The following is a 56541-nucleotide window of genomic DNA, read 5'->3' as shown; positions in this document are numbered from 1 at the left end:
GTAACATTCCACCTGAGGCATCTTCCTTTGGATGTGCCCGTCAAGGTAGTCGATTCGAGTTTGCTTCTTTAGAAACAGATTGCCATCTGAGAGGCAATTTTCCTGGCTTGTATAATGGCAAAAACATTGCATTTTCCCATCACAGATACAAGAGTAAATGTTTTATAGCATTCCTGTGGTGATGGAAAAATATGGGGAATATTAGAATGTATGATTTTCATTTTTCAGATGCTGTTGTGACATTGCATTCAAGGTATAGCTTATAAGCAAGGTATAGGTTTCATGTGATTTATATAATCATTAACCATAAAACATAGTCTTTTTCATTCATTGGTCAAAAGGACATCTTACATTTTGTCATAGAGAGTTAAATTTATGCTAGATCATGCCGCTCTTCAATGCGCTGTCCGTGACATGACATCCCAGGTGATAAAATCACAGCCATTCTTGCGTGAACAGTGTCCAGGTCAAGGAGTCCTGTTTAGAGGTGTTACTAATCTCAGGCCACTTGATCTGCTGTCTCACGTGTCCCATTTCTTTTTCACTGCTGCCGCGGTTTCCTATTAGAGGAGATGAAACGTGTGCCACACAGATAAAAGCTTTTTGGCTAATCTTGTTTTCTCATTCTTGATAAGATGCACTTATTTTAAATTGCCATTGATTTCCAGCAGGTCACTAATAATATCCGAAAGTGAAGTGTTTGAAGACTTTCCATTGGTTCGTGTAGGATGTGTAGGCCGAAGCCTCTGGGGACGCACCAGCAAAATAAAGCTTATAGAAAACGGATAATCATCATTTGTCCAGAGGGATTGTCACTCTCATCTCCTATCTGTTTTATAATTCTCACCACAGTTTATTAGCTTGCCGTGGGTTATCTGCAATACTCCAATCGAAAATGAGCCCCACTTTTGTTCATTTATTCATACGTCATATAAGTAAGCCCAGCAGCTTTGATGTGTAGTGCTTGATATGACAGAATCTCCCCTATAGTCTTTCTGCAATCAGATTTAGGCTACTTGCTAATGCAGCACATTTTGATAGTCTTGGATGTTTGAGGGAAATGCCCCAGCTATATAGCACATTTTCATGTTTATTGGATAAATTATTAAGCTAGAAATAAAAATTTTAACATGGAAATCCTATTAACTTTTTTTAAAACCCTTTTTTAACAGTTAAGTTAACGTAGTGGTTAATTTATCCATTTAGTATTGTATTTAACTAAGCCAGTTCCTCAATTACATCATCCCGGAAGTGACATACTTTTGGTGGGAAAACAAAGGCTTGAGCATCAGTAATGGTTAGCAATGGATTTCATGAATTCTGTGATGTTTTGTGGTATTAGTTGTTGTTTTCACATTTTATCCTGTTTGATATTACAAAAATGTATTTTATAATAAAAAAAGATAGCCTAATGCAAATTCTTATGAGCATTGGCTAACTGGATAAAGGGCAATTTACACTAAGAACGATAACTATAATGATAACTATATTAGTGTCCACTCCAACGCACGATATCGTTCTGTTTATTATAAGCGCGCTGCAGTTTGTCGTCTGCCACTTTAAATGCTCGAGCTCTTTAAAGCAGGATGGATTCTGATTGGCTGTCAGTTTTCATCGTTATCAGCTGGAAAAAAATCGTTCTGAAAGTGATTCAAATGTCGTCGTTATCATTACACTTGTGGTGTGGCTATTCTTTTACATTTAAAATTATTTTTAAAAATATAACGTCATTATTATAGTTGAACGGCCTTAACTTTAGGGGTTTCCCCATTCTGTCATTCTATATTGTGTAAAATACCAAGCCATTAAATTCATAAAGTTTAAGTGACCAGAGCCTATTTTTGAAAGAAGGCCTATGATATACTATTTTATAGAAATACTTCCTTAAAAAAATACACCAGGAATATTTATACTTTGAAAGTTTGATTACAAAAGGTAGGCTGCAGAACAAAAATTACCCACTTGAGTTATAGCCATAGACTGTAAAAAAAAAAAAAAAAAAAATGTTATAACTAATGAGTCATTGTTATAACACCTTTTTTGCTCTGGTTCTGCTGTTTATACATACGACTATCATTAGATGTAAAGTAACATATGTGTATGATTCTAGTTGTTGTTATATATATATATATATATATATATATATATACACTCACCTAAAGGATTATTAGGAACACCTCTTCAATTTCTCATTAATGCAATTATCTAATCAACCAATCACATGGCAGTTGCTTCAATGCATTTAGGGGTGTGGTCCTGGTCAAGACAATCTCCTGAACTCCAAACTGAATGTCAGAATGGGAAAGAAAGCGGATTTAAGCAATTTTGAGCGTGGCATGGTTGTTGGTGCCAGGTCTGAGTATTTCACAATCTGCTCAGTTACTGGGATTTTCACGCACAACCATTTCTAGGGTTTACAAAGAATGGTGTGAAAAGGGAAAAACATCCAGTATGCGGCAGTCCTGTGGGCGAAAATGCCTTGTTGATGCTAGAGGTCAGAGGAGAATGGGCCGACTGATTCAAGCTGATAGAAGAGCAACTTTGACTGAAATAACCACTCGTTACAACCGAGGTATGCAGCAAAGCATTTGTGAAGCCACAACACGCACAACCTTGAGGCGGATGGGCTACAACAACAGAAGACCCCACCGGGTACCACTCATCTCCACTACAAATAGGAAAAAGAGGCTACAATTTCCAAGAGCTCACCAAAATTGGACAGTTGAAGACTGGAAAAAGGTTGCCTGGTCTGATGAATCTCGATTTCTGTTGAGACATTCAGATGGTAGAGTCAGAATTTGGCGTAAACAGAATGAGAACATGGATCCATCATGCCTTGTTACCACTGTGCAGGCTGGTGGTGGTGGTGTAATGATGTGGGGTATGTTTTCTTGGCACACTTTAGGCCCCTTAGTGCCAATTGGGCATCGTTTAAATGCCACGGCCTACCTGAGCATTGTTTCTGACCATGTCCATCCCTTTATGGCCACCATGTACCCATCCTCTGATGGCTACTTCCAGCAGGATAATGCACCATGTCACAAAATCATTTCAAATTGGTTTCTTGAACATGACAATGAGTTCACTGTACTAAAATGGCCCCCACAGTCACCAGATCTCAACCCAATAGAGCATCTTTGGGATGTGGTGGAACGGGAGCTTCGTGCCCTGGATGTGCATCCCACAAATCTCCATCAACTGCAAGATACTATCCTATCAATATGGGCCAACATTTCTAAAGAATGCTTTCAGCACCTTGTTGAATGAATGCCACGTAGAATTAAGGCAGATCTGAAGGGGAAAGGGGGTATTAGTATGTATTACTACAGTATTAGTATGGTGTTGCTAATAATCCTTTAGGTGAGTGTATATATATATATATATATATATATATATATATATATATATATATATATATATATATATATATATATATATATATATATATATATATATATATATAATTTTTTTGGCCTAAGCTGTCCAAAGTCACAGCCTTATGTATTTCCCCAAAATTGCCGTTTTTTCCCCCTTTTCTTTTTTTTACATAGCGGCTGGATGTTTTAGGCCTATGTGTCTCTTTTTATGTCCCTTTGCTCGTTACTTTTCATTCTGGCAAAAATATAAAAAAAATTCACCTGGAGCCTCAAGGTAGACCACTAAAAATATCAGAACATAAAATGGGTAACGTCACTTTAAGGCTTTGACATGACCTTCTGATGTCATTTCGCCTAATTTATGCATCTTCAGCGATCCAAATCCTTTGATTTCATATTTGGTCAAAAGTCCTTTAAAATGAAGGAATTTATTTGCACCTTTCCTGTATCTCAAACAGAGCGTTGGCGCTTGCACGGGTTCGATTGTCAACCAACCCAGGGAAAGCAAGAACTGATAAGAATGTAAAATGTGTAGCTATACCTTGAAATGCAATGTAAGCTACCTTGAAATGCTTTGGATAAAAGCGTCTGCCAAATGCGTAAATGTAAACTTCATGTGCGAAGTAGGCCGATTACATAGTAGACTATGTTTATATGGCCCGTAAGTGACATACGCATTGTGGGGTTTAAGATTTTCTGCGTCATGAACGTAGGCCTAACGCTATACGTTCCACTTGTCTGACTGTGTTTGGCAGCTGTAATAAAGCCTGACTGTCTGCCGTAGGCTAGTATACTTGGCAGAGATGTTTAAAAATGAGCGACAAACAATCCCAGAGGACTGTTTTAGGCGCGCGCTGCTCCAGTTCTGCGGCTGTGTCTATTTTTAAACCCAAATGAAGTCATCTCAGGTGAGCCGATCGCTCTCCCCCTGCTGTCTTTTCTCCCAGCCAGCCGTTTACCATCTGCAAACTTTTACATTATTCATAGTTTTTTTTCCTCAGAAATAAAGAAATAAGAGATCAGAAGCAAAGCAGAATATTAATGGGGTGGCTTTTCCTCAGTCTTGTCTTCGCCATTCCTTCAAAGGCAGCCGGAGTGAAGACACGATGCGATGCCACTCGCTCTCAGCGTGAAGGATTCGCTCTGTCCGCCAAACAGGCCGACGGGGAGCGGGAAAACTCTACGACTCGATTAACACGGTAAACATCACTGTTCTGCGTTCCGCAACACTCAGGTCTTCATTTGAGATGGTCCTCACTGCAGAACACGAAATCCAGGGGGAGGAGTTGGATCCAGATCCAACTCCTCCCACCTTACATATACCTAAACCTACCCATCTCCACCCCCTGATCCCTAACCCCACCCCTAATCCTACACATCTCCGCCCCCTGATCCCTAACCCCACCCCCAATCCTACCCATCTCCACCCCCTGATCCCTAACCCCACCCCTAATCCCACCCATCTCCACCCCTTAGATCTGGATCCAACTCCGCCCCCTGGATCTCGTGTACTGCAATGAGGTGCTACTGGTTCATTTGGGTGCACCTTTTGTTATCTTCCCGGTCAAAAGTGACCGGACACCTAAAAATGAAACTTCCTCCATCCCAGTAAAACCAATGCAATTTATTTTTTGTTCTATAATATTTTTTCTTTTTAATTTTGTATTTTGAGATACTTTGATGTTACTTATTCATATTAATGCAATATTTATGGTCCATTTTTGCCATTGAAAAAAAAAATCTTCTATTTTTTTTTAATGTTTGTTCAATTATTGCAGTATTTCAGAATTATATAGAGACTCTAGGCCTTATAAATTTTTTTTTTTGAAGTCAGATTAGTGTCATCTGTTGATAGAAAATGAAATAAAACATGTTGTTTCATGGGTTTACCACTAGATGCCTGTATAGCTCTCTATGGAGAGGCTTGTGAATTCTCTAGTTGTTTTTGGACCAAATTACTTACTTTTAAGATGAGGATTTGAATGTTTTTTTTTTTTTTTTTGAAATTCTCAAATAATACTTTTTGCCAAGGTTTATAAAAAAATGCAAAATAAGTTTGATGTGAAGTCTACACGTTTTTGCATTATTACTACAGTCAAACCTGAATACAGAGAAAGCATTTTGTTACACGTAACATTAAAATTCAATAAAAAACAAAACAAAAATAAACAGTAATACTTTATCAATTATTATTATTTATATTATTATTAAACATTATTATTATTTTAATAATTATATTAATTATATATATATATATATATATTAATTATAATGATTAATTATGTTATGTTTTTCACTGTTTGAGAGTTTCACCCCTTCATTGCTGAGCACTTTTTTTCTGCATCGTGGCCGAATTTTTGTGTTTTTGTCAATTTTCCGTTCATTCCTATGGTCGGTCATTTTTGACCGAAGAGCAAAAGTGTGACAAATATTTTTACAACCACTTAGCCTGCTCGAATCATGCCTTAAATTCACATACCTAATGCCACACAATTCTCCGAATTTTTGTGTTTTTGTCAATTTCCCATTAATTTCCTATATGGTCGGTCATTTTTGACCGAAGAGCACAAAAGGCCTCTAAGCCTGCTTGGATCATGACCTCAATTTATTTGTGTGTTCACATAGCCTACCTAATGCCATAAAATTCACCAAGTTTCGTAACATTCCGATGAAGCTGTGGTTGGTAATCAGACAGTTGACCGTAGCTATTGACTTCCATTGTAAAAAAAGAAATAAAAATACTACGGTCAACTGTCTGGTTACCAACATTCTTTAAAATATCTTCTTTTGTGTTCAACAGAAGAAAGAAACTCATACAGGTTTGGAACAACTTGAGGGTGAATATATGATGACAACATTTCATTTTTTGGATGACAACATTTCATTTTAAACTATGCCTTTAAACTGCGATCAACACTCACACATTTATTAGATCCACTCAGTATTTTCATCTTATTTCAAAAGCAGTTTCCATGCGAATCTTATGAGACCCTGTCCAAGATCAGTGGTCTTTTTTACCCCAAATCAAATCAAAAATGTTATATTTGTTTTATACCATGCATGTATTTTGCATAAAGAAAATAAACCCAATTTTTAGCACCATTAAGATTGGTTGGATTGATACATTATTTTCATGACAAAAATCTCATTACTCTGACAAATTCTCCTTTTCACTACTTTATTGTTAAAATGTTAAATATATTTATTTCTGATTTCATTTATATTTCATATGCTACACCACATTATATACATCTATTTCTACTTTTTATTTTTATTGCAACAGTTAAATATGTGAGCACTTTAAGATAAGTTTTCATTTTTTAAACATTAGTTAACTACATCAGTTAATATGAACTATATAATAAAAATAAAAAAATGTATCTGTTAACATTATGAACCTGAACTAACAATGAACAGTTGTATTTATATTACTTTATGTAATCAAAGATTAATACATATACTGTAACAAATGTATTGCTCATTTATAGTTAATATTAGTTAATGCATTAACTAACTTAACTAATAGAATCTTATTTTAAAGTGTTTCCAATAATGTATTGTTTTTTTACATAAAGGCCTTTTGCATTAACAAGAGAAACATTGAAAACAATGACAATCATCTAATAATATAATAATAATAATAATAAACATCCAAGTGCATTACAGCTCATTTGAATTCAGTCTGAAAATACATTTAATACATCACAAATCCAATGCAAAAACAAAACAAAAAATGTAATAGCTCTAAAAATATATCTTTATGCAGAATATTATTTCTTATTTCTTTAATTTTTGGAGTGAAATGATCCAGATGTTTCTTTCCATGTTGTACCTCCTAATAATGTAATAATGCAACCAATCTTACCGGTCCTAAAAATTGGTTTTATTTTCTTTAAGCAAAATACATGCATAATATAAAACAAATATAAAATCTCTTTTGATTTTGGGGTCAAATATGACGTCTGATCCTGGACTGGTCTTGCCCAGATATGCAAATTGATCTTTTTTTTCCAGGTTGTACCACCTTTATCAAAAAACGATTACAGGAATGCATCAAAGTCAAAGTTTCTGGGTTTATTATCTTTATTAGTAATTGCCTTTAAAGAGCAAGTGTGTATTGCCTTCAATTCGAATCAATAAACTCATTCTCATTCCATGATTCTGCTGGTACATTTGCAGCAAAAATAACAATGTCTTTCTTCACCAGACATCAGTGCACAGTGCAGTTTCCAGCTGTGTTTTGGCGCCATCTGAAGGTGCATTTCGCTATTACCCCAGCAAGAGTTTCTCACAGATGAAAGAATTTCATCCATCATTGCATTATAATAACACATAGCAAACGTGTTTGTGCTATATTAGAGCCATGTGAAGCTGAAAAATTATGTCTTTAAACATCCGTAAATATGTATTTTTATTCTGCGAATCCTATACTACAGTTCCTTTGTTGATTTCCTCAAGTGCATCCTCTTCATTCGTTGCTACTGTCTTCGTTGTCGTCCTCAACAGCGCCGTCTGCTCGTCCCTCGGGCTCAGGGTAATTCAGGATGTGTCTGTTGGCCTGGATGAGGTACTGCTGCTGTTTGAAATACACTTTCAGCACTCCCTTAATCACCACGAAGGCAATGCCACCCTGGAAGAGGAAAACTGGGTTAGGCTTTGCACTTGCTAATGTAATTCCAGGTTGTATGGTAGGGTTAGGGTTAGGGTTAGGGTTAGGATTCTCACCAGGATGGTGCGCTGCAGGTTTGACGTGACTCTGCGGAACAGGAGACGACCCACCAGGCTGGCGATGGAGGGGAAGATGAGCGCTCCACACAGGGTGCGAGACACAGAGAGATGGTCTCCTCCGTATCCGCCTTCTGCTGGGGCGCGGGGCAGAGCACGACCCATCCCTGAGCAAACAAATGATATTGTGTACTTCAAAAATGGTTTACGGTATGATTATGACAGTAAATCATCCATTCTAAGATGCTTTAAAAGAACAGTTCACACAAAAATGAGCTATCCACTAAATATTTATACAGATCAAAATGGGTTTAGAATGAGAGGGTGAGTAAATAATTTCAAAATGTACATTTTTGGATGAATCAGTGTTATTTTAGTATTATGTATACTATTACTACTATTATAGTATTTATTCATATTTTGAATTAGCTTTTATTTAAAAAAAAAACATTTATATTTAGCTTTTTTAATTTCAGTTTTAGTCATTTTAGTACTTTAACGACTTAACTGAAAATATAAAAAATAAAAGGGAATTTGTTGAAGAACTAAAATGACTAAAACTGAAAAAAAGAAAGCTAAATATAATAGTTTAAAAATAAATATAACAAAAGCAAATAAAGTGACAAACAAACTAAAATGAAAATTTCACACTTTTCATAAAAATAAACGCTTCAAGATGAGCGTTTTTTAATAATGACAAAAGCAAATAACAATGACTAAAACTTAAACAAAAATAAAAGCTTTAATTTTAGTCATTTATGTTTTTTTTAGACAATTATATTTGGCTTTTTTATTTCCGTTTCAATGTTAGTAATATTAGTACTTTAACAAATTAACTGAAAATATAAAAATAAATAGTTAATAGTTTTTCTTAATAACAAAATGACTAAAACAAACTTAAATCTAAATGAAAACTGAAAATATAAAAATTAAAGCTTTCATTCTAAATTTAGTTTAAGCTTGCTTAAGTAATTTTGTTATATGCTTTTGTCATTTTTTTCCGTTTTTTAAGTTATTTTTAGCTTTAATTTCATTTAACGAAAAGGATTTTTGATAATTTTAGTTTAAGTATCAAGAACAACAATGAACTACAGCCCAGTTTAACCCCGTCTTCCACATACCAGGTACAAGCCCGCTGAAGACCTGAAGCTTGGAAGAGTGTCGCTGCCAGAGCCGCACCACGTAATCCTCCCAGCGGATCATTTTACCCAGTACCAGCATGACGGGGATGGTGGGTAAACCCATGAGCAGGAAGAGAGGATCCGCACGCTCCATCACATCCAGACCCTTCTTATGCCCCACCACCTAAAAACAGAGAAGAAAAAGTGTTCAAAAGAGCCAAGGAGAGCCAAGCTCCTTTCTTCCTCCTGTCTTCAACGCACCTGCATAACCGTGACGGCACCGTAGGTCACGGCCGACCAATAAACGGTGCCCACCACGACTCCAGCCGCAGCGAACGGACTGGCCCTGGACAGAGCTCGATCCACCTGCTGGAGGAAGTACACCAGAGGCCCTGGAAGAGAGACAAAACCACACATGGAACACTTCCCTATTCAATGACCAAAATAACAGCCACACAGAATGACGGAATATTAGTCATTAGTAAGCCCACGCAGCATCTGTGCACTTTTGTCACATTTTCTGAGCTACTTTGTCGAAAATTAAATACATGATGATGTACTTAAATGGTAAGTGAAAATGAGTGCAAAACTGTTATAAAACAATATTTAGTGTTACTTATATATTATTTAAATACAGTGGACATACTTCGCCTTCATGTCGTGTCACTTTTAAGAGTAATTATTAATATTTTGAACATTTATTTTGACCATTTTCATTTTAATTTCAGCTTGCTTTGTATGCTTTGACCATTTTTTTATTTAATTTTTTAATTCAGTAAAAAAAAAAATGTTTTATAGCAATTTTAGTATTTCAACTTTATTTCAGTATTTCAATTTTCGTTTACATTTTTTTAAGCTCAAGTTTTTCATTAATATTTATGTTTAATTTATCTCAGCTTTATTTCAGTTAACAATTTTTGTTGTTGTTGATAGTTTAGCTTTAATTTATTTTTATTGGGGATTTAGTCATTTTTGCACTTATTTTATTTCAGTATTTCAATTTTCGTTGACATTTTTTAAGTTTAAATTTCCCATTTAATATTTATATATTTTAATTGATCTCAGCTTTATTTCAGTTAACAAAAATATTTTTTAATAGTTTAGTTTTTAACTTATGTTTATTTGGGTTTTTAGTAATTTTTGTATTTTCAAATTACACTTATTTTATTTCAGTATTTCAATTTTCATTTTTTCATTTAAAATTTTCATCTAATATTTATAATTTATCTCAGCTTTATTTCAGTTAACAAAAATAATTTTTAATAGCTTAAAATTATTTTTAATTATTCATTTATTTTTATTTAAGTTTTAGTCTTCAACTTACACTTATTTCAGTATTTCAATGATCATTTACATTTTTTAAGTTTATGTTTTTTCATCTAATATTTTTATTTTTATTTACATGAGCTTTCTATCAGTCTTTTTTTTTAAATAGTTTAGCTTTAGTTAATAACAACACTGGTTGTTAGATACTACATTCTTATCGGGAGAAAATTATCCAGCATATTTTTATAAACGGGCAGTGATCTGGTGCAAAAAGGATATGCATAAAATATGTAAGAGTCCATGACAAGACATAGGAACGAAAGAGGAAACCGGTATCAGTAAGTCTCCCTTCAAAAAGGTGAAGTGCAAATACTTACCCATTTTGGGGAAAACTATATGATATTCAGTGCCACATTGTGGGCAGCTGACGGCTCCACCACTGTTTCCCTTCTGTTTTTCGTCAAGCCAACGCTGTAAGCAAGACTGATGGATCCACTTAGTGCAGCCCTTACAGCGGCACGGACTGACCCATTCTGCAGCACGATCCTCCTTCTCCGTGGCAAAACAAACCCAGCAGTGCCTGTCGTTGGGCGACATGTTAGTGAGCAGTGCACATATCTAAGAGTACTCCTAACCGGTGATTCACAACAAATGGAGAAACTCACTTCTCTGGAGGTTCATCTACACAGGCCATCTTGAGTCAGGTTTGATCCACGGTCTTCAGCTCCAACATGAGTGAGCCAGAGCAGGCTCAGTGTACAACACCTGTTAACAGAGATCATTAGACTTTTTGCTATATTGCATTTTTTTTACCAATAATACTTGGAGCTAAACACATAATTTAATTGATCTTATATTAGGGTGGTCAGCAACATTTATATTACAGAAATTACTAAATATTTCAATAAAAGGTATTTTTAAATATAGAATAGGATATGGTATGATACATGGCATGATAGTTATGTTATATTTATTCTTCTAACGTCTGTCTTTGTATGAAATAAGCGTAATAAATGTTTTGGAATTACATTATTATTATTATTTTTGTGTTAATCAGGCCTTGATCACCTGTGAATGACAGGGCAGTTGACATTGCGCAAATTTAAATGTATAATTCAACACAATTTTCATTTGGAATGACTCACTGTAAACAAAACAAACAGCCACATACCTCAACATTTAAGTTTTTACAGCAATAAACATACCACAACTGGTCATTCACCCAACATTGTTAAACTGAACTCAAATGAAGATCCTCACCTGAAGATGTTTTGTAGATTAATCTTTTCTGATAATCGTTTAGTTTGGATCTCTGGCTGATTTGACACTTTCAATTTCTCGGAGGACAGAATTCGCCTTATTCACCTGGCGGCCATTTTGAAAACTCGTACGCCGTTGAGGGGTACACAAACCCGGAAGTTTGACTCCGACGCAGCAGCATCAACAATGGAAACTCCGTGGACCACCAATCTCTCCTGTCTGCCCGAATTAACTATACAAAATGTGGAGCAGTGGGCCAGTACCGACTGCAACATCCCCAGGGCTGTGTTACTTAAGGGATACAGTAACTGGATTGAAGGTTTTATCCACGACATTGAAGGTATGAATGGACGCTAATTTACTTCAGTTTTTGCTAGCTTGTAGCAGCTAGGTGTAGTAAGCTTAGCTGTGATATGGAGTTGTTGACTGTGTACTATGTTAGATTTTATTTAACACTTAACATGTATTTAATCGACAGTTAATAGGAGCCCATCACACATATTTGTGAGGGCTAGGTCTTTTCCCTCGGTGCGGAAAAATGAGGCACCGTACAACATACAGGTGCTAAGTGGACCAACTGCTCAGTTCGCAGAGCAGTGCCACAGTTAAACAAGCTTGCTAAATGTTCATTATGAGTTTATATCAACAATGTAACTTTCATTGTCTGACTGAAAATAACATGTTGATTTTATCTCATTAACAGGTTATCTGTAGTTAAATGTAATATCACATAAGCCTCATTGATATCTACTCAAATTCTTGTTTCAAATTAGCAAAGCCAGACAGTGCTTGTTGACAATGATAGTGTAATGACAGTATAACTATCAGGTAAGTGATAAGGTAAGGTAAGTATTAAAATTCATGTTAAGATAAGAGTTGCTCAGTTCTTGGAGCAGTGTATCCAGGGTTGAGGAAGGTTCTTCAAAATGCAATTAGCTTACAAATTACTTGTCTGTTTAAAATTGACATAATATGGAATCCATACTGTTCTATCTTAATATGAGCTTTTCCACAACCCTGACTTTTTTCTACAATGAGTGTCAAAGATATTAGGTATCTTTCAAGTTGTGTTCGCAAGTATCACAGCTGTAAACAACCTACCACTACCAGCATGTAGCTGTAATATTTTCATGGCAGATCATTTAAATGCCAGATGTACCTAATTCACTGCACACTCAGTGTATGTATGTATGTATGTGTGTGTGTGTGTGTGTGTGTGTGTGTGTGTGTGTGTGTGTGTGTGTGTGTGTGTATGTGTATGTGTATATATATAATATTTTATATATATATATATTTTATATATATATATATATATATATATATACATACACACACATATATGCCATATATTTGTTAATAGCAACTCTGAAGTGTCAAGTGTCTAAAGTTTGATTATCTTTTCAGGTGGAGCTGTCACTTGAGCGGCCATTCATAAGGGAGACGCAGTGCAACTGCAAAGCTGGCTTGGGACAGTGCAACCATCTCATCGGGCTGCTCTACACTCTCGCTCACTTTGCCAAGATGGGCTACACATCTGTCCCCCCAACAACGAGCAAGACGTCACTGCCTCAAGCCTGGCACGTTCCATCGAGGGCCCTGGGTGTCAGTCCAAGAACGGTGAGCTCTGTGAGTGTCTCAAAGCTAAAACCACCAGTGACCAACGCACCTCCGCCAAAGAGGCAACGCTCGTCTGAAGGGGTGATGTCAAACCTGTACTGTCCTGTGCCACTCCCGCTTCCATCAAATGCCTTTGCAGAGAGCCTACACCGAAACCTGAGTCAAATAGAAAGCAAGAGTCAGATGTTCAAGCTGCTGGAGGAGAACAGAAAACAGCCTGCTGCTCTTGTCTCTACCGACTTTGGAGACCTTCCAAAGGGATCTGTCCTTACCTACCACGCAACACAGTCTTCCAGGGCTAATGATGATCCCCTGTTTCCCTTACCATCACAGCCATGCTCATTTTACACTGTCCTGGATGACACTGAGTCATGCTACTATGGTGGCCTGGTGGTCACTCAGGCTGTTGCAATTCAGCTGGAGATAGAGACAAGGGAACAGAGCCATAGCAAGACCTGGCATAAAGTTCGAGCCAACCGTCTTACCTCCTCTTCCTTCAAGAGTATTTGTTCAAGGGTGGCAGACTACAACGTATTCGCTGCCAATTTGAAAAAGAAAATAGTGCAGACTAAGGTGATGAAGAGAGGTTTGGAACTGGAGCCTGTTGCTGCGGCTGAATATCAAGACCTCACTGGCTATGAGATCTTCCCTTGTGGGTTCGTCATCAACCACCACGCCCCACACCTAGGTGCCTCACCTGACCGAAAAGTGATTGACCCCAGTGCCTCACCAACGCACGGCCTCCTGGAGATCAAGTGCCCCAACAAAGGGAGCGTGAGGGATTGCAAGTACTTGCGTTGCAAGGCTGATGGTAGCCTTAGCCTGAAGACCACACACGAATACTATTTTCAAGTGATGGGGCAGATGGGCATCACTGGGTTGAAGTGGTGTGACTTTTTTGTGAAGTGCAGTGATGACCATCACTTGGAGCGGGTGCACTTCCAACCAAAGGAGTGGGAGAACATGAAGTGTAAATTGGACACATTCTTTTTTTCTCACTTTCTGCCTTCTTTGTGTAACAAAATCATGTAATACATCACTGATAATCTGTTTATGTATGGGCCTATAGTTCTCTTTTGTTAATGTTTTAAATGGTTTGCTCCTAATGTTCTGACCTGTTCCGGTTCCTTTTCCATACTTCTATGTACATAGTTACCTTTACAAACCTAGACCAATAAGCTATCAATGTTTTTTGAATGGCCTGTTTTCGGATGTTCTGGTTCCTTTTCCATGCTTACAGTATACAGGCAGGCCATTTTACAGTATTCCCCTGTACCAACTTCTATGTACAAAGTTACTTTTACAAACCTAGACCAGTGTGCCTATCAATGTGTTTTTTTTATGTTTTCTGATATTCCGACCTGCTGTTCTGGTATATTAAATTATAAAGTTATGAAGGACATCATCCATGTGTAATACAATTGTACTTTATTCTTTAGATAGATACACATCCAGTAGCTTATACATACACACACGTAAAACAATCAAATCACTCACAGGTATGTAAAAGTAAAGAGCATGAAAAGTGATTATAAGGTCTGACAGGGACTGATCCTGTGATACACTGACCATGATAAGGACAATAATGATGGTTAAGGCTTTGTACAGATTTATAAAGAAGAACAATAATGATGGTTAAGGCTTTGTACAGATTTATAAAAAAGAACAATAATAATGGTTAAGGCTTTGTGCAGATTTATAAAGAAGAACAATAATGATGGTTAAGGCTTTGTACAGATTTATAAAAAAGAACAATAATGATGGTTAAGGCTTTGTACAGATTTATAAAAAAGAACAATAATGATGGTTAAGGCTTTGTACAGATTTATAAAGATGAACACTTTCTATTCAAGGTTTGAATACATTTGTGGATATTAAGATGTCAGTTGTAGAGATTTACATAACATTGGTAGATATTTACATTAACATTACAATTTTAAAAGAGAGGACCTTGAAAATTAGTTAAAAGGGCACAGACGGCCCACAGTTGGTTAACGGAGCCCACCAGTGTCATGGGTAAGACTTTATCAAAAATATGGTACTCTTTAATCCGCCTAATAGCGCGCTCTACATGAATTCGCAGTCTTGCTATCGCTTGAGTCTTTCGTACTTCGTCTGCAGTGAAGTGTCCACTTGGGCCTAAAAAAGGAGGGACTACAAGGGAGACGTGTCTTTCAGAGAGAAGGTCCTTAATGAGAAAGCCTTTATCGGCCATTACCATATCTCCTTCTTCAAGAACAGAAAGAATACCTGATTTTTTGGTAATTTCTTTGTCAGATATTGAACCTGTATATAAATCACTGACAAAAGTCACTTCACCTGAGGGGGCAATACCTATTAAGCCCTTAAATGTGGTGTTCCCTTTGTAGTGTGAATAAATCGCTGAGTTAAGGACCTTGGAACTAGGTTTCTGTACATGAATTTCTGTGCAATCCAATACAACTCTAGTAGCTGGGAACGTGCATTTAAAACAATCTGGCATAAGTTCATCCACAGTTTTCCTTGAAGGCCACATTGGAAGTGATCCCAACATAAAATACAAAAAATTGGCCCAGGTCACACAGATCCTGCTTACTGTTGACTGTGATACATGGAAACGGGTTGCAAGATCCTGTTCAGGAAATCCCTGCCTCAACCTACAAAGAAAAAGAAAAAACTGGTCCATAGTGGACAATTTAGAGGCGCTAAAGCCTTGACGAAGTACCTCCCCACTTGTATGTTTAAGTCGCTGAGCCTGACTCCATCCCACCATATTTTCTGCAGTAGGTTGCAGGGCCATAAACACAGCTTTAAATGTATCATAATCTGGGAACCCTGTATAAAATGAAATCTGTTTATCGTCACCTTGAAAATTTGAAATCAAAAACCGTTCTTGTTGAAGCTCTAAAATTAAAAGTTCTTGATCACCGATGGTCTTGCGGGCTTCCTCAAGTTGATCTTGAAGTGAGGGAGGCAGTGCAGCATACTCATGGTCTGGGTGCGGAGGGGGCGTCTCTTCACTGGAAGTATAAGATAAACATATTGATGGACACATTAGGTGTTTTACAATGATACTCATGCTCAATTCATGTAACCAATTACATCTTTTACGTACCTCAACACATTCACACCATGTCGATCATCGAGATCCGTGGAAACATTACTGGAAATCATCAACAGAGAAATACGGTCACTACACAGTTAATAAATGCATTACAAACTAGTAACTTAATTCATCTTAATACTACCTTGCAGTTCTAACAACACTCCTCCTCTCTGGTCTGACAGAACTCCATGCAAACACAGTTGGCACAGCTCCCTGTTTCAACTTGGTGATGCCAGTCTTGCTCTTCACAATGCAGTCTGGGAGGAAATGCTCCGAGCACACTTTTGTGTATGCGTTTATCTGCATCAGCAAATAAAATACGATCATATAAACATTTTTACATGTATAATTTTATTGATCAGACTCAATCTGACTCCTGTACATCCTCCTCCTAGCTAGGAAAACTGATGTGATGTGATGTGTTTCCTAGGTTAGCTTGTGACTAGAAGCTAATACAAACAAGGTCACTCAGAATATGCTTATACTAGTAAATCTGTGGTGGTAGATTTTAATAACATACTAATAATTTTGGACTAGGCTGTATATTTCAACAACCTGGCTCTCTGCCTTAATCTATCTACTAAAACGTGCTAGTTCTAGCCTAGCTAACTTAGCTGCTAGTGATACAAGCTCGTTATGGAGACGGCTCAGCCTCACAGCACCAGACATAATAAAACTTACCTTAAAATTACGACCAGGATCCCTTCTGATGTTTATTATCCATTGTCGACGTAGTCCATGATCTTTGGGGAAACGGTGAAACGTTTGTCCTCTGTTTGATTTTTTCCTGTGTGATGAAGTGCATTGGGGAACACAGCAGTGAGGCGCCATTGCACAGAGAAATCGCGTTGTGAGAACAACCGGAAGTGGTAAGTGTACCCCTCAGGCTCGATGGAACGTTCGAGGTGAATAAGGCGAATAACAACCTCATGAAAAACTATTTCCTGATAAGCTACTTCCGGTTGTCAAAATAAATGTCCCGAACGTGCTATAATATCCGTTTCATGTTTAATCGCGTATTTATATATACAGTCTTACTTATAGTAAGAGAATGCTAAAATAAAAACAAAAAGTGAATTAAGTGTGTTGGATAATTGTTCAAAATGCATTATGCTAATTCAATATTTATTATGTTTTTTTTTTTATTGCTTCCTCTCTGCTACTGCAGTCCTGTGCATTATTCCTCTCCATTGTTTTGCCCCTAAAAAAATAAGAAATGAAATACCATGTATTTCCAATTACATATGAGCATAACATATAAATACATTTATAAAACACTTTTTTTTTTTAAATGATACAATATATTTTTTATTTTTGTGTAAGTCTAGGAGGTTGTCAAACGGCGCGTTCGAACCAAATGACTATTGGCTAAATGAGCTGTCAGTCATCTCCTAGTCCCGTGTGTTTGATTGGCTCCCTCCACAGTGAGGTTCGGTTGACGCATCACCGCTCAGCCTGTGGTTTTACTGACAAGCAGCGACGGTTATTTTTTATTTACATGAACAGAAAATCATAAACGTTGCTTCTTGCGAACGAGTTGACCGAAAAACGCACACAAGCGCAGGCTGAACATGGAGTCGTATGATATTATAGCCAACCAGCCGGTTGTGATTGATAATGTGAGTATGATGTCAGCAGCCCTCCACACCCAGTCTGTGCTAAGAGGCTAAAGCTAATGCCATTGTGCCAAACCCTGCGCTAGCCGGCCAATGCTAAATTAGATTTTTTGGATTTTATTTATTGTGCACAGTCTGATGCACGTCTAAACACTTCATCATGTAAAGCATAACAGTGCTTTTGTCTTAAATGCGTTATCCTGAGGCATTCGCTGCTCAGTATGATGTATCGGTATAAAGCTGATTTGTTGCTCATTTCAGTGGTTCTTTGAATGAATCACTCAAATCTCAAATAAATGATTCCACGTTGTTCATATTAAAGAAATATCGCAAGACGCATGGTTGTCAAAGAAAATCTATCAGATAAAAACCTTTATTTTAGCTAGAGTTGTTATTGTTGCCAAGATGGCTGTCTGTGACCCCGCCTTGTATTTACAGCCACATTTCATAGTTTGAAATAATTAATATAAATTACAAAATTGATTTTAACACAAGCCAGAAGAGTGGAGCAATAGATGGAGACCTATTAAGCTTCAACCTTTAATCAGATTTAAGGTGGGAGCTCTGTAACCTCAAAGCCTGAAGAATGAATGTCACAGGTTGCCAAAATTATGAAAACTTAGTAAATGTTAGTGGTATTTAAGGGAACATTGGGATGTTTTCTCACAGTGTCTCTCTTCTGGAGTCTATCTCTGGTTGAGTTTCTTGTTGCTCCCTCCAGCTCTGTCTCATGACTCAAGATCAAACAAGGAGGGTTCAGAACATTAGATGAATCATTTTACAACACATTCAGTGTTTGAGTTTTTATAGCCTAGTTTATACAGTTTACTGTTAAACATTTTTTTTACAGTGCCCGTGTTACAGTGTAATTATTCATTTAAGAACTGTGTAATAACAATTAACTGCATGTACTTACTATAGGGTTAGGTTTAGGGTTAGTTGTGTGTAATTATGCATCATTTATAGTTATTACAGTAACTAAATGTAACATTTGTAACAAGGACACTGTAAAATAAAGTGTTACCCATTTTACTTATAGTTATACAGGTTACTCCCTGTACAATTGGAGTTCATATTGGAGTTTCATTTTCTTTCTTTTTTTCTCTTACAGGGTTCTGGAGTTATTAAGGCTGGCTTTGCTGGAGATCAGATCCCTAAATACTGTTTCCCAAATTAGTGAGTAACCATTTGATTGGTATTACTACATTGAAAAAACCTTCAAAGTTTTTTTTAAAGAAATCATTTTATTCAGCAAGGTTGTGTTAAATCGATCAAAAGTGACAGTAAACACATTTATAATGTTGCAAAAGATTTCTATTTTAAATCAATGGCATTCTTTTGAACTTTCTATTCATCAAAGAATCCTGGAAATAAATGTATCATGGTTACCAGAAAGCAGCTCAACTGTTTTCAACATTGATATTAATAAGAATGTTTCTTTAGCAGCAAATAAGCATATTCAAATTATTTCTGAAGGATTATGTGACACTGAAGACTGGAGTAATGATGCTGAAAATTCAGTTTTGCATCACAGGAAAAAAATTACATTTTAAAATATATTAAAATAGCAAACAGTTATTTTAAATTGTAATAATTATTTCACAATGTTCTATTTTGATTGTATTTTTGATCAAATAAATGCAGCCTTGGTGAGCACAAGAGACTTCTTTAAAAAACATTAAAACAAAATACACACACAAATTGTGGTGTTATATTAACCAGAATGGTTTATTTCTAGTGTGGGGCGACCCAAGCATGTTCGGGTGATGGCCGGTGCCCTTGAGGGTGATCTGTTTATTGGACCCAAAGCTGAGGTAAAACTTTATTTAAAGTGCAGGTCTCTATTAAAAATGTGTTTTTTCTTGACATTCACAATGCATTTAACTTCCGTAATGTGCAACAGTATTCAGTAAATATTATTTGGTGGGTGTAGATTTAACCTGTGATGCTATTGGTTAATAATATTTTGTGCATGTCATCAGAAGAGAAAAGTTAATATAACGTGCAAATGAAAGGGGCAGTTTTGAATTTTGTAATCATGTAAAATCATAATGTGTTCGTTATATCTGTGGCATATGCAGGAGCACAGGGGTCTGCTGTCCGTGCGCTATCCCATGGAACACGGCATCGTGAAAGACTGGAATGACATGGAGCGCATCTGGCAGTATGTGTACTCAAAGGAACAGCTGCAGACCTTCTCGGAGGAGGTGTGGATTGAATTTATCTTCATTTTCATTGTATTAATCTTCACCAGAATTATTTTAGTATTATTTATAGTATTTATTCGTTCTAAAAAGTTTTTATTTTTATATTTGGGTTAGGGTTAGTTATCATTTTTGCAATGAGTTTTTATTTTATTTCATTTTTTTATATATATATATATTTTATTTTAAATATTTCTATTTGGCGTTCATTTATTTTTATTTCAGTTTTAGTAATTTTAGTACTTCAACGTAACTTATTTATTTCTGTTAGTTTCCAAGAAAACATTTTAAGTTAAACTTTTTGATCTAATTATTATGTTTAGATAATTAATAATTGTTCATTTTTGTAAAGCTTTTTTCCCCTCATTTTTAAGTTTTACATCTGATATGTATATTTCATTGGATCTCCATTTTATTTTAATTACCAAACATGTTTTTAATAGTTTGTTAACAGCACTGTCTTTAATAGTTTTAGTTAACAGCACTGTCTTGCGCCATATGTTCAGACATTTATATATTTATGTGTCTTTCAGCATCCTGTACTGTTGACCGAAGCACCACTGAACCCCAGTAAAAACCGCGAACGGGCGGCAGAGGTTTTCTTCGAGACCTTCAACGTGCCGGCGCTGTTCATTTCCATGCAGGCGGTGCTCAGTTTGTGAGTTCAGAGCTTTCAATGTCCTTCTTCCTGATATCACTCCCTCTCTCATGCAAACTCGTTTCCTGCCTGACAGATACGCCACAGGCCGAACCACAGGTGTGGTCCTGGATGCTGGGGATGGTGTGACACACGCTGTCCCCATATACGAGGGATTCGCCATTCCACATTCCATCATGCGCGTGGACATCGCCGGACGTGACGTCTCCCGATACCTCCGCCTACTCCTGCGCAAGGAAGGCTACGATTTCCACACTTCTGCAGAGTTCGAGGTCGTTCGCACCATCAAGGAGGTACGAGACTCCACATCTGGATTTATGACACTTTCTTTTGCGGTTCCTTTTTAAGGACAATTATAATCCAATCCAATCCACTTTATTTATATAGCATTATTTAAACAAACACAAGGTTTCCAAAGTGCTGTACACCACAACAATAAAAACACAATAGGATAAAAGTAATAAAATACGATAAGCACAATAAGATAAAAGTAATAAATTAAGTAATAAACTAAGATAGATGTTAGATGTGCCACTTTGAAGAAAATGTGAAAAAATGCTGTTTTATTTGTTTTCCAGAGAGCCTGCTACCTTTCCCTCAACCCCCAGAAGGATGAAACTCTAGAAACTGAAAAAGCACAATACACCCTACCCGACGGAAGCACTCTAGATGTAAGAATGAATTTACCAGTAGATGTTAGTGTATGCTACGATGGGCATAAAATGATGTATCATATCCTAGTTTAATTGAAATTCAGTAGAGGTTCAGTTCAGGTTCAAGTCAAAATTAAATGGCATTCATAACCCTCCATAATCTGATGTATTTTTTCTTCTTTGCAATAAAGTGCACTGATACTCACAGGCTAGTACTCATGTAAACCATTTGGTGTTACTCACAGCTGTTTGTCTCTCACAGATCGGCCCGGCGCGGTTCAGGGCTCCAGAGCTTCTCTTCAGGCCTGATCTGATTGGAGATGAGAGCGAGGGTATTCATGAAGTGCTGGCCTTCGCCATTCAGAAGTCAGACATGGATCTGCGACGCACCCTCTTCTCAAACATAGTGCTGTCTGGCGGCTCAACGCTCCTCAAAGGTAAGGCAAACATATCAGTCAAGAACTTCTGTCAGTTCTCCATCCAGTGAGAAAACTGAAGGTCTGTCTTGTTGTTCGTCGCAGGTTTTGGAGACCGGTTGTTAAGTGAAGTGAAGAAACTCGCACCCAAAGACGTTAAAATTAAGGTGACTGGCACATTTAAGGAATGTTAGCTTGCTTGAGCACTGTGTGTCGCTAAATAATAATAAAAAAAATTCTTGTTTCAGATATCTGCACCACAGGAGAGACTTTATTCAACATGGATAGGGTAAGAACATGTATATATGTTATATATATATATATACAAGTTTATGTTACAGTTCAAAAGTTTGAGAGCAGTTTAAAAAAAATAAATAAATTAATACTTTTATTCAACATGGATGCATTCAATTAAACAAAAGTGACAGTAAAGAAATGTTACAAAAGATTTATATTTAAAATAAATGCGGTTCTTTTGAACTTTGTTCATCATTGATAATAATCAGAAATGTTTCTTGAGCAGCAAATCAGAATATTAGAATCATTTCTGAAGGATCATGTATTGAAGACTGGAGTAATGATGCTGAAAATTTAGCTTTGCTTTACAGGAATCAATGACTTTTTTACAGGAATATATTCAAATAGAAAATTGCAATTTTACTGTTTTACTGTATTTTTGATCAAACAAATACAGCCTTGGTGAACAGAAGAGATTTCTTACCCACCCCAAACTTTTGAACAGTAGGCTAGTTTATGTATTTTAAGTTAAGTTGTTTTGGGTGTATTTTATGGTGTTTTTCCCTAATGCTTCGTATAGGGGATCTATCCTGGCTTCACTCGACACCTTTAAGAAGATGTGGGTCTCCAAGAAAGAATACGAGGAAGATCGCGCCCGTGCCATCCACCGGAAGACTTTTTAATGGGGTTTAGGCCACCAGCCTCCCTGATCTCTGCGGTTTCACATCCCTCTCCTCTCTCGCTTGGCCTCCCTCTGTTTCCCTCCCTACCCACCTACCCGCCGGGCCTCCCATCCGCAGCTAAGGCATGCCTTCCGTGTCCTCTGCCCAGCTCTCGTTCGGGACACCCTGCGAGCGGGTCTGGGGCAGGATACGACCGGGCATCCCTTGCCCGTTCTGCACCCATCAAACACCGAAAAACCCCCGGCTTTTCAGGGCATCAGTCAATACTGTTAACTATTGTTTCATTTAAAGCCAATGCTTCAATCCTGCGCTTAGATATTTATTACACTATTTACCCTGCCCTCTATGATATTGTCATATCTATTCTAATGAAACATGAAGGTGAATGTTTTTACTCTGTTGTAAGAATTTCATTCCAGAACCGAAGAGGTCGAAGTTGTCACAGTCAACATAGTATTTTTATTCATTTGACTGTTTTGCGGCGTTAATTGCGAACGTATACAATGGAAAAGGCATCGCTCACCACTACATCAATTCACTGTAATGGACACTACTGTGTTTCCTGTCTGTGTCCCTCCCTTTGACCGTCTCGAGGCTGAAACCACTCAAGGGAACTTAATAATGTATACTGAAATACAATGTACGCAGTAGGTAGCTAGGTTTATCGCTGCTTGAAATGTCGACAAGTGTTATTATTAGTATACAGCACATTTTAAAGTGGAATCATCGGTTTATGAAAAGGGGCGGCTGTAAAGAACCATTTTGAGTTGTTTACGGTCTAGAAATTTTGCTCTCAGAATTATGCTTTTCAGCTTTAAGTTGTAGACCATAATTGTTACCGCACAGAAATTGACTTGATGCGAGCATTAGCCCTTTTGAGTTTGTTTTTTTTCCACTGAACATTTTACATTTCCCATGATTCTCATATTGTTAAGCTGTGGACTGAAGCTTTAATGAAGTCGTCCAGTGAGTTTCATGTTGCCATAAGACGTCTCATTGTGGCACGATTTCGATGTAAATTCAGACTCTCCCCGAATTCCTGATTAGTGCATGAAAACAACAGGATGACAGAGATTGTGTGTTATTTCAATGTAAATCTGAGTGACGTGGATATAGAAGGCAGAGGGTGGCCGAATGGATTTAGAAGCTCTTCTGGCACTAGTATTTCTGTAGTGTTTGTTGAAAGAGAGCTGCTCTCTATTGGGATGATGGGTAGCAGGGTTGCGTTTAAGTCCAGTTTGTCCAACCTAGGATTCGCCTTACTCCAGTGTCGTCATTGGAAAGTTAGAGCATCTTGGTTGTTTTTCTTTTTAAAGATCTAGAAATATCATCATAAGCCTTGTGTACAGTGGGTTGCTATTCAAAACTGTTAAAAACATAAAAACAAACAAAAAATAAATGACAAAAAGGACTAAAATGTACAAACCTGTTTCTTCAATTGTTGCTTTTTCTTTTAATTTTGTAAATTCAGTATGATAAATAAATTAATGATGTCTGGAATAAGTTTCTGTTTATTCTGTAAACGAAAGCACATGCTTGTGCATTATTGCTGATGTTGTTAACAGTGGTTTTCAAGACTGCTGAATTTTGTCACATTGGTTTGACTTGCTATGACATTTTTAATACACCCAAAACTCATCTTTCTTAGGGTCCCTAAATCAACTATTTACTATATAACTGACTATATAACTTTTACTATAGCTATTAATATAATACAATTATATAATGACATTTTGGAGTTAGTTGCTGTTATTGATAGTAAAATATTGTGAAATCTATTGAATTAGACTTTTATTTTTATAAAGGTGCCAGTACCATGTGTTGCTTCATCAGCGGTCTTGACAATATTTTTTCTTGAATAATCGCACGAGAGAAAGGTAAGTAGTCACTGAAATGTAATTTTACAAAGTTACTTTAGACCCAGAGCCATATTTCTCGTACCTGACCAATCAGAGACGATGTTCGCCCCTCTAACCCCGCCCACCGTTGGAACTGCCCTGCCCTGCTGCGCTCCGTTTTTCAAAGTCTCTGATTGGCTGCAATCATTACGGAAGTAAACAGTCTTCTGCAATAGTCGGAAATGCTTTGATGTTTTAGAGTAACGTGGAGTTTAAACAATATAAATGAACACCTAAGAGTCACATTACAACCTCAGATATGAGACGAGTCACGCTGTTTGTGAATGGAACCTCACACAATGGGAAGGTGTGTATGCTTTATCTATTGTCCTTTTAATATAGAATTAAAGGCATTGCTGAAAAAATAGCATGTTGTTGCTCCATTCATGGCTGCTTTTATCAGGTGGTGGCTGTTTATGGAACTCTAGCTGATCTACTGTCAGTTGCAAGCACAAAATTTGGATTAAAAGCTGCCAACATATACAATGGGAAAGGAGGTCTTATCGACGATATAGCCCTCATCAGGTAAGTACAATAACTACTTCTCTTATGTATATTTATATGCACATATCATAAACAAAACATTTGGTGTTACATCTGTTAACAGAGATGACGATGTCTTGTATATATCGGATGGAGACTCTTTTGTCGGTGAGTTTGAAAATATAACATTGTATTGGTCTCAGATCTTTTTTCAATTGTCTTAATCCGTCTTCATTGAATCATGATGTCCCACAGATCCACCAAATAACCCAGACAGTCCGCATGAGTTTCACTCCTGGGCGCACACAGATTGGATCACACTCAATGTGGGAGGCCGGCGGTTCACAACCACAAGGTGATGTCACTGACTGTACACAAACACATCATCACACTAATAATCTCATTAACTGTAATCCATAATCTATTCTAAACCATCACAAGCAAGCAACCATCTCTTTTGCATTGTTTTCATAACAAACATTTCATTCTTGTTACAGTTATGTGAAATAAAATATATGATTTAAATTAAATTATTGAAATAATATTAATATTTTTGTATTTAATAGCTATAAATAATATATAAATTAATATAAAGTTATATAAGTTAATATAAATAATATTTATGTTTCATTGTTTTGTTATGTCTTTAACTAAATAAAAAAATAATTGTGTCTTTAACATTACTACACTGTTGAGGGTAACTACTTATAATCATTACTGAGGAATCGAGGATGATGGAAATTATTAATAAAAGGAAAATGTCTGAATGCATTACAGTAATGAGAATATTGGGGGGAAATGTGAATGAAAATTACAAAATTGTATTTCTTGCAAACACGTTGATAGCCCAGAAATCCACATTATCTACTGAGCTCCATTGAAATCCCACAAGTTTGCAAATTACGTAATCCCAGATGCAAATAATGATTTTACACACACACACACACACACACACATAGAATCTATCTATATATCATTTATAATCATTATATATATATATATATATTACAATTATAAAAATATGTAATGTAATTACAAATGACTGGAATTCTAACACTGAGAAAAGTAACACGTAGCGTATCCTACCACATGACATGGTCACCTATGTGATGCAGTCTTGACAATATTTCTTCTTAAATAATGACACTAGAGAAAGGCCGGAAGCCACTGAAATGTAAATTTACAGTAGAGAAAAAAAAAAACAATTATTTCTCAGTAATAATTATCTTATTTTATTAGCAAAATTATATATATATTTTTAATTTATGTATTTTGAATGTTTTTGTGACTCCCTCAACCCATTTAATCTGCTCTACAGCTGCTCTGTGTGATGAATTTAACACTTTAAAACTTTCCTTTGGTTGTTAGGAGCACTTTGGTCAAAGAACCGGAGAGCATGTTGGCTCACATGTTCAGAGACAAAGGTAAGGATTGATCTAATGTTGTTTTTTGTCAAACGTCAAATGTGTTTGTGCATGTGCTGTCTTACTGCATTTATTCATACTACAGTTTTTTTTTTTCTTCTATCGTTCTCTGGCAGATGTTTGGGGAAACAAGCAGGACGAGCAAGGAGCGTATCTCATTGACCGGAGTCCAGATTACTTTGAGCCCATATTAAATTACCTGAGACACGGACAGCTCATTATCAATGATGGGATCAATCTGCTGGGTAAGATAGATTGTTTTAAGATTGAAGCGTTTTATTGTTTTTTCTGCTGTCCACTTATAATGTTAGGGAAGGTTTCTTGCACCAAACAACATCATTTCATTTTCCATGAGCATTTTTCATGACCTTTACGCTGCATCCGATATCGAATACTTCCCTAATATACAGTAGGCGAAAAGTACGGATGTCCTACTACATCTGCCGAGATGTGCGCATTCAATAGACACTTTACTAACACTAGACACAAGAATTTGTAAATGGCGGTAGTACTGACGCTGGTAGGTCACATGACAGTAACAACATGGCAGATGTAGTTAATCTGAATTACATTCATATTACACACATTTATACTATATAGAACACAGTTTTTTAATGGTCATGAAGTAAATATAAGCATTATATTTAACCGGACTGTTTTTGCTAACTTTAAGATTTTATGTAAACCTTATGTGATGTTCTATTATGTAAATGAGCTCTGTTATGATTGGCTAGCCTCTTTGCATGTTAATTGAGTACATATTGAACACTATTTTGTACAGGTGTGCTTGAAGAAGCTCGCTTCTTTGGAATCGAACGTCTTGCTGAGCAGCTTGAAGGAGTTATTAAGGTATGAAAAAGAAATGCACATAATGTTAAGTTGACTTGGGCATAAATAACAACAATGGGTTTTTCCTCCTGCTTCAGAATTCCCAGCCTCCTGAAGACCACTCGCCCATCTCCCGCAAAGAGTTTGTGCGATTTCTGCTTGCCACTCCAACCAAATCAGAGCTTCGGTGTCAGGTAGCCACTGAATATTTGCACTGGTTTATATTTTTATTCTGTGCATTATTTCAATCTCTGAAATGCGTGAACCGTTTCTCCTAGGGCCTGAATTTCAGTGGGGCGGATCTCTCTCGTCTTGACCTACGTTACATCAACTTCAAGATGGCCAACCTCAGCCGCTGTAACCTCACACACGCCAACCTCTGCGGTACCAACCTGGAGAGGGCAGACCTCTCCAATGCCAATCTGGATGTAAGGATGTACCTGTCATTCACCTCAAAATCAAAAGAAAAAAAAAAAGAAAATTAGGCCTATATTTTGGACCATTTTTTGCATAATGTTAACGAGAATTTATTACTATAATAACTGAAATAAAAGTTTTATTATTTAAATTAGATTTTTAAATAGCATTTAAAATATTTTACACTACCATTCAAAAGTTTGGGGTCGGTCATTTAAAAAAAAAAAAAAGTTTTTTAAAGACTTCTCTTGATCAAAAATACATAAAAATATTAACACTACCATTCTACTGTTTTCTATATATTCTATACAGTTTAAAACGTAATTTATTCCTGTGATTTCCAGCATCATTACTCCAGTCTTCAGTGTCACATGATCCTTCAGAAATTATTCTAATATGCTGAAATGTTGAAAACAGTTGTGCTTCTTTTTTGTAGAAACCATGATAAATTTTTTTCAGGATTCTTTGATGAATAGAAAGAATCAAAAGTAACATTAAAAGTAACGTTTTTGTAATAAAATGAATTCATTTACCATTGTTTGTCAATTAAATGAGTCCTTGCTGAAAATAAGTATTCATTTCTTTAAAATAAAAAATACTGTCCCCAAACTTTTGAAAAGTAGTGTATTTATCATGCTATTTGTTATGCTTTTAATTATGCTAACTTAAATAAATCTTTAATATATTACAGTGCTGAGAGTCAAATCAAATGTATAAACCAATGATAATCATCACAGAGAATAATGGAAACGAATAACAACAAGAGAAAAATTTCCAAATGCATAACAGTAATGAGAATTTTTGTTAAAAATGCACTTACTTTTCATGAAAACTATGTTTTCAATTATTAAAAATAATATTTTTATTAATGCAAAATATTATTTATTTTAATGTATTATTTATTTATGTTTTTGTGACATTCACCCACTCTCTCTGTGACACTGATTTGGTCTTTTCGCATTTGTTCTTCCAGGGTGCCAATTTACAGGGCGTGAAAATGCTTTGCACCAATGCAGAAGGGGCGTCTCTTAAAGGCTGTAATTTTGAAGATCCCGCAGGACTCAAAGCAAATCTAGAGGGTAAAATGAGCACACTTGACTTGAACTGAACTGCTTCTCTTGGATCTCATATTCCCAGTTTGTAATGTCTGTCATTTCCTCACAGGTGCCAATCTAAAGGGGGTGGAAATGGAGGGCAGTCAAATGACGGGTATAAACCTCCGCGTGGCCACGCTGAAGAACGCCAAACTCAAGAACTGTAACTTGCGGGGCGCCACTTTGGCAGGAACCGACCTAGAGGTGACAAACCGTTCCGTTTCAGAATCATTCAGTAGTTTGCCATGGCGTCTTGTGTTTTTCACATTTGATGTTTTTGTGAAACAGAACTGTGACCTGTCCGGCTGTGACCTCCAGGAGGCGAACCTGCGGGGCTCTAACGTGAAGGGGGCCATTTTTGAGGAGATGCTGACACCACTGCACATGTCCCAGAGTGTCAGATAGCCGCTTATGTTCGCCTCTTCACAGAGCAGCTTTAATTAAAAACCTACCTGCAAACCTAATGACTGTCATGTGACCTTAAGCCTGTTGATATTATCTGGTCATCTGTTGCCTCAAGAACATTTATTTTGATGTATTGCTTTATTATGGATGGTGTTTGCTATATTTCTCAATGCAAGTCATGTGAATTGCAATATGCATTACATTTGTGCAAAGCTTCTACATGTCACTGCTGGTCTGTGAACTGAACATCTGAAATTTGTGTTATTGCATTTGATTCAGATTTAGGAATGTGGCTTTTCTGTGAATGTGCAATTTTATACCTTTTCATACGTGCCAGATTTACACTGTTTTGTTCGTTTCACTGTTACATGGCTTTTTCTGGACTGTGTCTGCATGCAAAAAGGAAAACATCAGCCAGAAACCTGCTAGTTTGATGTCACCAGCCCTGTCAAGATCCAATAAAGTCAAACACTGGAGATTCAAAGAGGAGTTTGGCCATAACCCTAACAGACACTTTTTTTTATGCATGCAAGAGAAAAAATATTTTCATTATTAGCAGATGTGGTCTAGATTGTTTTTTGCAATATTTTCATGACAATCAAGCACAGAAATTTCTCATTCTAATGTGAAATTATATGTATATATTTTAAGTAATATATGAAATATTTTAATATAATAGTATTTGTTGTCATGCCTTTATGCTGATTTTAATGTTTTACTAATTGTATTACAAAAATCATTAACTAAATTTCAGTTTCAAATCAAATTGATAACCTAATGATAATAATTAAAAATGGAAATCATTAAAAAAGGAAAATGTCCAAACAAATTACCATAATGCGCTTAATTGTCATGAAAACTCACAAAATCGTTATTGTTAAAGTGATGGTTCCCCCAAAAATCAAAATGTAGTCATCACTAACTCACCCTCAAGTGGTTCCAAACCTGTACGAATTTCTTTCTTCTTTTTTTTTAACACAAAAGAAGATATTTTGAAGAATGTTGGTAACCAGAGAGTTGATGGTAGTCATTGACTTCCATAGTATTTGTTCCCCCATACTATGGAAGTTAATGGGAACTGTTTGGTTAACCATATTCTTCAGAATGTTTTCTTTTGTGTTCAACACAAGAAAGAAATTCATACAGGTTTGGAACAACTTGAGGGTGAGTAAATGATTATTGGCTGAACTATCCCTTTAATAGACTTGTTTCATCATTTTTGAGCCACGTATTATAAATCACATTTTTCAATTTGCTCTATAAATGATAAGGTCAAATGCTGAATATGAAATATAGCATAAGTTTACTTGCTTTAGTGCATTTACCGATTCAGTAGGAACAGAAATCATCATGATGCTTTTACAAATATCCTGGCAGTGGCAGAGCATTAAACGCCAGCAGGGGCAGCAAAGTCTCTACAAAACCCAGTTATTGATGGGATGTGTTGGTTGCCTACAGATTCTACACCTTCTGGGAAGAGTCTTAGCTCATCCATGACGGTCAGTAGCTCATCACAACAGATGAGTACTGTATGAGACCGTGAAATCTGTTCACCAGGATGCCCTGCCAGAGTGATTGATTGGACCTGAGTGTGTGGGAAAACCGGGAGCAGATGAGCACTGCTGCTAGCTAAGTCCCTGTTGTAATGAACGTCTGCCCAGCAGTTAGGTATATTTACTCATGTACAAAACTGTGACAGGTGCCATTTTCTACAAATATTTCGTATTAATAATTTAAATAGTTTTGGATAGACGAGCCGAACCACATCGAGTTTCATATTATTGCGCCAAAGTGCACTGCAACCGTAAACAGACGACTGCTAGTGAACTAGATTACTTGGCGGAAGAATCCTTTTTGTATGTGATTATTGGTGCTACTAATTGTTCTTAAACCATAAATATTTTTGCTGTTGCTGCCGTTTTATTAAAGTAGTAAATGCTTATGATTGTACCTAACAGCACCACTCAAAAAAACAGTTAATCCCCAAAATAAACATTCTGTCAATAAATTGTTGTTTCGCACCATACATATGACTTTCTTTTTTGTTCTTTTTCATACAATTACAGTGAATGGAGATCAGATCTGTTAATCTCCAAAAATGACTAAACACACCATAAAGCTATATTCTGTAGTCAAATGAATTAGGCCTACTGTTTTGTCCATGATATTATTAAAACAACATTTTGGTTAGGTTGATCGGATAATATTCCATGGCAGGAATGATGCATTTTTGGAAGCCAAAATTTTATTAGCATTTTAGCCATTCCGGTTCCATCGTCCCAAAGTCAGTGGATTTGTTGAATGTGTTTTTGTTTAAACACCTAAAATAAGTGATTAACACAAGCTTAAGATATTTCCATATTTTATTCTGTGACATAAAATACACCAGTAATACCTCCTTGGAATATTTTAGAAGTTTTTACTTGTCTTGAAACAGGTTGCTAACAAAGTGGCTAAATGAGGTCTACAGAGGTAATGTCCCGACAACAGAGATCGTCTGGGACATTAAACGTACTCGGTTACTAACGTAACCTCGGTTCTCTCTAGAGAGGGAACGAGTTCTGCGTAATAGCTTACGCTAGGGGAAAACCTCTTTTCCATGAGATATTGAAGCCAAAAATTAATTTTTTATTAATGTAAAACGCTTTGCAGCAGCAAGCAGACACAGGCGAGACAGCTTGCGCGCCTATTTGCTGCTCTTGCGGCAAATGCAGCAGCCTATCGAGAGAGACTCTGCGTGACGTAATGACCAATAGGGGCAACTCGCGCCCATATCGTCACGTCCTGCCAGAAAGGGCGTGGTCTCACTCTATAAATATGCTCGTTAGGCTGGTACAAGCTGGTTTTCATCGCCGAAGCGAACCAGAGCGTATTCCAAGCTCGGCAAGATACGCAGTACTCGTTCCCTCTCTAGAGAGAACCGAGGTTACGTTAGTAACCGAGTACGTTCTCTTACGAGAGTATCTCTCGTACTGCATAATAGCTTACGCTAGGGGAACACAATGCAACACGCCGTGCGTACAGGGATCCAACACCAAAGTCCCAGGGGCCGAAGCCCAGGGCTCATATAGTGCATAATCACCATAAACTCACATAGAGTGGAGGAAGAGAGGCTGGAAGCGTCATTCCTTATAAAATAGCACCCAGCGGGGCTATCATATGACAATAAAACGCGCAGCCAGGGTGAAAGCTTTCAGCCTGATCTGGGTGGCCATACGTGTGTCAACACTCATGGGGCTGCAGTAAACTCAGCATCTGGGCCGCACAGCGGGGCAGATAGCACTGAATTTTAGGCCGCCAAAAGCTTAGCTTGTAAGGCGGGTACCTCCAGGTTATAGTATTTTATAAATGTAGACGGCGAGGCCTAGCCCGCGGCCGTACAGATATCTTGCAGGGAAACCCCGCTAGACCATGCCCACGAAGAGGCCACGCCTCTCGTGGAGTGCGCTCTGACACCCAAGGGGCACTGCAGGCCCTTTGCAGTGTAAGCGAGCGCAATGGCATCCACTATCCATCTGGATAGGCTCTGTTTTGAGGCAGCAAGTCCCTTGGAGCGCCCGCCAAACAAAACGAAAAGCTGCTCAGTCTGTCTGAAAACAGACGAGCGCGACACATAAGCTCTTAATGCCCTGACGGGGCAAAGGAGACTCGCGTCCTCCTCCTCATTGAGAACCGGAAGGGCGGACAGGGAAATTACCTGGGCCCTAAACGGTGTATTGAGGGATTTCGGCACATACCCGTGCTTAGGTTTGAGAATGACCTTCGAGTCATTAGGCCCAAACTCCATACATGACGCGCTTACTGAAAGCGCCTGCAAGTCCCCTATGCGCTTCACTGAAGCGAGAGCCATGAGAAACACTGTTTTGAACGAAAGGTTTTTCATGTCCACCAGCTGGATTGGCTCGAACGGGGCGCCTTTCATGGCCTCCAGGACCGTGGAAAGGTCCCACGTCGGGACTGAAGGGGGCCTGGGAGGGTTTAGCCTCCGAGCTCCCCTAAGGAAATGCACGACTAAGTTGTTCTTCCCCAGCGACTGACCAGACACCGGTTTTGCAAACGTTGCTATGGCCGCCACATATACTTTGAGCGTGGATGGGGTCCTGCCCTTATCCAGTAGCTCTTGAAGGAAGGAAAGCACTTCCGAAACCCCGCATTCCACAGGTGAAAAGCTCTGGGCTTGACACCATGCAGAGAAAACAGACCATTTTGAGGAGTAGAGCCGCCTGGTAGACGGAGCTCTAGCCTGCGCGATCGTATTTAACACTCCTTCTGGGAGGCTAGCGGGTACCCGTTGATGGCCCATGCGTGCAGGGACCACAGCTCCGGGCGAGGGTGCCAAATCGAGCCCTCCGCCTGAGAGAGGAGGTCTCTCCTCAATGGTACAGGCCATGGGGCAGTGCTGGTCAGCTGCATCAGGGCAGGGAACCACGTCTGGTTTGTCCAGAGCGGAGCTACGAGCAGCACTGGGCATCCGATTTCCCTGATTCGTTCCAACACCTGAGGCAGGAGCGAGACAGGAGGAAAAGCATATAGGGGGCAGCGGGGCCAAACATGAGCCAGCGCGTCCTTGCTTTTCGAGAAAAACTTCGGGCAATGAGCGTTTTCGTGGGACGCGAATAGGTCCACCTGTGCTCTGCCGAACGTTTTCCACAGCAGCTGGACCGTCTGCGGGTGCAGCGACCACTCCCTTGCTGGCACATTGTTCCTGGACAGTCTGTCTGGTCCCACATTCAGGTGACCAGGCACGTGCGCTGCTCTCAGTGAGAGCAGGTTGTGCTGAGCCCAGACAAGGAGGCATTCCGTCAGCCTGTGAAGGTTTCGTGACCTGACGCCGCCCTGGCGATTTATGTATGCCACCACTGACATGTTGTCCGACCGGACCAAGACGTGGTGGCCTGTTACCTGGGGACAAAAACGCCGTAGCACTTTGTCGACTGCTATCATCTCCAAGCAGTTTATGTGAAGGAGCTTTCCCGTTCTGACCACAGGACAGCTAGCGGTCTGCCCTCGAGCAGTGCTCCCCACCCCGAGGTGGAGGCGTCCGTAGACACCACCTTCACACTCGAAGCGGTCCCCAGACTCACACCTGACAGATACCAGTCGGTTATTTTCCAAGGTTCCAGAGCTGAAACACACTGTAGGTCGACCCTGAGGCGAAACAGACCCGCTGTCCATGCCCTGGGTGGAACCCGCGCTTTCAGCCACATCTGCAGTGGGCGCATGCGAAGCAAGCCCAACTGGAGTACAGAGGCCGCTGAGGCCATCAGCCCCAGCATTTTCTGAAACCTTTTGAGCGGAACTATCGAGCTGTGGCGGAAGGATTTCGCGACGCGCTGAATATTTAGTCCGCGCTCTGGTGACAGGCGTGCCGTCATGGATAGCGAGTCTAACACTGTTCCCAGAAAGGAAATTTTCTGACTGGGAGACAGTGAGCTCTTCGCCCAATTGACTGTGAGGCCCAGCTCCTCGAGGTGCTCGAGTAATGCGGCCTTGTGTTCTATGAGCTCCGATCGTGATCGAGCTAGAATCAGCCAATCGTCCAAGTAGTTCAGGACTCGCATGCCCTGAAGTCTCAGGGGTGCGAGCGCCGCGTCCATGCACTTCGTAAATGTACGGGGTGCTAGGGACAGGCCGAACGGCAGGACTGTGTATTGATACGCCTGGCCCTTGAAAGCGAATCTCAAGAATCGCCTTTGATGGGACGCTATTTGTATTTGGAAATAGGCGTCTTTCAGATCTATTGACATAAACCAGTCCCCGTGGCGCACTTGTGCGAGGATATTCCTGGTCGTAAGTATTCTGAACTGGCGTTTCACAAGCGCTCTGTTCAACTGTCGCAGATCTAAAATGGGTCTGAGACCCCCATCTTTTTTCGGTACCAGAAAATATCTGCTGTATAGGCCCCCTTCACTCTGAGCCTGAGATAAAGGTTCTATAGCCCCTTTGCTCAGTAGTTTCGCTATCTCGGCTCGAAGTAGATGAGACACTTCGTTTTTTACTGTAGTTTCGACACGCGCCGTATAACGGCGAGGGCGTCGAGCGAATTGTAGCGAGTAGCCTCTCTTTATAGTGTTCAGCACCCATTCTGAGACCCCGGGAAGCTTTGACCACGCATCTGTGTGAATAGCTAGAGGCAGAATGAAATCCGGGCTCTGGCCGCGGCAAAACGGCAGCTCGAGAGCCCTGGTATACTGGGAACACAACACCGTGTTTACAGCGTTCGAGGCCACAGCGGGATCTGAACACCGTCGCTTTCCTAGAGTGGCTAGGAAGGCTTTGAGGCCTCGGGCTTGATCTCAATCCTCGGCCGGGGCCCGCGCTGAGGGGGGCGGCGTCCAGCAGAGCGGCGGCGGCGGGGGGTGCAGGTTGCGGCTGAGAGCTGCGAGCAGACGGCTGTTTTGAGCGGCCTGCAGCGGAGCTCGAGCGCTTCGGAAGGAAGTGCTTCATAGCCTGTGAAGTCTTCTGCACCTCCATGAATCTGTCCGCGAAATCTTTGACGGCAGATCCGAAGAGGCCCGCTGGTGAAATGGGCGCGTCGAGGAACACAGAGCGCTCGGCTTCCGTCATCTCGGACAGCGTCAGCCATAAGTGTCTCTCAGCCACGGTGAGAGAGGCCATATTCCGTCCTATGGCCTGTGCAGCGGCTTTAGCAGCGCGAAGAGCGAGGTCTGTAGCGCTTCTCAGGTCCGCCACGCAGATCGCTTCGGGTCCTTCCTCGTCCAGTTTAAGGAGAAGGCCGGCCTGGAAGATCTGCAGGATAGCCATAGTGTGCAGCGCTGAAACTGCTTGCCGGGCGGCTGTGTAAGCGCGTCCGTGCATAGCTGACGTCACTCGGCAGGCTTTAGAGGGGAGCGTCGTGTGAGCGCGCCGTCCAGCGGAGGGCGGGCAAAGATGAGACGCTACAGCTGGCTCAACAGGGGGAACGGAGAGGTACCCTCTGTCCTTCGCACCATCCACCGTGGAGAAAGCAGCCGAGGCAGAGGTACGCAGCCTGGCGGAGAAGGGGGCGTTCCACGACTTAGTCACTTCCTCGTGTAGTTCAGGGAGAAAGGGGGCGGGCCTTGACTTCGACAGAGCCTCGTCTTTCCCGAGAAAGCGTCCGTCCAGTCTGTTGCGCGGCGGTTGCGCGGGCGCCTCCCAGTCGAGGCCGATGCTTTCCACGGCCTGAGAGAGCAGACGCATCAGCACAGTCTCAATGCCGGCTCTCTTACCAGTAGTTTGGCGGGAAACGCTAGCGGAGGGGAGGTCCACAGAGCTCGCCCAATCGGATGCCAAAAGAGAACACGCCTCGGTGGGTTCGTCGAACTCGTGGACGGACGCGGCGGCAGGCGGCGGCCGTTGCCCGTCGGTGAGCGACTCGAAAGCGAACCGGCATGCTTTGGCGGGCTGGAGAGAGCTCGGGAGCGCGCTGGGCGCGGCGCTTCTTGCGGCGCGGCACCACGGCGGGCTGTGGTGAAGGCTCGGAGAATGATGCCAGGCGAGTCCTCAGAGTCAGCATAGGCAAAAGCTCGCAATGAGGGCATCCGCCGTCAGCGAGCGCGATAGCCGCGTGATCCTCACCCAGGCAGGACACACAGATGACGTGACGGTCTCCGTCGCTGAGTGGGGCGCGGCACGAGCCACAGGAAGGCATCTTTAAAAAGACGCAGCTCTTTTGTGACGAGAAGTGAAAGTCGCGTCAAGTAAGCGAGCTAACACTTCTCAGCAGAGTTAAATACAGTAGGATATAAAAGGATATAGCACGCCGGAAAGCGCAGCAGGTACGGCAGTTGAAGGCGGCGAGGCCAGCGACTCCAGAGCTCGTCCCGCTGAAAAGCTTGCTTTGACGGCGCGGCTTCTCACTCCGGATCCAGCGATGCGTGTGCTTCGCTGAAGAGATGAAAATCAGCTTGTACCAGCCTAACGAGCATATTTATAGAGTGAGACCACGCCCTTTCTGGCGGGACGTGACGATATGGGCGCAAGTTGCCCCCATTGGTCATTACGTCACGCAGAGTCTCTCTCGATAGGCTGCTGCATTTGCCGCAAGAGCAGCCAATAGGCGCGCGAGCTGTCTCGCCTGTGTCTGCTTGCTGCTGCAAAGCGTTTCACATTAATAAAAAAATAAGGATAATTTTTGGCTTCAATATCTCGTGGAAAAGAGGTTTTCCCCCAGCGTAAGCTATTACGCAGTACGAGAGATACTCTCGTAAGAGAACGTCATCATCACAACGAACAGGTAAACTCACTAGTCCACTTTCACAGCCACATTGTGATTATAATCACACTCTTGCAATATATTTTAACTCAAACTTTCAGGGGAAATGTTTTTAAATAAAGACTAAAAGAGCTGACGTTGAAGTCATGCGACTGAGATGTAGTTCGTTTATAGCTTGTATTTCGTTTTTTATTTCCGGCCATTGAATTATGATTTTTCATTAATTTAATAAAAGTTATGTTAATTTGTGAAGATTGTTATGATGAACAAAATGTTTAAGAATCATAAATTTTGTTGGTCACAGAGATTATTTTCTGCAATAATCCGAAAAATCCTATTGGGTGTTTGTCGAGGGAACCAGGGTGATGCTTCAGGGTTGACCTGCAAAACTACATATCCTGTTACATTGCACTTGTGAAAGAAAAAAGCTCTTGATTCTTGAAAACTTATTTGCTGTTTAAACATTTTCTTTGGCTTTTTGACTAAAGTTGCGACCTCAGAAATTGTGCATGGCCAACCGTTCCTGTTTTTAAAAGCACCCACACGTTCACCTCCTCCTGTTTCATTCCCTCAGTGCCGTGTGTGAAGGCATGAGAGTGTGTTTGTCCTCCTCACATGGAAGGTCCTCACGACTGGCTGCAGTAGCGGCCCACACTCGCCCACACACACATGTGGCCTTTCCTCCCGCCCACTTCCTCTACCCACAGGCCCGTCAGCGTCCGGCCCAGGGCCGTTCTGACCCGAGAGCTCCCCACTCCTTTTCCTGTGAGCCCCAGCGGGGACGACCGCAGAGTTATTAGGCCTAATGGCCATCTGGGTTCCATTAAATACAGCCTGTGTTGTATGTTGGCTGCAGAAAAGATCTAGCACTGTTTCTGTTTTTAAATCACCAGGGAGCATTTTGGCAAACCCCAGGATGATGCAACAACACTTCATTTATCATCCATGTACAGTTGGGCTTTCTGTGGTATCAAAGAATCAGAATATGTGTGAAATGCCAGCGGGAATTAAACGCAGGTCATTTCATACTTGTGGTTGTGATGTTTGGTTTTGGTACAGAAGTAAAGGTGCTTATTTATGTTGTAGCACAAGAAAACCTTACTCTCTACATCCACTGCCCTTCTGTGTAAAACTATAGGCAAACCTCACCAAACCATGTCCAGGTCACAATTTACTCAGTTTACACCATACGGTTCAAAAGTTTGGGGTTGGTAAGATTTTTAAAATCTTTTTGAAGGAAGTAATGCTCAGTAATGCAAGGCTGCATTTACTTGGTCAAAAATACAGTTAAAACAGTAATATCATGGAAATGATTACAATTTAAAACAACTGTTATCTATTTGAATATATTGTAAAATGTTATTTATGATCAAAGCTGAATCATCATTACTCCAGTCTTCAGTGTCATTCTTTCTAATATGCTGATTTGCTGTAGAAACATTTCTTATTATTATTAGTATCATCATGTATTAATTAAATAAATCTTACTGACAGCAAATCTCATGACTATAATATAGTATTTAAAATGTTTTTATTCATTTAATAAATAAATAAAATAATTTTCTAAATGTTTTATAACATTTATGAAGAATAAAGTGCAAGCATAAATACTTGACCATTTAAATGTATTTTATTTTAGAATAAAAATATATTTTTTATATTATATTAATAAATATGTAATAGATCAATTATTTTATAATATAATTTATTACAATAATAACAATCCTCTGCTTTGCTTTGCTTTATTTTTTATTTTTTATTTTTTTGACATATGAACTTGACATGTTTTTGGGTTTCATGAGATTCACTCACACACTCTCACCAGCGCACGAGGCCCAATGTGCCATTGGGCAGAATTACACAATCTCTGGTTTAATAAAAGAACATCATAAACCCACCCATTGTTTCTCTTACTGTGGCCAGACTGGCCCCAGTTGCATAATTTGCTAAATATACACCTTTTTGTTGTTTGGTTGTTTAAAAAGATTCTGCGCTTGGAAAACAGGCCTGTTAGGCCCTGCTTGTGTATGTTGTAACTACACCATCTGGACCAAAAAGCATCTTTCTCTATTGGCATCCATTCAAAAGTAGCTGTGTACTCTGACAAAATAATTTTATGGCAAGATATAAAGATACTACTTCAGATACGTTCCTTCAGGTATAATGAACAGTGTTGGGGAAAGTTACACTGTAAAAAATTTCCTGTAGAATTTACAGGAATTTACTGGCAAAAAAGTTGCCAATAAAGTCCTGTAAAAATGTTGGTAATTGCTGTAAAATTGATTACAGTATAATACTGTAAAGCAACTTACAGTTAATTGTTGTATATGAAATACAGTAATTTATAGGTTTTTTTACAGTAACATTGAATTAAACTTGTATTTTATTTTACAGCAATATTTTGTAATTTCACTAAAGTACAGTATTTACCTGGCAATAAAGTTGCCAATAAAATCCTGTAAATATATTTTACAGCAATTTTTTGTAATTTCACTAAAGTACAGTATTAACCTGGCAATAAAGTTGCCAATAAAATCCTGTAAATACCCACAAAATTCAAGAAGATGCTGTAATAGTTTAACATTTAAAAAGCTGAAAAGAATCATTTTAACAGTAAACTGTACTTTATTATATTGATGTAAATGCATTAAAATAAACATTTAAAAAAACAAACACAAAGTCAAAGCTGTTGTCGAAAAATATTTATTAAAATATTAAGCAAATAACTGCAAGACTGGTAACAACAATTTTACTTTTTCAAGTACAGAAAATCTTTTCAAAATCAGTCACAAAATAACTACAAATAACTTGTAAGACTTAAAAGCAAGATTCTGGGTTCAATAAAAGTTAAAGGGACAGTTCATCCAAAAATGAAAATTCTGTCATCATTGTGTTTACTCACCCTCAATTTGTTCCAAACCTGTATGAGTTTCTTTCTTCTGTTGAACACAAAATATGATATTTCAAAGAATTTTGGTAACCAGACAATTGAAAGTAAATGGCTGCCATCAACTGTTGATTACCAACATTCTTCAATATATCTAAAATATCTTCTGTGTTCAGCAGAAGAAAGAATCTCATAGAGGTTTGGAACAACATGGGGGTGAGTAAATGATGACGGAATTTCCATTTTTGGGTGAACTATTCCTTTAAGCTCAACCAACAGAATGGCATTATGGTTAAAGGGTTAGTTCACCCCAAAATGAAAATTCTGTCAGTAATTACTCACCCTCATGTTGTTCCAACCCAAGACTTTCCTTTATCTTTGGAACACAAATTAAGATATTTGTGATTAAATCTGAGAGCTGGATCACTTCTCCATAGGTTTCTAAGGAAACGTAACTTGCCGGCCCAGAAAAGTTATGAAAGACATCGTTAAAATAGTCCATGTGACTACAGTGGCTCAATCTTAAGTTTAACAAGCGACGAGAATACTTTTTGTGCGCAAAAAAACAAACAAAAATAACGACTTTATTCAACAATTCATTTCCTTCTCTGTGGGCCTCGAGTGAGTTCACGTAGTGTAACAGCGCAGCGCTTCTGTGTTGTACGTCACACGTAGGCTCACTATTGGCCGACGCTGGTCATGTGTGTGAGGAATGATCCAGCTCTCAGATTTAATCAAAAATATCTTAATTTGTGTTCCGAAGATGAACGAAAGTCTTACAGGGTTGGAACAATATGAGGGAGAGTAATTACTGACAGAATTTTCATTTTGGGGTGAACTATCCCTTTAACTCACATCTCCTGTAAAAACTCACATTTCTGCCTTTTTAAAAATTATTTTTGGTATAAATGTTTGTGATAAACAACAATGGTGATTGACAACATTCTCTCTAAAAACATTTAAACCATTTTAATTTAAAGTACTTTTTTACATTTTGTGTAAGTATAGACATCTCCTCCTGTAGGTTTTTTTTTATATATACATTTGACAACTTACATGCTTAACAACTCAAAGTCCATTAGCCTTCTGAGAAGAGTAGACACATGAGGATTGATATTGTTGTTCCTCTTCTCTGAGGTCTTTCCACTTTTTTTTGACTGTCTTGGTACCAGTGGATGGGTTGATTCCAACAAAACATCTGCACAAAAATTAGTCAGAAAAACACAAGCAGAAGCTTTAGGATCACGTGCAGACTAATGAAAATATACCACTTTACAATAAGCATTCGCTGCAATACTAAAAATGGTTAGTTGACCCCAAAACGACATTTCTGTAATTAATTACTCATTAATCTGTCATTAATTAACGACTGACCTACATTCATTTTCATGAACACACATTAAGATGTTTTTGATGAAATCAGAGAGGTTTCTGAACCACACATAGACCACAATGTCATTACAACTTCCAGGGCCTAGAAAGGTAGTAAAAACATCATTAAAATAGTCCATGTAACTCCAGTGGATCAACCTCAATCTTATGAAGTGATGAGAATACTTTTTGTTCTAACTTAGAACCTGGAAGCGCTGCACTGTGTTTATTACATTAACAGCTTCAGAGACTGACACAGAAGAGAAGAGATTGTTGAATAAAGTCGTTATTTTGGATTTTTTTGCGCCCAAAAAGTATTATCGTGGCTTCATAACATTAAGGTTGATCCACTGTAGTCACATGGTCTATTTTAACAATGTCTTAACTGCCTTTCTGGACCTTGAAAGTTGCAATGATTTTGCTGCCTATGTGTGGTTCAGAAACCTCTCGGAGTTCATCAAAAATATCTTAATTTGTGTTCCGAAAATTAATGAAGGTCAGTAGTTAATTAATGACAGAAATTAAATTTTTGGGTAAACTAATCCTTTAACATATACACATTTATATTTAAGTAAACTGTTACCTTTGAACAAATTCAACTGTGCAGGATGCCTCGTGCTCGTACACCAGATTAAAGTTGTAGTAAGTTGCAAAAAAAAAGCAGAAATTCCAGCCATAAAATTGGGGTGTGGATTCATAAACACTTGACCCTCAATACTCAGCATCCACTGGGTTGCAGTGAGAATTTCACCTAAAAATAATAAATATAAGAAAACACTTTATAAAAATGTATGCTAACATACAACAGGCAAAATGTATTAAGTAATTTAAAGATTTTGGAACATACATTACCTAAGACAATCAGTCTCGGAGAGTCTGGAAGTGTAGAACTTTTTTCTACATCAGCTGCTGTTGCTGACATCTACAAGAAAAAATATAAAAGGAAAAAATTGTAAATGTAATTAAATGCAGTATGCAGTAAATGCAGTACAGACCGATTTCCCTGCCCTCATCAAAATGGCATTTTAAATGCCTAATTAAGTCATTCCGAGTTGTGCATGTGAAATGACAAAATCCAATCTGGCAAATCAGTGTTGTGTCTAGTTGGTCAAATCTGGAACCTTTAAGAGACTTCTGATAACCTGTATGGTCTCTATATAGATGAGAAGCTGCAAATTTTGTAAATGCACGGGAACAGTCAGGTACACCACAGGTAAAACAGCAGTTTGGAACATTACTGTGACCTTTCATATGCTTAGTAAAACCTACAATGGTATTGCTCTCATGTTGACACAATTTACAGTAATACATTTCTCATTTAGATTTAGGTTCAAGTTATATTAAGAAAACAATAACTATGGGAACTTTGAACAGAAAATAAAATTAACTTTCAAATCGTTTGCCAGTCATTTTGAATTTATTTATGACGCAGGGATTTGTTAAACACTGGTTTTACATTCTCTCAATAAGAAATCCAAACTAGTGAAATAAATGAGAAAATAGCAGCATCCAACAATGTTAAAATCATATTGTAATGTTTTTAATCAGCAAAGCTAACTGCACGTGCGTATACTGTATGTAGTTTTGTCTCAACGGCACTTCAGTAATTATGTCTTGTCTTCCAAACTGCAAATGCTCTAAAAAATACTCTCTCGAGAGCAAAGGCAAATAGGCATATTCCTATATCATTGTTCGCAGCAAATTGCTTTGCGTTAAATTTAGTTATGACGCAGGCCTTTGTTAAACACTGGTTTTACATGTTCTCAATAATAAATCAAAACTGGTGAAATAAATGAGAAAATAGCAGCATGCAACGATGTTAATAAAATCATAGATTCTAATGTTTTTCGTCAAGAAAGCTAACTGCGTATAGGCCTAACGTTACTATTTTTTTCTCACCAACACTTCAGTGGATTTGTCTTGTCTTGGAAACTGCAAATGCTCTAAAAATACTCTCTTGAGAGCAAATATATGCGGATTGCGAATAAAACTGTAACAAACGGCAGCATTCGTCCATAACATTTACGATGGCTTTACCTTGTAACAGTTCAGCTTCGTCTCACCACTGTTATGGCGCGCGCCGTCGCGATTCTATGCCTCGCCTGAAACAATAAATTTAAAATTAAAGACACATTCCTTTACTAAATAAACGTAACGTTTCGGGGGGGGAAAATATTGGAATCAAACACTTTTACATCACACTAAATGTCCTGATAACACGCAGTTGTTAACAAGTCGATAAAATTAATTGCATATCTGACATGATGAATTCTGTTCAAAATATGAATCGCTCAAACAGCATTAAGTAATACATTAGATTGTTATATTTATGGACGTACATTTAAGTTAACTTACCAAAAATTTTGTAAATAGTGCCTTTTATCTTCAGCGCTTCTTGCCCTGCTCCAGTCCACCAGTTTTCAAACCTGTATTCAGCCCGCGCAATCCCATAATGCCACATCACAGTAAATTGTTGTAAAACGTATGAACTACAGTGAAAACACCTCTTACCTGTAAATCAATTTACAGTTGATAGGGAAATATACTGTTAACAACTGTAATACTCTTTTTGACCCACAATGCATTGCGAATTACAGTAATAACTTGTAAAATGATAAAACAATAAATTTCTGTAGAATTTTGCTGTAGAATCTACAGCAATTTGTTACAGTGTACTTTTAAATATAAAATGTTACAATATAGCGTTGCCCCTAAACAAGTTACTAATTACATTACTTAGTTACTTTTAATGGAAAGTAATGCTTTACGATACTTTTGCACAAAAATAAAATCTCACTTTGCTGCAGGCTCGTTCTCTTCCAGGTCTTGCAGGTGTTTGTTTAACGTAAGGGTGTAAAAAAGTAACTCAAATATCAATGTGTAACTTTATAAAGTAATGCGTTACTCATTACATCAAAAAAGTAATCTGATTACTTTAACTCTGCACATTACTTGTAATGCTCAACCCCCAGCACTGATTATAAATCACACACATCAGAGATGAAAAATACAAAACATGTAGAGAGTATGTGTGTGTTCACTTTTATAGGTGACACTGATCAATTTTGCTGAGGAAACCACACACGTGTATCTTTTCAGATGTAGAGGCGTGCTGGAAAGCCGGCAGTCTTTTTGTTGGCACCTGGAGCCCATCCAGACGTGTGGTCGTGGGGGTACAGTGCGGAGAAAAGAAAGAAACACATCTGGAGCTCATGGCAGCCGGCGCCACATTGGGCCCCAGAGAGGAGATGGGAGGGCAGGGCTGCTAAAACATGCTTTTATTAAAGAAACATTCATAAATCATCTCTGATTAATTCAGACAATGTTCTGAATTTAACATGAAATACTTTTACAGAGTAACAGCCTGAATCGATGCCAGTCTTTTACAGAAAACCCCCATTACAGTCTCACAGAGGCTTTATGGCATCTCGAATCGGGAATTAAGCTCATGGATGAATATGGCAGATGGCAGATTGGCTAATGTTGGAATATGGACACTTTTGTTTATTCATATACAGTCATGACCAAATATTCTAAAACACTTTGTGTTCTGACAGTAAATAAAGCACACACACACACACACACACAGATCCTTCACATGGAATCTGCAAGCAATCACATTATTACCACATGACACAAACTGATTGGCCTCTGCTGATCCTGCAACCAACGCTTGCTCAACATTTAAATAGTCTGGTTCAATAATTGAAGTAAGCACGTTATCCGAGTTCCTTTGAGAGCCTTCCACCTCCCCCAGCTCCACCTGCCTAGATCTGCTATGGGATTTATGTGTGTCTATTTGTGCAGCATATCTTACATGCTCATAGTAGCGTGTTTGTGTATCTGTTAGCAGTAGCCAGTCCATACTTGCTTCGCAGCAGCAGCTTTGAACTATCTTAGATAATGTGATCTCATGTGAGTTGGTATAGGGTTGTCCCGCATTATACATTACATTATCAAGATCACAATTTACATTAATGCATTTGGCAGATGCTTTTATCCAAAGTGACTTTGCATTCAAGGTATACACTTTATCTTTCCATGGGAATCGAACCCATGATGACCTTGGCGTTTCTAGTTGCTAGAGTGTCCTTCTGGCTATAACTGTGTTTATGACTATATTACATTAACAAAAATGTTTCCGTCAGATGTTTTGAGGTGGTCTACATGCCCCAACCAACTTGACCAAGATGTTCCACTCATTAGAAAACAGAATGACCCGGGCGGACCAGCCAGAAACCATGCAGATACCATCTTGTTAAATCTTGAAAGAACTTCAGAAAGCTGTTTTGTGAGTTCACCCAAATTTAAAATGTATGTATTTGAATTGCATGTAATAGTTCCATTCAGTTGGATGGCATAGTTTTATCATAAACAAACTAACAAACTTAATGTGATGCATATTTGTCAGTCATACATAAATGAAACGGGCAGGATTTCTGTAATAGTACTAATAGAATAAATATGTGTTTTAAATACACAATAACCAGCTTTGGATATTTATTATCATTCATCCATAAATCCAATTTGTTTCAATCTCATACATTTTCACAAATTAATATTGCTTATTCCACTGCTAGCCATATGTTAACCGTTTATACTTTTTAACTGAATACATTTAATTGTTTTCAAATAGTTCATAATAAACTATGCCATGATTTTTTGAGTGCAGATATTTTGCCTGTTTGTTTCATTTATGTATGACTGATAAATATGCATGTTTAGGAAATGAAGTCCACCACTTCGGATATCCTGAATTTGACACATGTCTGTATATGGGGCTGTGAGTGTTGACGTTGTGTGGCATGTGTGCTTTCAGCTGTCCCATCAGCAGAGGGAGAGCTTCTTCCTGTGTGGAGGGCGAGGGGGGCTGCCAGTGTTTATACCCTGTGGCGTATTTGTTTGCTCCAGGATCCCGCAGAGCATTCGCTCACTTCTTGAACAATAAACATTGTTGATTGCTGACGAAAGCACTGGTCCCGGTTTCTCCGAAGTCCGGTGATTTAGAGGTGCCCGTGGTTTACCGAAGTATCCCCGGGGCCCTGCCTGTGGCACAGAGACCGTAAGTGTAAATACTCTCAGTTTGGACTTCATCAGTGTTGGGGTAGTTACTCAAAAAAGGTAATTAGTTACTAGTTACTAGTTACTTCTGTAAATTGTAATGAGATTACTTTACTAGTTACTGCGTTTGAAAAGTAACTTCACTACTTATTACTTTACTTTCCCGTTTCTTAATTTATGGACAAATATCATAGCCCTATCATCACTTTGCCTGTCTACATAGTGTTTATTGTATAAATATATACAAAATGGCATGTAAAACCATATGAAAGAACAATATCCCTGTCTGCACAAGGAAATATATCTCACTGTAAAATCCACAAACAACAGGATAAAGGAGGCTATGGTGCGGTCATTTTAAAATGGGGTCAACACACAAGTTTTAAAACACAGGCTTTGGGAAACATGAGAATAAACTCTTCTCCTGAGAACAAAACAAGCTTTTTATTCGACTCATGGCAATAAAAATAAAAAATGAAGTGGTCAATGAAAAATAATAAAATAAAGGTCACTTTTACATTTTTGATCTTAATTTAAAATGCATTTTTCTTGGCGATTCAATAGTCGGCAGGGGAAGCATTCCTCTACAATGAACCCTGCAACTAGCCTGTTCATTTTGTTTTGTGTTACCTGCTGTGCTCCAAGACTTGAGAAGAGTTTTTGTAACAGCGTGCGCGGCGCCGAATCCGAGGATGAACGACTTCAAGAAGCCGAATCTGCCCGAGCATGTAGCCTACGTCTCACCGTGACCGCATCGGCACACAGTTTGCGTGTCTAAATCAGTTGCTTATGTTTACAAAATGAGCCTACAATAGCATAATAAGCATTTTTAATAGAAAGATCCATGTTTTATCAAATGTCCACGAAACTTAATGAAATGTTTAGTGAAATTAGAAACCATTTAAGAGATCGTTGATTTAGTTCTATAGTCTACATACATGTTTTTATATCCACATTTTGTTCTAATGTCACAAGTAATAATCTCAGGGTTTACTGGATTTTACGTACACGATTCTTTTTGTAGTGTTATTGGTGGTGATGTAGCCTACTAAAATAAACATCGTCACGTGTGGACCTTTCTTCTTCTCACCGTTGATTCCTGATGGTTAAGAGGACAATTACTCGAGTCGCCCCGTCGTTTCACAGAATAGTACAATGGCGAGCGCGTCGAGTATAAACGCCTCGTCCGTTTGGGGAGGTGCGCGTGCAGTCAGCGGAGACTCGCGCTGCAGAGACCCCCTGTCTCCGTCTCCGTCTCCATTTCCCTCTCTCCTTCGCACCGGCAGCTATGTCACTCAAATCGATCTCTATGGCAACGGTGCGCACGCACCACTAGACAGAACTTTACACACAAGCAAACACGGCTTGGGTAACGCAGGAAAGCGCGTTCCTATAGTATAGTAAAGTAGTGTAGTTACCGATATTTTTAGTGTAATGCGTTACTTTACTTCGTTACCCAAAAAAGTAATATCGTTACTGTAATCCGTTACTTTGTAACTCGTTACCCCCAACACTGGACTTCATATACACGCACTTTGTAACATCAAACTGTCCGTGAGCTGGTGGAAGGAGCTTGATTCGTGTCTGGTGATCACAGGCGCCGTTTCGACCTGTTTGCACACTGATGAATCATATGGTGTGTCCCACAGTGGAGAAAACACCCACATAAGGGATTTATTTGATCATTGAGCTTTAGTGTTTGAAACAGAATGCTCTGTCATGTATAGTTTGTACTGTATATATTGGATATATTTCTGCATTAAAAGCATTAAACTGCATGAATAGAAAAAACAATCAACTGATTAAAAAAAAAATGCTTTGCATGAAGAATGAGTATGAGTATTCTACGTCAGAATGTAGGCTCACTATTAAAATACATGCCAATAATGAGCCTACGTTCTGATGTAAAACCCAGAAGCGCTGCACTGTTTACACTACGTCAACAGCGTAGGAGAATGACATGGAAGAGAAGAGATTGTTGAATAAAGTCATTATTTTGGGGGGGTTTTGCGCACAAAAAGTATTCTCATCGCTTCATAATATTAAGGCTGAACCACTGTAGTCACATGGACTATTTTAACAATGTTTTTACTACCTTTCTGGGTCTTGAAAGTTGCAATGACGAACCTTTCAATGTAGGGACAGAAAGCTCTCAGATTTCATCAAAAATATCTTCATTTGTGTTCCGAAGATGAACGAAGGTCTTACGGGTTTGGAACGACATGAGGGTGAGTCATTACTGACAGAATTTTCATTTTTAGGTGAACTAACTAACCCTTTAACTGATGTACACTTCTTTGACAGATCTACCATACCAGCAGCGGTTGAACTCATGTGTGCAGTGCACAGCAGCCTCAGGATGCGACCGATGGCACTCGCCACAGAATGAGGCAAGGTTAAAAATATACGGAAATGCGGACGGCTCCTCGGCAAGCATCCCGTCACCAGCTGCTCTCCCAGCACCGCAGCGTCTCTAAACCTCAGCCCCAGACCCCGCCACATACTCCAGCGCCAGCCCAGAAACATTCCCGACCGGCCTGTGTTATTCACAACAACTCCTCTCTGCCTGTTACCATCCATCTCACGATCAGAAACGACTGGATGCTGAATAATACAGAGGCAGATTACAGAAATCGTCCCTCACACCACAAGGAACTCCTGCACGGCTTTAGGAAGAATAACAGGTGCTCAAGAAATATATCTTCATGCAACCAAAATCCTGGTAAAATGATAAACGAACCCTGCAAAACACCTGTTACTAATGAGTATTTTAACTAATTTCTAGATTTTCATAGACAATTTAACTGTAAAATTAGATAAAAAATACAGTGTTTAAATAATGATCATGGTCATGAAACGACAAGGTGCTTATTAGAAACAGTGTTATTTTGGTATCATTATAGCACTATTATAGTTTTTATTAATATTTTGAATAGTTTTTTTTATTATTTTCTATTTTAATTTTAGTTAAAGCTTTTTTTACTTTTTAAAGTTTTTTTTAAATACCTGTAATATTTATTTCAAATAAAATAAGTAGTTATTATTAATTGTAGTTATTACTAACTTTTATTTCCCATCCATCCATCTAAAATCTATCTATCCATCCATCCATCCATCCATCCACCCATCCATCAAAAATCTATCCATCCATCCATCCATCAAAAATCTATCCATCTATCCATCCATCATCCATCAAAAATCTATCCATCCATCCATCAAAAATCTATCCATCCATCCATCCACCCATCCATCAAAAATCTATCCATCTATCCATCCATCATCCATCAAAAATCTATCCATCCATCCATCAAAAATCTATCCATCCATCCATCCATCAAAAATCTATCCATCTATCCATCCATCATCCATCAAAAATCTATCCATCCATCCATCCATCCATTCATCAAAAATCGATCCATCTATCCATCCATTCATCCATCTTTCTATAGTATTTAAAAAAAATCTATCTATCCATCCATCCTTCCATCAAAATGTATGCATTTGCTAATAAAGAAGGGAAAAATTGGAAGCACTGCGGTTGGTCTAATTTTCCAGTTAAAATATCAAAATATTCTTGAAACAGGGTAAATTTACTTGTGAAGCAACACTGCATAAGATATTTAGGCTCTGGCACTGGTGGAATTGTTTAACTTGTTTTTACTTACAAGTTTATACACTGCAGAGCCAATAGGCGGAGCTACACGTCCAGTTCCCCCTCTCTGGACATAATGGGTGGAGCTTGAAGGTCCAGCCACACCCTAACCCTACCCATTACCCAATTAGGTCAAGCTCCACCCATTAGGTGCACAGAGGTGGAGCTGGACTAGGTCAAACTCCACCCATGATATCCAGAGAGGGGGAGCTGGACGTCATTTGGCTCTGCAGTGAGCACCACTTGTATTTTTAAACTCCTGTGAATCTCTCAGCATGACTAAATGCAAGGTCATAGAAAGAACCGGGCAACCTAACCCCTAGACAGCAGAAAGCTGCACTTTGGCCATGGTCAGAAAGTACCAAAACAGGCTGGTTTTGGCCGAACCGTTTCTCGTCTGTGCTGAATTCACAGCACGACCACAGACCTAGGTATTCACTCGCCCTTTGTTCTTTAAGGTCCTCGTTTCATTTGTTGGTGCACCACAGAGGACTGTGAATATGCAATGATGCTAAACCACGCAAGCATGTAATTTTCTGAAAATCTGCAACCCTTGTGAACTTTGCAAGTAATGATAGGCTCGGATACTGAAAATACTGGATGCATTTCCCATTTAATGGACGATCCTGACAGAAGTGGCAACCGTTTACCACATGACCTCACCATTACTGCATTTCTAGCTGTGTGGCCGTCCACAGCGCACATTGTGATCTCAAATGTTTGCAGTGATCATGCATCTACATTAATCTTCATGCAGATTGGTTTACTGTAAATGATAGCATCTTGCAAAATTCTGTGCTTTCCGTTGGAATAGCCGGTGTCTCGCAGTTCTTTGCCGGATTGCTCCTTGTGGCGATCTGGGTGTGGCGATGCTCGGCCCGATAAAACCGCATTTTGCTTTCCTCAGCATCCATCACTGCCAATGTGGCATTAAGTTGCGCTAACACTTCCTGAATGCTGGGAGGACTAAGAACATCCAGATTCATTCAAAATACAAAGAATAAAACAACTAACAGACGCCACAAACCTTGGAATTTGGATGTTATGTTCCGTCGCAGTAGCTTCCAAAACCATAAAGTTTCCTCTATAAAGAAAGAAAAGTTTGGAAGAACCTGACAGTTTAGCAGTGAATGTGAAATGGTTGCTGAGTTTTCGAAAATACATTTCGTTTGCAAAGAACTACATAAAGCTATAAGTCTCCAAGCGCTAATCATTCACAGGTGATGAAGTCTTTGATCAGTTTCATGCAATACCACCAACACATCTTTCTCTGGCCAGCACTGCTAACATGTGTTATGCACATTGTGCCTGATTAAAAACGAATTTATTTTGGGACTTTTATTGAACTCTACTGTAATTCTGATTCTGATTGATTATGAATGTGAATCTGCGTTTTGGCCATGTGTAAATCACTTGCACCGCTCTATGTCTACATGACTTCCACGTGTTATCAAAGCAACGGCTGGCGCCAACGCATCTGTTCACTTTCATTAGAAATGAAAGAGAACTCAAGACAATCTAATGCAGCTATATCAATAAGCAGAACACCTCCTCATCAATACAGAATATCATCCCTATTAGAAATGATGTCAGGTCATTTTAGGTCAAGTGAGAAGCCTCTTATGTGGGTCATTGTACAAAAATGCTCCAATATGTGTTCAGTTTGTGTTCCTTATATAGTTTTTATGTAAAAATGAATGTAATGAATATTAAGCTAATGTCAACTTTAACAATGTGTTTGTCTAAATGCATCGACAAAAATATAAATATGTGTGTGTGTGTGTGTGTAAATATGTGTGTGTGTGTGTGTGTGTGTATGTATATATATGTGTATGTATATATATATATTATATATATTATATAGTAATTTGTTTAGGCATGGTTTTGTAGGGAAATTACAAACCTGCGCACATACACTCACCGGCCACTTTATTAGGTACACCTGTCCAACTGCTCGTTAACACTTAATTTCTAAGCAGCCAATCACATGGCGGCAACTCAGTGCATTTAGGCATGTAGACATGGTCAAGACAATCTCCTGCAGTTCAAACCGAGCATCAGTATGGGGAAGAAAGTTGATTTGAGTGACTTTGAACGTGGCATGATTGTTGGTGCCAGAAGGGCTGGTCTGAGTATTTCAGAAACTGCTAATCTACTGGGATTTTCACGCACAACCATCTCTAGGGTTTACAGAGAATGGTCCGAAAAAGAAAAAACATCCAGTGAGCGGCAGTTCTGTGGGCGGAAATGCCTTGTTGATGCCAGAGGTCAGAGGAGAATGGCCAGACTGGTTCGAGCTGATAGAAGGGCAACAGTGACTGAAATAACCACTCGTTACAACCGAGGTATGCAGCAAAGCATTTGTGAAGCCACAACACGCACAACCTTGAGGCGGATGGGCTACAACAGCAGAAGACTCCACCGGGTACCACTCATCTCCACTACAAATAGGAAAAAGAGGCTACAATTTGCAAGAGCTCACCAAAATTGAACAGTTGAAGACTGGAAAAATGTTGCCTGGTCTGATGAGTCTCGATTTCTGTTGAGACATTCAGATAGAGTCAGAGTCTGTTAGAGTCAGAATTTGGCGTAAACAGAATGAGAACATGGAACCATCATGCCTTGTTACCACTGTGCAGGCTGGTGGTGGTGGTGTAATGGTGTGGGGGATGTTTTCCTGGCACACTTTAGGCCCCTTAGTGCCAATTGGGCATCGTTTAAATGCCACGGCCTACCTGAGCATTGTTTCTGACCATGTCCATCCCTTTATGGCCACCATGTACCCATCCTCTGATGGCTACTTCCACCATGTCACAAAGCTCTAATCATTTCAAATTGGTTTCTTGAACATGACAATGAGTTCACTGTACTAAAATGGCCTCCACAGTCACCAGATCTCAACCCAATAGAGCATCTTTGGGATGTGGTGGAACGGGAGATTCGCATCATGGATGTGCAGCCGACAAATCTGCGGCAACTGTGTGATGCCATCATGTCAATATGGACCAAACTCCCTGAGGAATGCTTCCAGCACCTTGTTGAATCTATGCCACGAAGAATTGAGGCAGTTCTGAAGGCAAAAGGGGGTCCAACCCGTTACTAGCATGGGGTACCTAATAAAGTGGCCGGTGAGTGTATATTCAAACGAATACAACTAATCAATTTTTAATGTGCATGTGAACGCACTTGAACGCCATCAGGTCACAGGTTAACGTTTAAAGTCTGTTTAGAGAGAGCGCCGTCGTCTTAGTGGCCCCTAATGTAATAACAAATGATAATTTTGCTGGAAGTGAATCAATCACAACTAACTTTAGCTGGAAATAACATTACTCAAAAATCGCTATAAAGCAAAACAATCTCTGTTACCGTAAATTGAATGTTTATCTCCGTAAAGCTGCTTTGAAACAATCTCCATTGTTAAAAGCGCTATATAAATGAAGATGACTTGACTTGACTTTACTTGTGTGTGTGTGTGTGTGTGTGTGTGTGTGTGTGTGTGTGTGTGTGTGTGTGTGTGTGTGTGTGTGTGTGTGTGTGTGTGTGTGTGTGTGTGTGTGTGTGTGTGTATTTATAAAATTCATCAAAGTTGTCCTAAGACAAGAACAGGTATTGTTCAAAACTCATGTATGACTTTCACATGCTTATGTACAACCCCAAATCAGAAAAAGTTGGGACGTTTTGTAAAATGCAATAAAATCAAAAATCTGTGATTTGTTCATTCTATTTAACCTTTTATTATATAGCTGACAAAAGTACAAAGAAACGTTTTCCAATGTTTTCACTGACCAACATAATTGTATTTTGTAAATATGAACAAATTTTGATTTTGATGGCTGCAACACACACCAAAAAAGTTGGGACAGAGACCAAATAAAAGTGAAAAGATTATCCAAATTACATTATCCAACTATTTTGAAACAGTCCACAATGAGCAGGTGAATTGGTAATATTTAAGGGTATTGTGTTTGGGTGTAAAAGGAGCTTCTCAGTCTTTTTAAGCAAAGATGGGTCATGGCTCATCACTTTGCGCCAACCATCTTGAGAGAATTGTCAAACAATTAAAAAATCACATTTCTCAATGCAAGATTGCAAAGCATTTATGCCTTTCATCATCTTCCATACATAATATTGTCACAAGATTCAGGGAATCCAGAGAAATCTCAGTCTGTGTTGGGTAAGGCAGTAGAGCTCTGTTGAATGTGCGTGACCTTTGAGCCCTCAGATGGCATTGCACAAGATACCATCATGCTACTCTGTCAAATACAGCCACATGTGCTCAGGAGTAATTTGGAAAACCATTTTCACTGAACACAGTCTGACACTGCATCAAGAAATGCCACTTGAATCTCTGTTACGCAAGGAGAAAGCTTTACATCAGTTCTATGTGGAGATGCCGACGAGTTCTCCGGGCCTGAGCTCATCTCAGATGGTCTTGAAGAAAGTGGAAATGTCTGCTGTGGTCAGATGAATCCATGTTTCAGCTTGTTTTTGGGAGAAAATGGAATCGAGTTCTCAGTCCCAAAGATGAAAGGAACCAACCAGACTTTTCACCATGCAGCGACAGGTGCAAAAGCAAACATCTGTCCTGGTATTGAGGTGCATCATTGCAAACGGTATGGGTAACTTGCATTATTGTGAAGGTACCATTGACATGGAGGCATGTATTTGGATTGGACAGAGACATAAACTGTCATCTTTCCTGGGAAGGAGGACAATGCTAGGCCTCATTCTGCACGTGCTACAACTGAGTGGTTTCTAGACACTCTGCACCATAGAAGGGATGTGCCTGCCTGTTTACTGCAGTCCAGATATGTCTCTTATGGAAAATGTATGACCCATCATGAAAAGGAGAATCAGACAACGAGGACCACAGACTGTTGAGAGGCTGTCTTGTATCAGACAAGATTGGGCAAATATTCCACTAGCAAAACTCCAACAATTAGTATCCTCAACTCCCAAATAATTAAAAAGTGTAATTAAAAGGAAAGGTGATGTGACACAGTGGTAAACATGTCTCTGTCCCAACTTTTTTGAGGTGTGTTGCACTTGCAGCCATAAAAATCAAAAATTTTTCATATTTACAAAATACAATTATGTTGGTCAGTTAAAACATTGGAAAACGTTTCTTTGTACTTTTGTCAGTTAAAAAAAAGGTTAAAAAGAACGAACAAATAACAGAATCTTGATTTTATTGCATTTTACAAAATGTCCCAACTTTTTCTGATTTGGGGTTGTATGTACATGTGCATATGTATGACAGTATATATTAATAGTATTATAGTAATTATCTTCTCCCTAGGGAATCAAGAACTATTCCATATTCCATTAAGGAAGTGAACATACAGTCGTGCCCAGAATTAATCATACCCCTGGTAAATATGATCAAAAATAGCTGTAAAAAATAAATCTGCATCGTTTATCCTTTTGATCTTTCATTAAAAAAATTGGCAAAATCCTAACCTTTCATTTAAGTAAAAGAATTGAAAGTGGGGGGGAAATCACATTATAAAATAAATGTTTTTCTCCAAAACACGTTGGCCACAATTATTCATACCCTTTTATTAAATACCTTTTTGCAATCTCCATTTGCCAAGATAACTGCTCTGAGTCTTCTCCTATAATGCCTGATGAGTTTGGAGAACACCTGACCAGAGATCAGAGACCATTCCTCCATACAGAATCTCTCCAGATCCTTCAGATTCCCAGATCCATGTTGGTGCTTCTTCTCTTCAGTTCACTCCACTCATCAGGTCAGGCAGAAGCTTCATTTTGTGCTCCCTAACACATTTTTGTGTTGATTTTGATGTTTGTTTTGGATCGTTGTCCTGATGGAAGATCCAACCACGGCCCATTATAAGATTTATAGCAGAAGGCGTCAGGTTTTGATTTTTTATCTGTTGATATTT

The 56541-nt window shown here is 38.8% G+C and overlaps 4 protein-coding genes across 4 annotated transcripts; 2 read left to right on the top strand and 2 right to left on the bottom strand.

Annotated features, from left to right (window-relative positions):
• Positions 1-7770: 7770 nt before the first annotated feature.
• marchf5l (membrane-associated ring finger (C3HC4) 5, like) lies at positions 7771-11840 on the bottom strand. The gene is made up of 7 exons (XM_056243450.1): positions 11750-11840; positions 11155-11254; positions 10867-11069; positions 9485-9615; positions 9224-9407; positions 8103-8269; positions 7771-8007 (listed from the first exon to the last, which is right to left on the bottom strand). The coding sequence occupies exons 2-7, from the start codon at positions 11181-11183 to the stop codon at positions 7846-7848; spliced, it is 876 nt and encodes a 291-aa protein (XP_056099425.1). The 5' UTR covers positions 11184-11254; positions 11750-11840; the 3' UTR covers positions 7771-7845.
• Positions 11841-15200: 3360 nt separating this feature from the next.
• Positions 15201-17304, bottom strand: LOC130079053 (uncharacterized). Its single transcript, XM_056244576.1, has 4 exons — positions 17133-17304; positions 16594-16751; positions 16461-16508; positions 15201-16365 (listed from the first exon to the last, which is right to left on the bottom strand). Exons 1-4 carry the CDS (start codon positions 17280-17282, stop codon positions 15303-15305), a joined length of 1419 nt encoding a protein of 472 aa, XP_056100551.1. The 5' UTR covers positions 17283-17304; the 3' UTR covers positions 15201-15302.
• A 557-nt stretch (positions 17305-17861) lies between these two features.
• Positions 17862-24421, top strand: actr1b (actin related protein 1B). Its single transcript, XM_056243437.1, has 11 exons — positions 17862-18070; positions 19179-19243; positions 19806-19881; positions 20149-20274; positions 20805-20929; positions 21006-21222; positions 21508-21600; positions 21845-22019; positions 22104-22165; positions 22247-22287; positions 22816-24421. The coding sequence occupies exons 1-11, from the start codon at positions 18023-18025 to the stop codon at positions 22916-22918; spliced, it is 1131 nt and encodes a 376-aa protein (XP_056099412.1). The 5' UTR covers positions 17862-18022; the 3' UTR covers positions 22919-24421.
• A 525-nt stretch (positions 24422-24946) lies between these two features.
• kctd9b (potassium channel tetramerization domain containing 9b) lies at positions 24947-29956 on the top strand. Its single transcript, XM_056243428.1, has 12 exons — positions 24947-25123; positions 25220-25341; positions 25424-25467; positions 25555-25654; positions 26668-26723; positions 26840-26968; positions 27505-27572; positions 27650-27745; positions 27830-27979; positions 28942-29047; positions 29133-29266; positions 29351-29956. The coding sequence occupies exons 1-12, from the start codon at positions 25076-25078 to the stop codon at positions 29465-29467; spliced, it is 1170 nt and encodes a 389-aa protein (XP_056099403.1). The 5' UTR covers positions 24947-25075; the 3' UTR covers positions 29468-29956.
• Positions 29957-56541: the final 26585 nt, after the last annotated feature.

This window comes from Rhinichthys klamathensis, unplaced genomic scaffold (assembly GCF_029890125.1).
Source record: "Rhinichthys klamathensis goyatoka isolate OS25496 unplaced genomic scaffold, OSU_Roscu_1.1 h1tg000027l_1, whole genome shotgun sequence".
Taxonomy (NCBI): Eukaryota; Metazoa; Chordata; class Actinopteri; order Cypriniformes; family Leuciscidae; genus Rhinichthys; species Rhinichthys klamathensis.
The sequence above is the reverse complement of the archived record's forward strand: the minus strand, read 5'-3'. Positions and strand labels throughout refer to the sequence as shown.

Coding starts and splice junctions, on each gene's coding strand:
- actr1b (XM_056243437.1), top strand. CDS start 18,023: ATGGAGTCGTATGATATTATAGCCAACCAGCCGGTTGTGATTGATAAT. Junction 20,275..20,804: donor TGCAGACCTTCTCGGAGGAG/GTGTGGATTGAA, acceptor TGTGTCTTTCAG/CATCCTGTACTGTTGACCGA. Junction 22,166..22,246: donor CCAAAGACGTTAAAATTAAG/GTGACTGGCACA, acceptor TTCTTGTTTCAG/ATATCTGCACCACAGGAGAG.
- marchf5l (XM_056243450.1), bottom strand. CDS start 11,183: ATGGCCTGTGTAGATGAACCTCCAGAGAA. Junction 9,616..10,866: donor TATAGTTTTCCCCAAAATGG/GTAAGTATTTGC, acceptor TCTCTCTTCCAG/GGCCTCTGGTGTACTTCCTC. Junction 9,408..9,484: donor GTGCCGTCACGGTTATGCAG/GTGCGTTGAAGA, acceptor CTCTGTTTTTAG/GTGGTGGGGCATAAGAAGGG.
- kctd9b (XM_056243428.1), top strand. CDS start 25,076: ATGAGACGAGTCACGCTGTTTGTGAATGGAACCTCACACAATGGGAAG. Junction 25,655..26,667: donor CGGCGGTTCACAACCACAAG/GTGATGTCACTG, acceptor TTTGGTTGTTAG/GAGCACTTTGGTCAAAGAAC. Junction 27,573..27,649: donor AGCTTGAAGGAGTTATTAAG/GTATGAAAAAGA, acceptor CTCCTGCTTCAG/AATTCCCAGCCTCCTGAAGA.
- LOC130079053 (XM_056244576.1), bottom strand. CDS start 17,282: ATGGCGCCTCACTGCTGTGTTCCCCAATGCACTTCATCACACAGGAAA. Junction 16,752..17,132: donor ATCCTGGTCGTAATTTTAAG/GTAAGTTTTATT, acceptor TTGCTGATGCAG/ATAAACGCATACACAAAAGT. Junction 16,509..16,593: donor AGTGTTGTTAGAACTGCAAG/GTAGTATTAAGA, acceptor GATGATTTCCAG/TAATGTTTCCACGGATCTCG.